Source organism: Myodes glareolus, chromosome 13, assembly GCF_982192425.1.
Source record: "Myodes glareolus chromosome 13, mMyoGla1.1, whole genome shotgun sequence".
Taxonomy (NCBI): Eukaryota; Metazoa; Chordata; class Mammalia; order Rodentia; family Cricetidae; genus Myodes; species Myodes glareolus.
The window spans coordinates 35,336,880-35,397,637 of NC_142038.1; the positions used below are offsets into that span (position 1 = coordinate 35,336,880).

Genomic DNA, 60,758 nt, shown 5'->3' on the forward strand with positions numbered 1-60,758 from the left:
GAAAGCAGGCTGAGCAAGCCATGGGGGACAAGCCAGTGAGCAGTGTTCCTAGGCAGCTACTGCTTCAGTTCCTAAGTCTCTTCATCCGGTTCCTGTCCTGACTTCTCTCAGTGATGGAGAAAGACCTGAAAGTTGTAAGATGAAGAAAGCCCTCTCCTCAATGCCCTCTCCTTGTGGTCTTGGTGTTTATCATAGCAACGGAAACCCTAACTGAGACAGGATAATAACCTGAAAAGAAGGCCTTTGCTGGCAGTTAAATCTAAAATAATGATGAGAGTTGGCGGTGAGTCTTCACACACGCGATGATGGTTAGGAGGCTTTAGAGCGAAGGTTCTCTACCTGTGAGTCGCAAGGCCTTTGGTGGAGTCAAATTACCATTTTGCAAGGATATCCTACTAATCAGATGTTTACACTACAATTCATGACAGTGGCAAAATTACAGTCTTGAAGTAGCAATGAAGATCAATTTTTTGTTTGGGGGTCACCACAACATGAAGAATTGTATTACAGAGTTGAAGCATTTGAAAGGTTGAGAAGCACTGATTTAGATGATGATTTCCTATATGATACAACATTTACATTTTTTCTACTCAGTGTTCCTTCTTTTTGCAATCATAGTCAGAGATTTGGGGGAAACTGCCATCCTCCCAATTCTTGAGAGCCATAATGGCCATTCAATATCAAAACATGATTTGGCACACTCAGTTTTGCAACTTATGTCCTAGTGGCATGGAAAGCAAGACTTTTATATGACTTTCTTTGACATTGTGACAGTACTGAGTCCAACTGTACACCCCCTACCCAGACCATGTGTATGTTGGTCACTGGTTAAGACAAGATTTCATTTTCTATTGAGGTATCAACTCACACAGTGTTGGTTTAAAGGAAAGTTGGTCCCCAGCTTGTGGTGTTATTTAGAGAGGTTTAGGGAGTGTGGCCTTGCTGGAAAAGTACATGACTGGAGGCAGGCTTTGAGACTTGGAAACAGTGATTCTCAGCCTACCTAATGCTGCAACTTTTTAATACAATTCCTCTTATTGAGGTGACCTCCAACCATAAAATTATTTTCATTGCTATTTTATTGCTGTAATTGTCCTACTGTTATGAATTATAATGTAAATATCTGTGTTTTCCAAAGGTCTTAGGTGATCCCTGTGAAAGGATCATTTGACCCCCAAAGGGGTCACGACCAACAGGTTGAGAACTCCCTTAGAACCTCGCACAACTTCCAGTTGGCTCCCTGTGCTTCATGCTTACAGGTAAGGATGTGATCTCCCAGCTTCCTGCTGCGGTCACTTCCTGCTCTCAGCTTCCTGCTGATTGCTGCTATGTTTTCTTGCCATGATGGACTCATCTCTATGGAATCATAAGCCAAAATAAACTCCTTAGTCTAGAAGTTGGTTTTGGTCGTGTGTTTTATCAGCACAATAGAAAAGCAACAAATGCATACCGAGAGTTGATTTGTACTAATAACATAAAGGCCATCTTCAAATCTCAGTAGGCTGTGATGTGGTTCAGTGCTAGAGCATTTGTCTAGCTGATAAAGGGGGGGCTGGGTCATCACACACACACACACACACACACACACACACACACACACACACACACAAATCTCCATACCATTCTTCTAGGAATAAGATGCTTCCACATAATGAGTCATGTGATCTATAACCTACATCTATAACCTACAGATTCTCACAGGAATTTTTTTTTTTTTTTTACTATACAGTGTACTTCTTTGGTGCTTTTAGGAAAACCAACCAGTGTTTTGAAAGGTAAATCATTATCTTTCCAGCTGTGGCTCTGGAATTGTGATGCTCTGGCATCTGGGAAGAGCTTTTGCTTACAAGTTTGGAAGGGCGCGGTGCAGGATAAAACAGAGGGAAATCAGCACGAGAGCAGCAAAGATCTCCAGTGAAAAGGTATCTCTCATCACACGGAGTGGGAAAGGCTGCGTCTGCCGACGACCTACCTACTCTGTGACTCAGAAAGTCAGATGATCAGGCTGCATTTTTGTTAAATGGGCTCACCGTGTCCTCACACTGTGACATGACTCTTTTCACCCCATCTGGACTTTCCATGGACATCCCATTCCAGGTAAATGCTAGTAATGGTTTAAGTGTTTCACCACCAGCTGGCAACGATTACTGTTACCCCATTGTTTAGTGGGAAGTAGATCTTCAGTTTCTCTCAAAACTTTGCTGTCAATCTGGATTTGGTTATAGATAGCAGAAAGTAAAGCGTTTTAGGCGGAAAATTATTTAAATCAAAGAATAAGATCCTTAGAACAGACACTAAAAGACACGCAGGCCTAGAGTCTAGCTTATACCCCAGAATAATTACAGAGAGATTCTGTAATGTTGGCCCACAGTGGAAGTTGCTATTTTGACCACAGTTAGGCAAGTGTGGAATCTGAAAGCTGTCTTTAGGGCTGTTGACCTTGCTCTATGTGTTTAACTGTAGCCCAAGTCATGGCAGATGCATCCTTGAGCTCCAGAGTCAATCTGTATCAGACTTTGTTCTATGCTTTAGATGCACCACACTACCAAATAGCTCCTAAGACCACTCCTACATTGGAAACCCCAGCTCCTCCAGTGTAGCAATAAAGTCAGCAGAAACTGGCGGGCAGCCTCTGTCTTACTTCATTTGTGAATTGTGTGTACTTGATATAATTACAGTGCCCAGTGCTTGATATTTTAGTGACAGGCAAGCCCAAGAGGAATAGATAGTAGCACTCCCTTCTTGCCTGTGGTTCAGGAATGTACACATGGGTGCCACATCTGCCCTAAGGTTTCAAGAGAAAATTCAAACAGGCTTGAAACAAATGATCTCACTTATCCTTGGACTTGTACTAAATGTGGTTTTTGGAAACTGCCTGTTTACAAAATTTGGGCCTGATTTTAAATGATATAGATGTAACAAATATCTGCTTGACTAATGTTTTAAATTTTGATTCATGTGCGAAATATTTTAATTTGTATTAGTTGAAAAAAAGCATTCTGGTTTGATACAATGAATCTCCAAAATAAGAAATACTAAAGTTCCTTAATACGTGCAAAAATAGAGGAATGATAGTCTAGACATCTGTGACCTATTTACAAGTGGGTCAATATCACTACAGATGTTGGATCAGATCTGTAGAGTCTCCTGTGACAGCTGATCAATATTCAGATGAGAAAAGGCACACTCTTAATCTATTCTTGCTGATGTTTTTGGTTGGAAAAGAAAACACAGGTATAGAATGGATTATGATTAACAGGAGAGGAGAAACTAAATCTTTGGTGATTGAACTTAAAATCTAATGGATGCACAATATAAAAGTTTAGTTAAAACTTCTTTGCTGTGGGATAACCCTTCTGTGTGCTGTGAATATAGGCTGTTCTCACTGGGTTTTAATAAAAGCTGCTTTGGCCTATAGCTAGGCAGGAAAGCCAAACTCTAAACAAAGGGAAAGAAGGGCAGAGCCAACAGAGATGCAAGCCAGCAGCCTAAGAAGCAAGATGTCAGCAGACCAATAAAAGCCACGGCCATGTGGCAATACATAGATTAATAGAAATGGGCTAATTTGAATGTAAGAGTTAGTTAGCAGTAAGCCTGAACTATAGGCCAAACAGTTCGTAATTAATATAAGCTTCTGAGTGATTGTTTAGAAGCAGTTGAAGGATGGGGCAGAAGAGAGAAACCTCCATTTGCAATTATTCTTCTTAATAATTTCTCCTCTTTGCATTTGGGCATATGCACACTAACACTTTAGAGATAAAGCAAATTATTCAAAAATAATTTTTAAATTTACTTATTCAGGTTTTGAAAAATGGTTTAGTGCTCAAGAGTCCACTACTTCACAGAGTGCCACGGACTAATGGGTTTGGTTTCTAACACCCTCACATGTTCACTCACAAACACCTGTGACTGCAGCTCCCAGGGGTCACCAACCCCCTCTGGCCTCTTCCAGAACCTGCACACACATGGCACACACATAGAAAAACATATACACATAGACACAGACACACACACCTAGACACACTCACACCCAAATAATAATAACATACCTAAAATTAACTCTTGCACTTAGAACACCCCCATAACTGATTGGCTTATATCCATGTTCTACATGTCTAAGTACAGTGATGTCAGAAAACACAGAGAGGAAAGCCAGTTGCAACTCAAATTTCATGAAAGAGAAGTTTTGAAGCCCACAACTTGGGACTGTGGCTCAGAACTGTGCCTGTCCATGCTGCTCAGTTGAGCCCTGGTCCTGTGACCCTCCGGTCTCTAAACTTAATCCCGCTCCTCACAGCTTTGTGGCTGTTTTCAGAAGAAGTGTGTCTCTAGGTAACTCACTCCCTTCCACACTCCTCAGCATGCTCTGAGTGTGATCCTTGCACATAACTAAGATCATAATTAAGTGTTGTCGCTGAGATTAAAAGAGGAAAAAATGAAGCTAGAGAAAAAATAGTTAAAAGAAAAAGAATACCAAGCGTCAAACATGAAGGGAATTCAGCGTTCAATTTAAACCAAACACACCCTGTGTGTTTTGGATCTGCCAAGTGGATCTATCAATAAATCTCTTGCAGTATATGGAGCTGAACTATCACCAGTTTTCCAACAGACTGGTGTCTCCACCCAGATACTCATTCCAGAACTATAGTTATTGAGTCAAAGCCTTGGCCATTCTAAAGCAATTCCACAAGTAACAATTGCCGTTCTTGGAAAAAAAAAAAAAACCTATTCATACTAAGTTAAAGCCTAGGAGCCTAGGGTTCTTTTTGATGTTGACTTAAAAATACATTTCTAATATACTTCTTAGGTTTATTGCTCCCTGAGACAGCATATTATTAAACATAACGTGAAGAGAGAGCTAAAATAAGCAATTAGGGCGAGTGATAACATTACAGGTCAAAATACTATAGAATTATAATTTAAATGTGAGTGGGTGGCTGTCCCCATGTGAACTATTCTCAAATAGTGAAAGCATTTGGAGCCTTGACAGGTCTCCTGATAGTGGAAAATGCCCGAAGACACATAGTGTACCTTGAATACAAGCCACACGACTTAGTTTTTCTTTTTTTGCATACTTTTCTTATTCTTCATCTCTTTATAATAGCTAACACAGTCCTTTCAAATGATCCTTCCACAATGCCTTCATGTCTCATCCTCTTGTGTCTAGACCTGCCTTCTAGCAGAAACCCACCCTTTGTGGGCTATCCTGGTGGAGCAGCAACTAAGGGCGCATAACGCTATTGTAAAAGACCTGAGCTCAGTTCCCATCACCCACATTTTTTGGTTCACAGAAGCCTGTAATTACAATTCACGGGGGTCTGTCACACTCTTCTAGCCTCTGCAGGAACCGCCACACATGGACATACACACACACAGATACTTTAGAAAAAAAAAAAACCCTCCCAGTCACCGTAGCTGCTCACCGTGACTTTCTTTCTTTTAAGCAGTGCTTTGTCAAGTTTAGTCTCCTCCTCCGCTTTGATTTTTACAGAAATATTATCCCATCTTTCAAAGTCTATCTGGAAAATCCAACCAGAAAGAACTCTTTTTCTTGGAAGCAAACAGAGGTTAAAAAAATAAAAAGATTCTGTCTGTTTGGAAAATGAATACTACTCTTCCTGTTACCCTTTGTTCCCCTAGATTGTTTTACAGTTTTTCCTAGGAATATGCTGTAAGTCTCTGTGCAACCTACAGGCACTTTTCCTCTTCCTCTTCCCCCCATTTCTCCTCCTCCTCCTTCAGCAGCTACCTGGAAAGTACACTATGCCTATATCTGTCTCATTTTCTCCTAGGAAATCCGGAAGGTAAGACACCACATGAGAATTCTAATCCAACTCACCCAGGATCCTTACTTCTATAGCAAGGAGGAAGAGAAAGATTGCAGAGCTCTCTCTATTACATGGGGAAGGGAGTGACCACTAGACAACCTTTCTATAGCAACACAGACCAGGAAGTATGATATAATTCAAAGCATTAAAGTTTGAGAGACTTGGGAGTAACTCACAAAATGTATCCGCCCATCCCAGGTATGGCAAATGAGGAGGTTGAATACTAAAAGATGGTAGGGAGGTCAATACAGAATAGGGTTTAACATAAGCTCCAGGGAAGGGAGAAGAAAATTCCACTATGAAGGGCTTCAATAGGCTGTGCCTCATACTTATTCCTATGCAAATCTGAGGCCTATGCAGATCTCAGGCTTGGAGTCCATTCAACTGCTCCTGAAGAGCAGCTCCTGGTCTTTTTGTCCATTTCAGCCTCATTTGCTACAGAGCACCAGATATTCTTAAGGACAGGACTACAATGGAAGCTTGCCTGCTGGTTTCAGACTTGCAGAATTCTTCAGGGTCAATCCCTCCCTGACTCCCACGATTCTGAGCCTGAGTCACACTCTGTTGCCCCCTGGAGGATGACTCATCTGGGTGGTTTTCTGTGGAAATCCTAAGCAGGGTTTTCACCTACTCACTGTTAAAAACTAGACAGATGAACCCCCAGGGAGCCCACGTCCAGCCACGTACTCATTCTGATGGACCAAGGAATGCCAACCATGGAAAGGAAAGTGTTTTGTGTCTTTCGTTCCACTAGACCTACAGAGAACATTTTTCTGTCTGCAAGTCATTGACTAACCACTCCCAGAACAGCATTTCTTGGGCTCCTTCCTCATGAGGCACCTACCACAGATTGATCTCCCAGTGGCAAAGTGCCTAAACCAGAAAAATATCCAAAACTGGTTCGGTTCCAAGCCTCTCAGTAAGAGCTATGTTCCGAAGACATTAAACTTTTCAATGGGAAACAAAATACTACTTTGCAGGAACACACAGTACATTGTCCTTTCTCTCAGGAGGTAGACTCTAAGTTATGATGGAAAATTTCAAAGAAATAGAAGCCTGGTGAATGGGTTAAAAATCAAGTCTATCATTCAACACCATCAGTAAATTTTTCAGAGTTCTTTGACAAGCAGAACCTCACACCATACTGTGTAAATCAAGGCCTTCATGGAAGAAACTCTGTTCTCAAAATTGATGTTCTGCCTTAGTGTATTTCTATAACACTCAATACATATTGAGAATTGTCTCCTCAAAGTATTGCCTTTTGTGTTGGGGCCATTTTCCCCTTGAAAACTATTATAGTAATAATCTTGAAGGTATGGACTAGTTAGTTCTAGACATTATTATACTTTTGACTCCCAAACCTTAAAAAAGCAGTCCCTGGCAGGGAAACCAAATATATCTTTCAGGTTCAGATGAGACAACTCAATAAACTCATATCAGAGATAATTTATTAACAGAAATGATGTACTCTCCAGGAGCAATGTCAAAGATAGAGAGCACATACTTAGCACATAATCATTCTTTAAAGAAAACCATGTCTAGGACTAATCTTTGGTATTAGCCTCTAGTTAATATGAAATAAACATTGAATGTTTAGAAGAGACTTCCATTTCCTTAAAGTGGGATGACCTAGCATCTCAGAAGCTATGCTAAAGTATCACATGAAAAACATATTTTTAATGAAAGATGACAGTGTAACATATACATATTTATCAACAGTGTTTTTAGAGGTTTATTCTTTCTATTTTATGTGTATTCATGTTTGCCTGCATTTATGCCTGTGTACCATGTGCATGTATTACCTGTAGATGCCAAAAGAGGGTGCCAGTTCAGGTGGAATTGGAGTTACAGAAAGTTCTTAGCTACCATGTAGGTGCTGGGAACTTAGCCTGGGTCTTCTGGATGAGCAACTAATATTCTTAACTGATAAGTGGTGTCTCCAGCCCCTTAAAGTAGTATTTTATTTAATAATCCCTTAGTATCTCCAGGATATATTGTTTATTTCCTGTAATGATCAACTTGGTAGTGTCAACTATAATAATATCCACTACTAATCAAGAAATGAGTAAATCATGCCAATATCTTCTTCACTTATTTACTTCTTTTGATCATTGATATAGGGTAATAGTAAAAGTACATGAATTTTTTGTTTTAGATTTATTTTGTGTGCATGAATGTTTTGCCTGCATGTATGTTTGGGCACCATATGCATGCCTGGGACTGGCAGAAATGAGAAGAGCATGTTAGATCCCTTAGGACTAGAGTTTGGATGATTGAGAGCCCCTATATGGGTACTGGGAATTGACCCAGTTCTTCTGCAAGGGCAGAGCCATCTTTCCAGTCTCAGTAATTGACTTTCTGGGATTTTTTTGTTGTTGTTGTTTCTAAAGCTAGTGATTGGAGTTTCTTTAACTTTTTCTTTGGAATGCTTTAATGAGCACACATTGGAAAAATACTTATTCGATCGAGGAAACAATTGTCAAAGTAAACAAAGTCTGAAGCAGTAACTTTCGGACTTTCTCTGTGGTTTGCTTGAAAAAACAATAAATGACCACTTAGCGTTTTACAAATGAAAATGTCATCATGTAGGCTGCAGCTGGTGTTCTTCTTATGGCTCTGCTACTTTACAGAATGGACCCCAGAAGTTTTAAGAGCCATTTCTCAGTGCTCACAAATTCCTTCTGTTTGGAGGCCTTATATTTTAGTGTTAGATCACCACCAATTATCTCCTTTCAGTTCACCATACAGCCAATGCTCGTATCCCCAAACACTATTCTAATACAGTCCGTGCAACAACCAGGGTCCTATAAATATGGAAAAATCTACTCAGTTAAAGGGTTGTTTAATTCACAAATAAAATAGAAGAGTCATAGTTCTTGATCTATTTACCATAAAAAAACCTTTCTATAATAAGTTGCATTTGCTTCTTCTTTTAAATTAAGAAACATATAGATGTTGGTATATGTAAGTAAATGTCAGGGCACAACAAAAGTCAGATCATTGTGGCCAAACATTGGCCAAGATTGCCCACTTACCTCTGCCAAAACCTTGCCATTTTAATGAGATTCGGGTTCAAGTTGCTTGAGCTCCAGAGCTCTCTGAAGTAGGCACTCACTCTGCCATTGTGGTTAAATTATGTGTATTTACTCCAAAGTGATTAATCCTTATGTTTCCATGCTGAGACCACTGAAGGGACTTTGCATTTGGCACACTAATGCCGAGGAAGTAATACGTGTTCATTAAAACTATGCTAGGCCAGAACAAATACTTTATGATTGATTACTCCTTATAAATGTGTATTAAGAACAGATACTGTACTTGATGCACAGACTATGTGTAAAGGCAGCCATAGTTCTCACAGATGGAAATAAATCGCTGGGTGAGTATATTATTGATAAAGTATTAATTCTCATAGAGATCACACTTTTGCGGGGAAGATAAAGCTTTGAACACATGATTGCAAATGGGAAGAGGAGAAGGACAGTGAGTGAGTCTGACGACGTAGGTAAGAATAGAATCCATCAGATTATTGTATGGATTTTATACCAACAGCAATAGAGCACCCTTAAGTTGTCTCTAAACCGAGAAAGACAGATTTTTACTCCATAGCTGGGTTAGTCTCACCATATAGTTCAGGCTAGAAGTTGCAGAATTGAAGGGGTCATGGAGAACAGCTGAAGCTTATTACTATGAGAGGCCAAGTGAGGCCATTGGTGAAGATGCAGCCTCCATTGCAGTGAAAACTCAGGACTTAAGGGATCTGAAAGAAGAAGCTGAAGCTTTGCACCATGTAACAGGCGGATTCTCTAAAGAGAAGCCAGGAGAGGCTGCTGGTGAAGGAACAGCCTTACCTGCAGTGGAGATCCCAGCATACTGGAGACATTGGGTCCATGAGACACTCATCAAGGACAGAGTGGGTATGGAATAGAGCTGGCTGAACCTCTAAGGCAAGCCATATGTGCTGCTGATGGCAGAGCCAAAATGCAACTGCTTTAGCTCTTTGGAACCCAGAAGATCATGAGTAAGTCCAAGACATTGAATACTGAGTTACTTATACTGTTATAGTTTGGTTTTGCTTTGATCTGATTGTGAACGAGACCAAGTCGTTTGTTGGAGTAAGAAAGTATTTCAGTTAGTTTTTGATTTTACAAGACCCTACAGTTAAAAGACTTTGAATTTCTAATGAGGCATTGAATATTTTAAAGAGACTTAACTTTTAAAGTGTTTGAATTTTTAAAAGTATTGTGACATTTACAGTTACACTGTACTTCATGTTATGATATTAACAAGAAATCTTGGGAACAAACAGAAAAGGAAGGCCATGGTTTAAATAGTGATATATTCATGTGCCAAATTGACAAGGGGCCAATTGTAATGGTTAGTTTTGTGTCACATGGTGCAAGGTAGAGTTATCTGGGAAGAGAGAATCTCAACTGAAAAAAATGCCTCTATCAGACTGACCTGTAAGCTACTTTGTGGGTATTTTCTTAAGTAGTGATTGTTGTGAGAGGTTCAGGCTACTGTGAGCAGTGCCACCTCTGGGAAGGAGAGGGAGTCATATAGAGAAAGTCAGTAAGTAGCATTCTTCCATGGCTTGCTTCAGTTCCGGCCTCCAGGTGCCTGCTTTGAGTTCCTATATTGACTACTCTCAATGATGGACTATGATTGAAATATGTAAAGCAAATGAACTCCTTTCTCCTCAAGCTGATTTTGGTCATGATGTATATATCACATTAACAGAAAAGTAATTAAGTCTATAGCTTTCATACATATAAAGTACTCAGAAATATAACTAGTAAGAAATATGTAAGTATTTTATATTGAGTACTCAAACATGACTGAGAGACATTTAAGAAGACCTTGAATAAATGGAATCCATGCTCCTGGATTGACATATCTATATTGCTTAAATGCAAATTTTCAAAATTTTTTTCATAGATTCAAGTTGGTCTCAGTCAGAATTCTAGTGGCTTTTTAAAATGAAAATCATCAGACTCGTGTGTGTGTGTGTGAGAGAGAGAGAGAGAGACAGAGAGAGAGAGACAGAGAGAGAGAGACAGAGAGAGAGAGAGAGAGAGAGAGAGAGAGAGAGAGAGAGAGAGAATACAGAGAACCTAAAACAGAACCCTACGGGGGAAAATGTTGTTATATTTTTACTATATGATTTGAAGATATACAATGAGCTTCAAAAAGCAGGACAGTATGGCTTCGGTTTAAGAATAAGTGAACATATTTGGAAACAGACTATAGAAACCAGAAATAGATCTTGGAAATGGAATTTCTGTCCCACCTGGTTCTGCAGCCATTCAATACCAAAGAAACACACAGAGACTTATATTAATTATAAACTGTTTAACTGTTTGGCCTATTAGCTCTGGCTTATTATTAACTAGCTTTTACAACTTAAATTAACCCATAATTCTTGTCTATGTTTAGTCACGTGGCTTGGTACCTTTTATCAGTGAAGCACTCTCATCTTGCTTCCTCTGTATCTGGCTGGCAACTGCATCTCTCTGCCTTTTCTCTTCCCAGAATTCTCCTAGTCTGATTACCCTGCCTACGCTTTCAGCTTGGCCAGTCAGCATTTTATTAAACCGATACAAGTGACAAATTTTTACAGTGTTCATCCCATAGCAAGGTCTAAATAATAAGTCATTATCCTGTTGGCTTTATTGTCAGCTTGATACAGCCCCAAATCATCTGGAGAATGAGGGACCTCAAATTAAAGAATTGTCTAGATCAGATTGGCTTATGACATGTGGCAATACTAGTTGTTTTTCTATTGTAATAAAACACCAGAACAAGGAAACTTATGCAGGGAATAGTTTATTTGGAATTGAAGAAGACACGAGTCCATGATGGCAGCATGTATGAATGGAGACAGGATCAGGAAGCTGAGGGCTCACATCTTCAAACCTCAAAGTCCATCGCCAGTTATACATTTCCTCCAACAAGTTCACACCTCCTAATTCTTCCTAAACCATCCATCAACTAGAAACCAAATTTATGAGTTTATGGGGGCCGTTCTCATTCAAATCCCAACACTACTCAAAATGAGCCAGCAAATGGTGACCAAGTACTCAAACAGCAGAGCTTCTAGGGAACATTCTCATTCAAACCACCACAGTGGGAGATGCCTTGATTGCTAAGAGGAGGGCTGGGTGGCCTGTGGCTGGCTAATCCTGAGCTATGTGGGAAAGTAAAGCTCTAAGCATGAGCTGATGGGTAAGGGAGCCGGAGAGTGAGACAGCAAGCAGCATTCTTCCACGGTCTCTGCACCAAGTTCCTGCTTTGGGTTTCTGCCCTGACTTCCCTCAAATATTGTGGACTTGCCATTATAAGGCAAATAAATCCTTTTTTTTCCCTGAAGTAGTTTTTGGTCAGTGTTTTGTCACAGTAACAGAATGAAACTAGAAGAGACATACTGACTTTTGACAAAATGTGTCTAGAAAAAGAGTAATCTTCACAACAAATAGCATTGGCTCAACTATGTTCACATAGGGACCATAAGCCTTAACTCTTACCTCTTGTTATGCGTAAAAATGTTTTGTAAGGGATATAAACCTAACTATGAAATTAAATTAAAAAACTCCCAGACAAAAACATGAACAACACTCTTTGTGACCTTGAACTGGAACAAAAATTCTTAGAATTAAAAAAAAAAAAAACTTGATGCGGGATTCCCCTCTGTGTGCTCTGAATACCATTGGTTAATAAAGAAACTGTGTTGGGTCTGTGCAGGGAATGGAGGTAGGCAGGGAAAACTAAACCTAATGCTAGGAGTAAGATGCTGGAGTTAGAGAGAAGCCACATAGCCCCGCCAGAGACAAACGGCTGGAATTTTATCCGGTAAGTTACAGCCACATGGCGATACACAGATTAATAGAGATGGGTTAAATTAAGATATAAGAGTTAGTCAAAAACAAGCTAGAGTTAATGGGTCAAGCAGTGATTTGAATAATATAGTTTTTGTGTGTTTGTGTTTATTTTGGGGCTGAGCAGCCAGGAACCAAGAAACGGCTTCCTCCAACAAACACTAGTCACAAAAGAAAATAAAATTGACTATTGAGTTTTATCAAAATGATAAGCATCTTTTTTAAAAGATGTCATTTAAAAAAGGAAATGGTTAATCTCTCATACACAATTAGTACTCACAATATATGCCTCATGAGTCTTGTAGCCAGTACCCATTTTAAGAGCCTTTTCACAATCCAAGAAAATTCACAAGCTATAATTTGTATAAAGGAAATTTTTATAGATAAATCACAATGTAAAGCTTTTGAAAAGCGGCACATTGAAAATACTCAAAATGATTAGGGAAATTCAGATTGAATGATAATAAGAGAAGATGGAAAAAGGCCTCAGTGAGTAAAAGTACTTGCCATAGAGACTGATGAACTCACAAGGTCAGAGACAACCAACCTCTGGAGGTCAGTTGTCTTCTGACTCTATGTACACAGCGTAACATACATGTGCCCACACATAACACACTCACAAAATAAAGGCATCAATGTGGAAATGATATCAAGGAAATACAAGGACTGCCACTGAATTCTGAGTGGTATGAATGAAGAATAAAGAAGTACTTAAAACATTTGACAGGTCCTCGCGAAGTTAGATATGTAAACACTCTAAGGATGCAGAAATTCTATTTCTTACTGGTCACCCAAAAAGACGTGCATGTCCATGCACAGAGTAATTTGTAGGTAAAATACCACTGCAGCGTCATCCGTAAGTCCAGCATGAAAAGATTGAAATGATGACACATTCGCCGCATGAGCTGCTGTGAAGAAAACGGATGAGCTGCGGATGGAACAACAGTATGGGTGACTCTTACAGGCATCCTCCTGAGCAAAAGAGCAGCTGACATGAAAGGGATCTTTGTACAATTTCCACTTAGGAAAACATTCAGAGTAGATAAAACTAATACTGGTTGAAAAAAAATGTCAGAGCTGTGGTTTAGCGGTTGGACTGGAGTGGGTTCAGGGGGAGTTCATGGGAATATTCAGTGTCTTGATTGCAGCACTGGATAGATTGACATACATATTGCTAAAATTTACCAAGTCATATACTTGACGATTGTGCATCTTATTTTATGTGAAGTACAGATTTGTATAATGTTAACTAAAAATGAACATTTCTTTATATCTTAATTTTTTTTTCAGGTAGTAAAACAGACGGCCTTCAACCGCCTTCAGAAGGGTTTCTTTTTGCCAAGAGATACAACTGCTCAAAGAAATGAGAAAAAATGGCATAGGTGTACTTATCCCTATGGACATCTATTTATCCCCTATGTCTTAGAGAAGGCACAGACAAGGAAGCAGAAAGATGTATGAGCCAGAGGCTGGGGAGAAGGGCTGTGAAGCGATGTCTTCTGGACATGGCATGGCCATTACATTCCAGAACCCACCACTGTTGTCATGATCTACACAAGATTGGGCCTGCTACTCTTTAATCACCCATGAGGAAGGGTCCTCAGTAAGGGGACCATGGTCAGATAATCGGTCCTAGGGGAGAGGGTGTTCTTTTCTTTAGCGGTGTAGCCAATGATAACTTGCCTGTGTTCTAGGAAATAATCCCACTCATGCTCATGGAAGCAACCATAATTAAACTCAGTGGGACACATATTCATGAACACACAGATACACACATGCCAAGTAGGAGGAACATTGAGCCTGTTGGTAAAAAGAAGGACTTCAGCGGGAGAAAGAGGAGGACTAAATGAGGGTATCGAGAGAGATTGAAAATTACCAAAATTCAAAATATACGCATATAAAATTGTCAATAAAAACAAAATGAGGTTAAAAATATTTGGAAAACACAAATAATTGCTTCTCTCTCCATGTTTATAGAAAACGTCTTTCATCATGATTGTTTGTGTACAAAGAATCTTTGTCTCCATTTCAATTCTACCATTCAAATACCAAGCAGTAATGCCAATTACCCTCTACTTGGCGCCCAATAGGAGCTAGATTCTCTGTCATTCACTTATGAACATTTCGTGCTAGCAACAGCCCTTCAAGATTGGTTTTATTATCCTTAATTTTTGTGGAGAAATTCAAGACTGAGAATAGTTAAGTGGTTTGTTCAAGGACTCACTGTTACACATGCAGGGACTGCCAGTCTCCTTTACCCATGTTATTTCTTCTCTTAGTCACTTTTCAGACAATTTGCATATCAGACTGATCCCAAAGCCATAGGCATGAGGGGGATAGTCATTGCCAGCCTTGTAATTTAACTGGTCTGGCCACAATCTCAGTGCCATGTAGTCTTTAGTGAATCATTTAGCTTATTTCTTCCAACAATTAAACAAAAAGAAATAAGATGAAAGAAGTAATTGTTTCCCTTCTTTCTACATAGACTAGGATTCAAAAGTTAGTGGTGCCAACATTTGGTAAGCATGTTGCTTAATCTTACTAAAGCTTGGGGGTTTTTATCCATAAGACAAAAATATAAATAACCATGTCACAAGATTGATATGAGGATAAAACAAGGCAATGTATTTAAAGCACATTGCATGGTGCCATTACTGTAATAAATGGCAAGAACTAGAAATGATTATTATTATTAATGAAAGCACAGAAGTACAATCGCATATGTAGAAAATTAAGTTGCTAAGTTCTCTTATTATTGCTTGCTTTATAATTGTTTTCTTCTACTACTAAAAGACCACAGCTCAATTGTATAGGTCTGATGGTTTGAAAGAAAATGACCCCGAAAGGGAATGACACTATTAGGAGGAATGGCCTTGCTCAAGTAGGCATGGTCTTGTTGGAGAAAGTGTATCACTGTGGAGGCAGACTTTGAGTTCTCATATATGCTCAAGATATTGCCTAGTGCCCAAACTACTTCCTGTTGCCTATGAGTCAAGACATAAGGACTCTAACTTCCAGCACCATGTCTGCCTTCATGCTGCCTTACTTTCTGCCATAATGATAATGGACTAAACCTCTGTTCTGTAAGCAAGTCACCCTAATTAAATGTTTTCCTTTTGTAAGGGTTGCCGTGGTCATGGTGTCTCTTCAAAGCAATAGAAACCCTAACTAAGACAATAGGCATCAGAGGTTTCTTAGACACATATCATTTTGAGTCTGTATAAATTAAAATTTCATTCCATATTAATTTATAACCAATGTATTCAGTAGTTTCTAATATGCCATTATGTTATAGGCCCTTGTGCTTTAATTAACTCCAAAATACACATAAAGCATGGAAAATGAAGTTTAAATGATATGTCTTATTCCCATAACTGGCCTAGAATAGTGACTGAGAGCTACATCTTTGTTTTGATTTTTGTTTTCCCTGGACCTTCTAGAAAAGGTAACCACAATTCATGAAAACAACTGAAATGTAGAAGAAACACCAGGCAGAGGCCACAGAAACCAATGCTTACAACAATATTTACAGTGTTAATCGCCCTTCTTTGAAAGATCTTCATGGACTGACTGTTTGGCTCAGAACATGCAAGGTTCTGAGTTCAGCCTGAAACTAAGATCTTATGGCTTCTCTCAAACACAATTAGGAAGCAGGTCTTCTCTTCCACAGCCACACCATATCTTCTTTCCACTCTGTCTCCACCCCAAACACACAGATCACTTTCAAATGTTCTTAGAGCATCATTGCATAGGACAAGTTCCATGTAATTCCCATTGCAGTGTGAGCAATTTGTTATCTCATGCTCCTCTTGGGCTTCCAAGGGGAGTTGTACACAACAGATAAATTTAAAGCAGAGATATGCCTGTTGGGGAGATCACAGATGATAGAGGTGCCTGGGTTAAACATAAATGTCTTCGCGATATCCCTTCTTGCATAGCAGAAGACCATGACTGGATAGTGTGAGAATAAATTAACTTTTAAGGTGATGGGCAGTGAGGGTGGAGGACTGTAGGGGGAGCTGAGAGGCAAGTAAGCCAGGATTTGGACCTCACCGCCCACCCTTCCCTATCACTAATAGAAACAACCTGACACACCCCATAGCACCTACAATTGCGCTTTTTGTCACTGGACTGCCGACCAGCCAATCAAATTACTTGGACTTCACTTATGAACGATTTTGCCAACTGGCTGACACTTTGTTTTTGTGGTCAATATAAACAAATTACTTTGACTGATTCATTGGTTTCAAAGGTCTATTATCCTCTCAGATCCTCTCTTCCCATTTTCTGTTTTTCTAGACTAACATTCTCTATGTACTCACATAGGGAGATCCGTTAAAGGCAGCAGAATAAAATCTTTTTTATCCCCCATACTTAAATTCCACTTTTCCCTTCCTTAGGTGGCCAAAGGGGCTAGGTAACCAAGCCAGATATATTTAAAATTCATTTTTTTCTGGGCTATTTCTGGACAGTTTGTTTACTTATTTTCTTTTTTTAGTTTGGTCTTAACACACAGACAAATGTGTACCAACTGTCTACGTTTTATATTTGGATGACTACCTGGAAGTGGCGTGTGGCAGAAAGCAAGGCTGGAGAGCAAGGCATGTAAAGTTGCCATTAGCTTTCAAGTCCATTCGCTGGTCTCCTTCTGCTCCAGCTAGAAAAAGCTGGGGATCTGTATCTCACTGGGCCACTTTTTCGATGATCTTTTCTGATGATCAGTACCTTCATTGCACACTTAGTTTATCCCTCCTAAGTAAGATATCATAATTGCTTCTCTTCTTTAATGTGGTTTTGCGCTTTGACTTTTCACTTCTTTGGGGTGATTTCCTTTGCTGTGCTAAAACTACAGGGTGGCAGCAAACTCGTCACAAAGCCGTGACCTTTACTGAAGAACAAGATCCACGTGTGCTTCCTGTGCCACATACGTTTCCATTTTTATTTTGTGTGTGTGTGGGGGGGTTGTGTGTGATTGTGTGCAGTTGTCCACAGAGGCCCGATGAGAGAGTCAGACTCTCTGGAGTCAGAGCTACAGGCGGTTATGAGCAGCCTAATTGGTGCAGAAACACCAGTCTGGGTTCTCTAGAAGAGTAGGAAGCGCACTAAAGCTCCGAGTCATCTCTCCAGCCCTCAAACCAAGGAGTCAATGCTCGCACACTGGTTCCCTGGCTATGGAGCTACTGCTCTGGTTCGGATCATTCAAAGGTCCCGCTTTATATTTTTAACGTTCTGAATAATTCCATATCCTGTGAGTATAAACTTATCGAGCAAGTTCTGGAGACACAGTGTTTTTTAGTTTTTCATTCTTTCTTTTTCCCAAGCAGGACTTTTTATTTGTCACTATTGGAAGTCTGGATTTTTAAACCAGTTTCTTGGTTCATATCCATCAGTTTGTTCAACGTTAGCCCCTGACTCGTCACCAGTCGAGCTCCATGAGTTTTCGCATTTCAAACTTGGGCTTTTTAGCGTTTTTATTTTTCTAAGGAAAACATTGTGAGGAGGATAACTGGACATGCAGGTCTTGTCTACGTTTTTCCCAATGCTGTCTGCAATCGATGTAGTCACCACTTCCTCCAAGACAATTGGCTGCCCTTCTCAGGTCATGACTTTCATCATCTTCCAGATCTGGAGGACCTGCTGGTGCTGTCCACAGGACCTATCTGGTTGTGTTTTTAGAGAAACTAACACAGAACAGAAAAAGCAAAGAGCCGTCAGTTCTCTTGACAGCAACGGAAGCTTCAATCATGGTCTGGTTTCCCACTTTTTGACCATGGAACACATTTTGTCCTGGGTAAGATCCATGCCATGGAAGTTAATCAGATGTTTTTTTGTTTTGTTTTGTTTTGCTTTTTTGTTCTTTGTTTTGTTTTGCTTTTGCCCTGACCATCCTCAGTAATTAGCTTGAATTTTCTAAACACAACTCTTGTCATTCTGTACATCGGCAAAACTCTCTTCCAACATATAACCCCTGAAGGCCCTCAGATTCAATTTTGGTTCCTTGAGTCCGTGTGATGAGTGTTTTTTCAATGTTTTTTAAAATTGAGACTAAACAGAGCTTTTGCATCATACATCTGTCTTAGAAAATGGATCAACCACCTTCTTCTTGGCTTCTGTCTTGACTCCTTTAGTCAGGGACTTGTTTTTGCTGACTGCTTCCACGGTGCTGCTCAGAGAACCAAAGGGGAGGAAGTAGATGCAGCTTGCATGAGAACTTATGTGAGTGGGGCAGGACTTTTATTTCTTGGTAGAAATGGAAACTTGCTTTAAAAAAAAAAAAAGATGGGGGTGGAAGGGATGATTTCCTCTTTTTTGATATAAGCCTTAGATCTGCCCACAAAACAAACATACAAACAAACAAAAAACTGGCATCAAATTGGGATCAGCTGTGCATCTTACCAAAGTTAAAGAGCTGGGGCATCTTGACACAGGTAGTTACTATCATCATTATAATTGCTGCTGGTATTACTTTTTTTTATTAACTTAAGCATTGAGTGTAAAGAAACTGGTTTGTCTAATTTTGGAAACAGTCATTTTGCCTCTAAGAAAAGAGCGCATACATGGGTAGACGGTATCACCCCAGGGTGGCAAACACGTTCTGTTGTCCTCAATGTGGTGGCCACATGTTATCTTTTTCTCCCAGAGAGCTAAGTGTAAAGCAAGAGAGTTTGGAGGAAATGGAAGAAGGAGAAAAGGAGCTTTTCTTTTTCTTTTATGGCATTTAGAATCTGTGCCAATGAACCCACTGGCATATCCCCCGACCCCTGAAGTTGTGCGTATATGCTTAAATGTGTGTGTTTAGTAAAGAAAATTAACACAGCACGTTGTGACTGTTCTGAGCAGTTATTTCTGTTTTCATGAAATGGTTGTAAATCTTTTGAAGCAAACTGGGAGAAAACAATGAGCCTCATGCACTGTGAACGTTTAGTGATCCTGTGTACAAATCATCTATATATTACACTACCCTGTAAAGCACAAATGTGTTTATGAGATTCTGTAAAATAAATGTGCAATGGAGTTTCACTAATGGAAAAGACTTAAAAAGTGAAAATCATTTTCTATAGGCTCTATCCTATATATACACAAAAATACCCAATATTTTCAAGTCAATCGAGGAATTTTGTTTTGTTTTGTTGTTTGCCTACTACTCTATGCGGATCTACGGTGGACGGTGAAAGATTGTGGGTCGTTCTGCAGGCCGGCAGGGGGCGCTGACAGACGGTAACGGAACTACTTGCGCTGTGCCAGAAACTGAACTTGGGTCCTCGGGCGGAGCGGTTGGGCACTCTACCCCCTGAGCCGTCTCTTTGGCTAGAGGAATTATTTTTGCAATATTAATGGCCATAATGTAACGAATGTAATTAATGACCATAATTGATTCATAATGCAGTGAATGATTTGAAAATAGAATAAATGGATATTCAAGAAAATCAGAGATTTTGAAACTTGGAAAAATACTCTGAAGAGGATTTGGCTTGTTCAATCTGACAAAGAACTAAGAACCAGAAAAAAAAAAAAAGACACATATACAGAGACGCATTTTCCCCTCCCCCCCCTTCTCCTCCTTTCCCTTTTTCCACTTCCTCCCTCCCGAAGTACCAGAACTGGAAACAAAGGCGAGTCAGCTGAGACCCGGGACACACTTTCTACCCTCCCAATAGGAGCCACTTTGTTCTTGTGATCCAGTTTGACGTCCACAGCAAAGGTTTTGCCTCAGAAACCTGTGGTCAAGTAATAACGGTCCCCAGGCTTTCTCCTGGAGATGAATTGTTCATGGGCAGATGTAGAGACTTATTCAGATGAAAGATAATTATACTCAGTCTCTTCCCACTTCTCCTTATAATTTCATCTGCCCATCCAAATTACAGATGCCTGGTTTTTTTTCCTTCTTTTTTTAAAACTCTATCTCCCTTACCAGTTCTAGAGAAAAATCCAGTAGTTAATTTTAAATCTTTCAGCCGGCCAGAAAAATGACAACTAGCGCTATCTTAGAGATGGTTCTGTTCAGAGAAGAATTCATGGCTGACTGGCTGGAGTATTTTTGTTCCTAAAGTTTATCTTCATCATAATGCAATGTATTTACCACATGTAAGCAAAATTCTGTCTCATATCCCTTGGTGACCAAGAAAGGTATGTGGTCATGTACAGGCTCCATCTAACTTGACTCAAAAAGCCAGACTCATTACCCTGGACTCTCTGTGGCATGATTTAAGCACATCTGAGAGAAGCAGCCCCACCCCCCCCTCTGTCAGTCTGGATGCTCCTGTGGCAGATGACAGAAGCTGACTATGTTAATCCACCATAGAATGCACTAGAAAATCTGAAGGGAACTCTGAGGAGTCAGAAGTTGTCACTTTTTGTAGCAGTGGGAGGAGGAATATTTTTGGCTGTGTGACCAACTTGTCATTCAGATTCTAGGAAGGCAGCTTAATTAGGACAAACTGAGATCTCATGACCACTTCTTGAAGTGATGAAGTCTCGTGAATGCCTTCTCAGTCCAACCTCACTACAGGGTTGGCAACATGGGGGTGACTGGGGCGGGGTGGGGGTGGGTTCAGAGGTTCCAGAAGAGTTTCCCAAAGAACATTAAGAAAGGAAAAACAAAGCAGACAAACTAGCAGATGGCCACCAAACCACTTCGTGGGGTGATCAGTTATGGAAAGCCAGAGACTAAGAAGTCAGGGTAAAACGTGTCTAGACAACAGCTCAATGATGGAACCAATAACATGGATGCTAAACTCTGGTTTTGCCTAGCAGTTTAAGCAGGGCCACTGAGTAGCAATTTTTCTTTGAACTGGGTCCAGAGCTTCCCGGCCCCTGAGTGGGATGTGAATAGCCGGTCTATTAAGCATCTCTCCCGGGTCGCAGATTGTCCTCCTACCCCTTCTCCTCGCCACACCTACTGCCTTTGTACCGAACTCTGAACTCCAAGGCTGTTGCTCTTGTAACACCTCTGTTTAGAACGCAAAAGGAATCAAAAGCTGCTGCTGGGCACTTTATTTTATTTCAACATTCAATATTGGTAATTTGAGTTTAACGTGTGACGTCAAACCTCCTTATTAGACACAGAAGAGAAAGAGCAAGAAGTCAAATCAAACCACGTCTGTCTACTTGAAGACGTCTTTGAGCACTCTCCGGTACGCAGTAGGCATGAAAGATCTTCATTGTCACTTAAAGTGCAAATTTGTCCGGCTATGTGGAGAGAGAGGGAGAGAGAGAGAGAGAGAGAGAGAGAGAGAGAGAGAGAGAGAGATTTCAACGTAGCAAACTTTGTTCGCTGTAAATTTTACTTTGGTTATTAAAATACTCACTGTAGGAAACAGATTTGTAACCCATTTCTCATATTACCTACAACCAGAAAAACAAAATTTGATATCCTGGGGTTTATTTGCTGAGGAGGGCGCTTCCCATAAAAGCAGGGTGAGTGTGCATTGGGAAATTCGTCTGGTTTAACTTCTTTATGGATAAATGTTAGTCACAACCTCCCCCATTCCAACATGCACACTTTGGCCCCATCGCTCTCCCCACCTCTTGACTTCCCGCCTCTCCAGGGCTGGTGACCTAATAGCATTTTTCTTCATGCATATTTTGGCTTGGGCCCATGGCCTGGCTGCCTTCGCCTGTCTGAGTCTTTTGAAATTCCTGCATGTTCAGCCCAGATTAAGCCGAGTGTGTCTCAGAATGTGTGTTCCGTTTTGTTCTTTCCCCTTAACTCTCCCTGTGCAACGTGTCTGGGGAGGAGGGGAGTGGGGCGGGAAGGGGAGGAGGGGCAGAGTGGAGGAGCTGTCCGCCTCGCACGTTTCCAATCGCATTACGTGAACAAATAGCGGAGGGGCAGCGGGGCCAGAACGGCTTGTGTAACTGCAAACTTGTCAGAAAGTTTAAAATCTCTCCCCCTTCTTTTACTCCAGACATTGTGCGCTCTCCGGGGAACGTCGTGCGCTGCTCCCGGTCGCCTTCCAGGACTGGGAAAGGGGAGAGAGAGACGGTGCCACGTCCGACGGCCGCCTGGGCTGGGGGCAGGGTCTGCCGTCCGCCCTTGGCACGACTCACTGCGACCCATCCCCGCGCCTCTCCCTCCTCCCGGCCCGAAGAGGTCTCGTTCCTTCGCGGAATCTGAGCCCCGTCTGCATTCTCTCCCAGCCACGTCCTCCCGGAGAAGGGACTAGCCGGGAGAGCCATGCGTTTCGCCTGGACCGTGCTTCTGCTGGGGCCGCTGCAGCTCTGTCCCCTTCTACGTTGCGCTCCGCAGGCCCCGCGCGAGCCACCCGCGGCCCCGGGCGCCTGGCGCCAGACAATCCAATGGGAGAACAACGGGCAGGTGTTCAGTCTGCTGAGCCTGGGGGCGCAGTATCAACCGCAGCGTCGCCGCGACCCCAGTGTCACTGCACCGGGACCCGACGGCAACGCCGCCCCGCAGCCGCGCACGCCCATTCTGCTGCTGCGTGACAACCGCACGGCCTCTGCTCGCGCGCGGACACCAAGCCCGTCTGGGGTCCCCGTCGGCCGTCCCCGGCCCGCAGCCCGCCACTGGTTCCAAGCTGGCTTCTCGCCGTCGGGGGCTCGCGATGGAGCCTCACGTCGCACCGGGAACCGGACTGGGTCGCCACAGCCTCCGCAGCTCAGTAACCTGAGACCTCCCAGCCACGTAGACCGCATGGTGGGCGACGACCCCTATAATCCCTACAAGTATTCAGACGACAATCCCTATTATAACTACTATGACACATATGAGAGGCCCCGGCCTGGGAGCAGGTACCGACCCGGATACGGCACTGGTTACTTCCAGTACGGTAAGCACCCCCAGGTGAACGTGAGACACCTGGCCACCTTGGCCGCAAGTGGGTGCTGTCTAGACGTGACGGTCTGAGCGCGGCGGGCTCTGGTCCCCTCAGACTCGACCCCCCCCTCTCACCCCCCACACACTACTTCCCCCTCGCCTGACCCGCCAGCTCTGGAATCTGATGGAAACCGAGCTCCTGGCTCCAGCAGCTTCCTCTTCCCTTTCCTTCCTAGCCTTGGCGCTCCCTGGTCCTCAGCCCCACCCGGCGGACTTGGTAGGCAAAGGATGACAAAGAGGGGACCTGGAGTCAGAGGTCATCTGCTTGTCTTATTTTTAGGTCTGCCGGACCTGGTGCCGGACCCCTACTACATCCAGGCATCTACATATGTCCAGAAGATGTCTATGTACAACCTGAGATGCGCTGCAGAAGAAAACTGCCTGGCCAGGTATGGATTTCCACAGCCCGGCTCCCCATTATGATCCTGGGATCACCAGGCACCTCGTTCTGCTGCTGTTCAGTGCAGACAAGGGCTGGGAAGTGGGACACGGACTGGGAAGTGGGACGTGACCTCCTGGGCAGGCTGACTTGGACTGAGAGTTAATCTGGAATGTTCTTATGGGTACCGCCTCATTGAGAGGCGCAAATCGGGTGTGGGGAGGGACCCTTATTCTGCAGACTGGGTCTCAGGTTCTTTACCAAGATTCCTATTAGGCATTGGGGCAAATTACTCCCAACAGCTTTCTATAATACAGCGATCAACAACACAGGGGAGGGAGTAGAAAGGAAACTCTTGTTATTATTCCCTAATGGTCTAGGTCTGTGTTCGCCACGGTGGCGCCCCCCCCCCCCCGCATTGGTAAAGACCGCATAGACCGCATTCCACATTTCTTTCAAGAGGTTGATTAACTGGGTTGTTTTGGTATAAGACTGTGAGCAAGAGTTTTGTTTTCCGTCAGTCCCAAAATAAAATAGCTATTCTGGACTTGGAATTATCCGATTTTGCTGCTGGCAGCCAGCAGAGGGAGCAGAAGATGCTTGCGTAGTTCTGGTGGTACCTTTAGTAAAATGGGTCACTAATGTTCCTCCGACCCAGACTTACAAAAACGTAGTAGTGTCCCAGAAGTGTTTACATGAACCTTTTTCCGCGTTGACTTTTTTACAATCGTAGGGCTAAGGGAAGAAATTCCAGCTGAATTTCATTCCCGAGTCTTTCACGAACCACACCATTGAATTCTGAAAGATAGAAGAGAAAGGTCCCCTGTCTGATGATAGTGAATATAAAGCTGTCTATCTCAAGCTAGCTGCCTTATTTTAGAGTGTTTCCCCACTTTATCTCTTAGAACTACCAACTTATTAATAGATATCTTGGATCTTTTTAGGCACGTGATCATTACTATAGCAATCCTACATCATCTTGTCAATCATTTGTAGTGTAAATACTAATTTCAAGCTCTGTAGGTTTTTCCTATTGTCCTTCATTTTCTCGATCACCACGTATGTTTTTATTCTTCTAGGATTGGATGGGAGCTCAGGACTGTCTCTTTGACCTGAGAGGCTAGTTGGGGAAGGGGGAATTACACTATCGCATAACAGTGAGCTCTTCTTTCTAGTTGTTTTTCATTGGTATTCACTGGCTCTAATATTTCTTCTCTACACTCACAGTTCAGCATATAGGGCGGATGTCAGAGATTATGATCACAGGGTACTGCTACGATTTCCCCAGAGAGTGAAAAACCAAGGGACATCTGACTTCTTACCAAGCCGCCCTCGGTATTCCTGGGAGTGGCACAGCTGTCACCAGTAAGTGGATGGGCCTCTCAGTACTTCTGGGATCCTTTTACAGCTTTCATGTGTCTTACCTAAAGCCAGAGAGTTGCTATTGTTTATACTTAGAACTTTTACTATACAGTTTGATGTCATTGGACGATGTTGAACCTTAAAGATAGGCCCTTCAACACTAAATCCCATTATCTTTTGAATTGGAAACTTTTATGTCAGGTTCGTTAAAATTGTTGAAAGGACATCATAATGGCTAACGGTAGAACTGACTAGTCTGTAAAGTGTGTGCAGTAGACAAGGTTATGGGCAGTTGCTTAGCTTTAAAGAGTCATAGACCATTCTCAATAAAACACACATGGGACAGACTTCAGGAATGATCCACTTCCATCTTTGGATAGGCCCATATCAGCCCCAGATTGGGTTCCCTGCCCTTTTTAAATTTAAAGTTTTAATCTCTAAATTACACGTGGTTATGCCATCATTTGCCTAGGTAAGGTGCCAACTATTCGGTGCCAGGAAATCCTGATGTGTGGTCTCCTTCTCACAGAAATCCAAACTCTTTCTCGTTGCTGCCCCTCTCCCTTGCGAGATGGGGAAGAACTCAAAAGCCTTCTACTTAATGAATAAGAGGAAAGCAGACTTTAGCCACATAATTTGCATATTAAAATAGACTTTATTTTGAAATGAAAGTTTGTGCTATTTAAATAACAGTTGTAGAAAAACATGCTATTGTTTCCCCCTTGCACTTCCAAAAAGACTTTAAGACTTTGGAACTCTAGTTTTTAGACTGTCCTAGCAAGTTCCCTTGAGTAAAGCCATCATATCGCCAACATCAGAAGTGATACCCAGGGAAATACACCTGAGACTCCACAGGTCACAAGAACAGATATTCAATTGTCTCTAAAGTTCTTACCAAGAAGTAAAGTTAAAAGCCTGCAGTTTTGATTCTTTTATGTCCTTCTTGAAAAACAAAAGCATCTATCATGAATATCTCTTCAAGAAGATGAACTTGGTAGCTAAGCATAGTGACACATGCCTTTACTCCAAGTACTTAGGAAGCAGAGGCAGGTAGATCTCTGAATTCAAGCCAGCATGTTCTGCAGAGTAAGTTCCAGGACAGTCAGAGCTACACTGAAATCCCATCCAAAAAGAGGGAGGGAGGTTTGGACTGGAGAGATGACTTAGTGTTAAGAGCACTTGCTGCTCTTGCAGAGGACTCAGGTTCGAGTCCCAGTACCCACCTGGTGGTTCAAAAACGCCCATATCTTATCTCCAGTTCCAAAGGATTCAATGCCCTCTTCTGACCTTGAGCACTAGGCATGTGCATGGCGCACATATAACTTATAAGCAAAACATTCACACACGCAAAATAAATAAACCTTTAAGAAATTAAAAGACAAGAAGATAATCTTGCTCCCTGTTTGAATTTGTGAGCATACCACCATTGAATCTAGGAGACAAGGAGGTCACTCACTGTCCTCATTATTTTCTCTCCGTGTTGCTGACTGTTGTTTTATCGTTGTGTGGGACATTAGACATTACCACAGCATGGATGAATTCAGCCACTACGACCTGCTTGATGCCAACACACAGAGGAGGGTGGCTGAAGGCCACAAAGCAAGCTTCTGTCTCGAGGACACATCCTGTGACTACGGGTACCATCGACGCTTTGCGTGCACTGCACACACACAGGTAGGCTGGCGCTTGGACAGCAGGAACCCACAGATATCCAGAGATGACGAAGACAAAGGCTTCGCCTATTTTCTCCCCCCCCCCTCCACCATTCTTTTTTCAAGCCTTTGTTGTATTTTGAGGTTATCTTATCAACGTGGAAAGCAATTGGGAAAAAGGCAAAGGACTGGGTGGTGCAAATTGCTTTTAAAGTGGTTCCAGCTGTGTCTGCAACCCCTGCTGGTGATCCCAGAAGGTCAATGTGGATCCTTGCTACACAATGGAAAGTAGTTTACTTTCTGAAAACATATGAACGACTTAAAACATCTGCCTTCATTCTGCGTTCTGTAATTGGCTATAAATAACTGTTGGCCATGCTTTCTCACCTGCAAAGCGTTTTGTTTTCCACCTTCAGGCTTAACATGGAATTGTGCCTAAAGTTAGAAGTTAGGAGTTGAAGTCAGTTTCTTAAAAATACTTGAAACAGCATCACTTTTAGGAATGCAAATAAGAACAGAAAGACACATTTCTGCCTCCACACATGTATATTTAAACCTTCAGTGTAATTAATGTCAGATGTCCTCTGGATGAATTTGTTTTTAATAGTGCTGAGCTAAGCACTATTGCATGCTTGAGAATTGGAAAATGTGTGTCGGTTAAAAACTATGTCAGTACTTCCATCCAAAACCCTAATTTGTAAAAGGACATTATAATTTTACTCCAGCCCAGCTCTTGGCAAGTAGCTCACGAATGTACATTACTCAGGGCACAAAGACATCAGCAGTCGTCATCTTGGGGAGCAGATTCCAAGGTTGTGGCCGGAAGCTTTTTAGTGACCTACATGTGTGGACCACACTTATTTCCTCTGAGCTTAGCTCATTGAAGTGGTTAGAAAGGGAACCAGTTATATTTAAGATAGGTTGGGAGGACCAAGACATATGCTTTAAGTGAAAGATGTAAGCCACCCATATATTAAGCTTGTACCCATCCAGAGATTGCCTTCTTATTCTGTGATCACCAGGAGAGGATCTGGGGCACTTATTTTCCCTATTCAGAAAATAACACATGTCGGTCATCGTATCCTAAGATGGAACACTTGCGGGGGGGTGTACATATTTCAGTTCCATAAGCTCCCCCATTATCTGTCATAATCTTACTCTTTTTGTGTGCATCCTTCTCTATATAAGTCTTAACAATTTTTGTAACCAGGGTTTGCATTGTAAGTTATGCATATATTTCAGTTTTTTCTCAATAGTCTCTTGAACAGAATTCATTTAAAGAAAAAATACAACATTCACACAGATCCCTAATATTGACTTGTATTAGTTTTGTTATACTAGTTTCATGTTCATTAAGTGTTTATGTATATAACTTATGCCTATATGTTATATATAAAAACCACATGTTCTAAAGTTATAAATGTACACACTAAATTCATGTACAATTAAAAATAGACACATCATACTCATTGGCCAAAAGCAGCAAATAGTTATGTTTTGCTGGAACCAAATAATGAATTTAGATAGTCTAGAATGAAGTTATACTTTCAATTTAGTTTTATACTTGACTTTGAATATTGAAATATCTACTTGTTCAATGGCCGGTGTAACTTCAGGCATTTATTTGCAAGTTCAATTAAGTTCACAGAACTTCAATTAAATTCTGTGAGTTGGTGAATCATAGAGTAACACCGTCAGCAATTTATGCTTACACACACACGTAGCACTTTAAGATGGTGTGACCGAGACCAGTGTCAAATTCATGGACTTAAATTGTTCCCCTGCTTCAGCATTCTGAGAAATGGGATATCGCTGTATGCCAACAGTGATAAAGTCAGCATTTCTGAAACACTTGTATTCACTTGGAAATGGAGTATTACTTATTACTTACACCTGTTTTTGATGGGCATCTAAGCCAGTGCATAATTTAGAGAGTCATGTGTGGAATAGTAGTAATGGTAGGTGCAGCAGTTCATACTTGTTTAGTGTGTAAGGTGCCAGAATCAGAGAAGGGTGTGGTGGAACCAGAAGTCCCTCCTCTTGTATTTCCTATCTTACACATAAAATGAGAACGGACCAAGGTGAGATCCCAGGCAATTGTCGCTCTCACTCCTGTGGTCGAGCAATCTCGGGTTGGCCTGCCTATGCTGTCCTGCACTACGGTTAGCAAAATTGCTCACTCTTCCCAAATCCAGCTGTAGCCAAGCCCACACCCCTAAAGCACGTTGAGAGGCTTTTGGTGTCTTTGTTGACCAAAATGACCTTAAGCACCAAAGCAAGCTTGAGAGATGATTTTAAATGACACTGTTGAGCTCAAGAGACTGTAACATACACTTTCTAATCAACCTTAGATTATCGGAATGAAAATACTGATAATCTTAAAGTTAAAAGTTCTCATGAGGAAATAGGAAAGTAAGAAGGTATCTGTCTCCCCCAATAGGAGAAAATTTCTTCAGCTTCACGAGAGCAAGGACATTATGTTCTTGGGTTTTTCTTCTGGTAGCCTCATGGGACAACCAATGTCTTTTTGGTGTGAATGTTTTAGCATGCGGATTAGTGCAGTATTGACCAGTTTGGGAATATATCCACACTTCTGACTCCACAAAGATTGCACTGATTTTTTTAATAGTGGGAATGTAGTAACTGAGAAAAGGTACCCTAGACCCTGTTTATATAATCTTGAAACCAACTCAGTCAATCCCTAGGTGTTTGCCCTGGAATAAGCTATTTGACCTTAGTGTGCCTCAGTTTCCTTATCAATAAAATAAAATGGAGATACTAACACACCTGCCTCCTGCAGTTGTGAGAACTGGCTTTAGATAATATGTTTAAAACAGTTTTGGCACAAAATAGTAATAAATGTTAGTTACTCAAGGATACAGCTAGACTCTACCCTTGAGGTGTTTCTGTAATATGATTACAAGACACAGCAGAAATGGATGAATACTAACTATAAAACCAAACATGACAAAAGTCCATAGACAAATGGAACACCCAAAGGTCATTGCAGGGGAGTTCCCTGATAGAATATTGGAACTAAGTTACTATGAGACCTTTATTCCTGGTGTAATATCTTGAATTGTGGTGGAGGCCTATTTTGTTGCATAAGACCATTTTTCACTGGTGACTTGTGAAGTAAGGCTCACTACTTCATACTGCAGTCTCTATAAAGCCTCAGATCTTATAAGACTGGGTAATATGTGGTTCTCAATGGAGATGAAAAAGAAGTATGATTTTTATGTCAAATTATTCAAATTTACCAGTAATATGTTTGTTTTAGCTTGGTCTAGCCATACACTATAATATAATTTTTACAATTTTGCTGATTTCAGGGACTGAGTCCAGGATGTTATGATACCTATGCAGCAGACATAGACTGCCAGTGGATTGATATCACAGATGTACAACCTGGAAACTATATTCTCAAGGTAGGGGCTTTGAATACATGTGATTGACCATGACAATTCAATACACTCTCTTTTTCTGGGTTCAAATATTAAATAATTGTGGCCTTGAAAGTAATCAAACACCCTTCAAAACAATTTTTAAGGAACCCAGAGTGTGGTGTTTTTAAAAAGAGCTCAGAGAAATGTACACAGTTTTCTTTGTAATGTATACAGTGTTTAACTACATGCTTTACTTAAACTACTTTTCTTGTTTGATTTGGCTGAGTCTCTTGTTAGCAATTTCACTATGGCATCTCTATAGAAGTAGGAAAGAATAACAGTATACAGTGAATAAGAAGTCTTTCATCATCGTATTTTTTGTGTGTTTGTTTGAGACAGGGTTTCTCTGTGTAACAGTCCCTGCTATCCTGGAACTTTCTCTGTAGACCAGGCTGACGTCGAACTCACTGAGATTCACCTGCCTCTGCCTCCTGAGTGCTGGTATTAAAGGTGTGCGCCGCCATCACCACCCAGCTCACAATTCTTTTTGTTGTCCAGGTCAGTGTGAACCCCAGCTACCTGGTGCCTGAGTCAGACTACAGTAACAATGTTGTACGTTGTGACATTCGCTACACAGGACACCACGCCTATGCCTCAGGCTGCACAATTTCACCGTGAGTATTATTTAGCAAGCTAGGTAATTTCTTTTACAAGGAGCTTTGTACTTTATATTAGCCAAAAGACTGGGAAAGGCTTACAACTTTTGTCACCTGGATTTATACAGCACCGGTGTTTGCTTCTACTACTATAGCTTCCTTGTATGTAAACCAAAGCAATAATTAATTATTGGATCCATGTTATTATTTTTGATAATACTAGAGAAAGAAGAAGCAGTGATGTTTTACTCAAACTATAACTTAAACATTGTTCATTTGGAAAGATGCAGTATTTATCTGCCAAGTTCTGCTGTGGTCCAGTTCAACAAATTGCTCATTAAACAGTGTAAGTGAGCTTGTAGGAGCCACACCTATGGGCTTTCCTCCCTTTCCTCTATGCTCCCTGGTGGGGATGCAAAGAAATTCAAAGCATTTTCCAAGGTACACTTTCATGTACTGGTTGCAAAATGTGGTGTGTGTGTGTGTGTTTCCTCCATAAATCCCTTAGTCCTGAAAACAGTTTCAGAATCTTAGAAGGAATCTCAGCCCATAAACATTAAGCAGAAATTCTTTAGTGAAGAAGAATGTAGAGTTTTCCTGGTTGCTACCTGTTTATCCTGACTCCTTTAAAGCTTTGCCTGCTTCATGTTACGCTAGTTGTGCCTTTCAAACAGTGAGCAGACTATGGGAGTAACTGAACACACATCATCTTTGCACTGATATTCCAGAGATACTGGTAGCTTAAAGGCACCATGTTACCTCACGTAGGACCCTTTTCTTAACTTACATAATGAAGCAGAGTCACTCTGTACTTGGCAAGCATTATCATATTATTAGAAATAAATGAGGCTCATGACAGTAAAGAGATAATACTGGAAAATTACATTCTTATGAATATGTCCACAGCACAAAAAGTTTGCCTGGGCCATTGGTCCACCAAGCATTGAGTTTTTTTCAGCATCAATGAAGGCTCCATAATCTAAATAATTTATCATAAAAATTAATATATAGTTGATTCATTAAAGTTTTCTATTTCTTAATAACTCACTCATCCACCATTTGCTTACTTACTCTCACTGTGTACTGTGTATTTAAAGTTCTAACCTGGTATTAGGGAGCAATATTAAGATAGGTACAACAGTTACCTTGTAGACTTACTGTAGCAATTTCTGAGTATTCCACATAAATTTCTTTAATGTTGTATCCCCCCTTACCCCAAATGGCCAGGATCTAATTGCTTGTTCACACTATATATCCATGGCCAGGAAGAGGCCTAGCGCCTACAGTGTCCCACTCAACCCTTCATTCATGAATTACTTTGTCTCGCCAGAAATATAGAGTTGACTTTAGAGCAACATTTGAATTTGGCCTTGAAGACTCAGAACTACCAAAGCAAAACTGAGGAAGGGCATGTCTGGAGGCATCAGAGTCACAGACAACTTCCTCGCGGAAGTGATTGCAGGCAATATTTGCAAAGACAGCTTCCAGTTGGGGTTGTCAACTGTGATTCGTTCAAAAGGACAAGTGAAGAACAAGCTAGGAATTTTGAGCTTCTCTCTGGAGACCATGAAAACTATCCGACATTTTTGAGCAGGGAGTAAAATGCACGTGAAGCCATGTGGGCAGTGTGATGGTGAAGAGTGTGACCTCATGTGTCATTATTGCTGTCCTTCCCTAACTCTCATGGCATGTCACTGTTAGCTCACTGGTTGCTTCTCATGCCAGTCAGACATTTGGAACCATTCTGGTGGAATGTAAAATCCATCCAATAATCTGGTATGTTTCCTTCGTGTAGCCTCTTTCCCTCAGTCTTCCTAGATGACTTGGGCCCTTTTTACTTCTGCCATGCTACGTGTCTGGGCTTTCTCCTCACAGAAATTGCGGTTTAGAAATTGGCAGCTTATGATTTGAAGGCAAGTGTGTCTTTCCTTATACGAGGACCAGTGATCAGCATTTCAACACAACAATACCTGGTTTGTGGTTTTATTCCTCTCTCTACCCATTAATGCACTGTTCTGCACCCAGAAGCAGGCAGAGAAGGAAAAATGCAAGATGGTGCAGAAGCCATGATTACGCTTCCTGGCTGATGCATCACTCTTGCTCCCTGGAATGAGCTCACTTGCTTTGGTGCTGGTTCCACAACTCCCGCTTGACTTTTCCTTCTTTCAATTTTGCTGTTTGTTTGTTTTGCCTTTTAAATATCCAGACTGTGGACATCAGACATGTACTCCATACTATTGACCGATTACATATTCCTTTCCTCCAATCACTGCTAAATCATGTTCCAAACATAATTTTGCAAGATGATTATTGCCGAGGCGGAGGAAAATTGCTCCAGCAAGATTTGAAAAGGCCGACTAAAATCTTATTTGTTATGCTCATTTATGATGTCATCCTGCTAATGACTTGTTCCATGTGCTCTCTTAATACAGGTATTAGAAAACAAGCCCAGCTCCCATTGGATAAAGCAGTGCCTGGTGTTCGGAAATATGAAAACCATAGGTTAGCTTCAGTAGGAAGGACTTATGTATTTTAAAAGGCAAACAACAAAGGAAGTTTTGTTTGGATTCTCTCACAACAACTAGCATAACTGGATCTTGAATGTTTAAATCAGTATTATTTGGGAATTTTAAATACTTATTCATGTTCTTTGTGAATTAACTGTGTTTCAATTTTTTATGTGCCTATGTGGCGCTTTCAAAGAACCCCAGATTTCTTATCTTCTTTTGAAATTATAGTGCAAAAGGGAAAATGGCATTTTAATAAATGAGCCATAATTTGAGTGATTATTTTCTAAAGTGCAGAAACCAGTGAAGCAAAAATGACGGGGTTATATTTGCTTCAATTTAGATTGATTTAAAGATGATATCCCTACTGTGTGAGCAGGAGTGAATACATTTGGTGCTGAAGAAAGGTCAAATACATAATGGTTGTCACAAGAAATTACTCTATAGTAGAGAGATGGCAATATATGTGTATTCAGATAGTTACGTCCCTATATAAAATTATGTTTACATTTTCAAATTACTAAATAATTTTCCTTCTGTTTGTGCTTAATTTCACTCTGATTTAAGTCAACTTCTGTTTTGGAATGAAGTAGATAATTCCAAATTCCTGGCTGGTATTTGCTGATATTCCCCTCTGCACTTAATCTTTTTGTGGGCGGAAATGTCTAATGTGGCAGTCTTCACATGATGATTGTGGGAATTAGTGACATAGGGAAATCATTTCGATGACGTGTGATCAATGTAGAGCTGATATACCCTGCAGCATATTTTACTGTTGGCCAAAATTAAGTCACTGCTGACATAGAGATGACACAGTGAGTATCTAACACCACAACCACCTTTAAAATACTGTAAAAAAAAAATACTGGTAAACCTTGTCTGGATGTTTTTAAAACTCTACCATTCTTCTAAAATGTTCAGTTATTAAGGGGGAATGCTAAAAAAAGAAATCATTCCTAATAGATGACCTACTGTGTGAAACACAGGACCATCATCCTAGATTCTTTAGGAACTGGCTGTACATGTTTCTGTGTATTTACAAAAGACACTCCGAATTCGCGAAGCACATAGCATTGCATACTTGAGAGGCTGGTGGAAAGAAAGAAGCAGGTGCTCTCTGTGAAAACAAGGACTGCGTGCCACCACGAGACCGCTGTGACCTTACTTCAAACTGTGAAACTGTGCAGCAGTTGAATTTGGAAACTCTTTCATTCAGAAGGTGCAGAAAAAAAAAATCAAGTTAGACTTTTAAGTTCCTGGTGCTTAAGCTGAAGTTTTCCTTCATTAACCAGCATTAAAATCTCAAGCAAGGGAGCTCCTATGCCAGAATGTGTCAGGCAGACCTTTCTCAGCGAGCTGGAATCCTGTCTTATATGTCACAGAGTTGTAAAGGGTAGCCATTACTAATCACTATACTGTACTCACGGCTGCAGGAGCAGGTGAGAGGGGCCAGAGGAGGGCAGTTGCCAAGAGTGGATAGCGCGGTACACATGATTCTTATCCGTCTGAGTACACACTTACCCATAAGTATATAAAGACAGAACTTGGATTGAGCTGGTATCTGATCAATGGGATTGCTTCTTTGATGTACCTCTTTGCCTTAGATTGCCTTTCAGTTTTAATACTGAAGAATGATCCTTTCGAATTATAATCATTCTGATAAAGATATTTTAATATGCGTGCTTTTAAAAACAAGACAAAAACTACTGTCAGTATCAATACTGAACCAGACTGGCATACAGAGATTTAAGATCTTGACTCACTAAGATTCTTAACTCTATAAGAAAGTAGGCTAATAATAAGACTTTTAGATATTTAGGACAATAATTTCAACGAGACCTTTATCTCTTAGTCATCATCAGGGGAGGGACAGGATAAGCCAAGCACTTACCTAATAGACATTGGAAAACAAAGACTGTCCCTAACCTTCCTTACTAAGTATGAAAATTAGGCTCATCTTATTTCATTTTTAACTGTTAAAAATATGTCTATAGAATTTAAAATTTAAACACTGCTATTTGTCATGGCCATGCTTTGTTTTTCAAAACATAAGTTAAAAATTATTAATTGTATACATGTATGTATTTCTAGTAATTAAAATATGTTTCAAACCCATGAAATGTCTGCCTTTTAAATGTAATTTGGGCTTTCTGGTTGATTCTCTTTCAATTAGGAAGCTGTTTATTAGTAAACATTTCTGTCCTTTCCCCCAATTTAAAATGCATCAGAATGATTTGTAAGTGCAACACAACCCTTCATATACGTAACCCTTGGGTGTCTGTTCTCTAAATGACCACCAAGGTCATTGATAATTAGTTTGTTAAGAATAATGATAAAAACTAAAAGCTAGTCTACTAAACTCTGAAATTACAAAGATAAGAAATGAGAATGACAGAAGGAACACCAAGGACTGAAAAAGAAACGTGTTTTTACACTAATAAAAAATAAGAAGCAACATAGTCAAGTCAGCTCTTTGCCACCTAAGTAATATCATGATATGGAGATCACAGATCCCATCTCCAGTGGGACCATGGCATATGTTGCCTAGTTTCAGAAAATCTTCTTTATGTTCAGAATTTAGAGGATATGTAGTTCACTGAAAGTTTTCCACATCTGATCATTAACCTTCACCAGACTGTATGAAAATGCTAAATTCTTAGTCAGGAAATATTTTAGAAATCATTTTACTCATAGTAAATTAAGTAATAAAATTACCCCCTTTATGGATGCTTCATAATTTGAATTTACACACACAATTTTAAAAATCAACCATTTATATTTCATTCTCAGATTTCCAAAGGTGTAGGTCATTTTGAGAACAGATTTTATTTAGCTTTCAAGCTGAAATGGTGCTGAAGTATCTTAACTTGAATGTAAAATGCATTTAGGCTTAGATCATGGGTACAGGACACAGACGTTTAATATCTAACCGCTTGCTGCACAGTGGGTCACATGTCATTTGGTATTAGAATGTCTGTGATGAAGTTTTAATTTCTCCCATTTTTTTCCTGGAACTTTTGCTTGTAAAAACATTTGTAACTTGTTTGAGGAGCTTTTATTTGAAATGCCTAGATGCAGGCTTTCTATTGCGTTCTCACATCCTTTTTATTATGTGCTGTAACTGCATGATTACATAAAAACGCCTTGAGAAATGATTTCAGTTGTCTAAAGTGGTCATTTGCTGTTACCTACAAATAAATGATCTGAATTTAATTTTTGGTTAAAACATTAAAGCCATGTATATGGTTGATATGTTTGTTAAGTGCCTTTTCTATTTTCGAAACTACAATAACATTGCATCATTTCCCCTTTCCCTTTCCACCCTCCAATCCCTTACCTTGCCTTCTCTCAAATCCATGGCCTCTTTTTCTTTAATTATTTTTAGTGTTACACACACACACACACACACACACACACACACACACACACACACACAGAGAGAGAGAGAGAGAGAGAGAGAGAGAGAGAGATTCCTAAATACATTAATACAATCGTCTCACTCCATATAATGTTTCCTATATGTATATAATCTCAGAGCTGATCACCTGGTATAGATAACGAGTGGAAGATCATTTCTCCTACTCCCAGCAGTCCCCAGCTGTGCATAGTTCTTTCTCTAGAATTTGGAGCCTGCAAGCTTCCCTCTTTCCATGCTAGCATGTCCATTGGTGGCATTATTGTTCTGGTCTTGTTTAGGCAGTCATGGTGATGAAATTTCACGAGTGTAGCATCTCTGAAATTTCTAGGAAATACAGTCTTACAGAAAACTCCATTTCTCTGGTTCTTACAGTCTTACCATCCCCTCTTCCACGATGATCCCTGAGACTTAGCTGCAGGAGCAGTGTTGTGGCTTTATCAATTCTGAATAAACACCACAGGATCTCTTGTTCTCTGCATTTTGATTAGTTGCGTTTATTTATTTATTTATTTATTTATTTATTTATTTATTTATTTATTTTGTAATGGTCTGCATCTAATGTAAAGGGAAGTTTCTTTGATGAGGGGTAAGACCTACACATAGTTGTGGGTGAAAGGATAAATATTCAGAATGTAGCTAAGAATTGTGATGGTTTGGCAAAATAAGAATTGTAGTTCTCCAACGTCCATGACTTTATTAACCAACCCTAGGTAGTTAGCTGAATCCAGTATCAGGGATGGTTTCTTTCTTGTTGAGTGGACTTAAGTTCAGTTAGGGAGCTGATGGTTACTGCCAAGATATGCATGGCACTGTTGCATGATAGGGTTACTGTGCCATTCGGGTTGCTGAGGTTTATAGTAATCATAGCCGGGCAGCACTTGCCTCCTTTGGAAGCTTGCGTGGTGCCTTCTGGTTCCATAAAAGCTATTTTGCAGAGGGGGACCTTCAGGCCAAGTCCAAGTCCCAGAGAACTGAGGAAGACACAGAAGGAAAGTTTGTAACTTCTAAGAGGCTGGCTTATGAGGCTTAAGAGTGGACACTCTCTCTATATCATTGAGAACAAATCCAAGCAGAAGGTAATCCTGTGGAAGCTGCTGTAGCTTGAGTAGACCACATAAGCTAACTGATGTCAGCGGCTACAGTAGCAACAGATTTTCCATACAGACCAAAAAAAAAAAAAAAAAAAGCAGAAAGATGCCATCAAGGACCTGAAGAGGCAGCGATGGGAGAAACTAAATGTTTGGCTTAGAAACTTCATAACAGACAATACTTATGTTATGGGGTTAATATAGCTGCTGACTTAAGATTTAGACATTTATCTGTGTTCATTTACCATTCTAAAAATCCTAGAGCCCCATGGGCCAACAGAATCTAGATAATAGGACATCTCTTTAAAATATGACTTCCTTAATACTATAAACACCCTGTAGAGCTATTCCTGAGAAATTAAAAAAAAATCACACAAAAACGTCATTCTCCACTGGCAACACACCTGGTCCCTCAAGAGCTGTGAAAATAATACACAGTGAGATATAATGAGAGTGTTCCATGTTTGTGAGCACATTACCTGTTCTGCAGTTCATGGATCAAGGAGGAATTTTAACTTTTAAGTCTCATTGTTTAAGCAACATTTCTAAAGCTGTCACTGCTCTAAACATGGAGTCATGAGGAGGCCCTGTACAAAACAAAAATCTTCTGGAGAAATTTCGCTATCCTATCCTGGATGTCAGTTAAGGACATTTGTGAGGAGGATGTCAAAGTAACCCCAACTTAAGACTATGGGAGGTCAAAATAACCTCAGCGGGATTTTGGGAAGTTTATTGCACTCTTCACAGATGATTTCCAGGAGCTCAAGGCTTCCGTGAAAGGATAATTGCAGATGTAGAAGTAGTGAGAACCAGAATTAAAAGAGGAGCCTGTAGATGTGGCTATATCGCCACAATTTTATTATGGGGCATTATCAGATGAGGAGGATGGATGATCAAGGATGGTAGGCTTGTTCTTGGGGTAATATTTACTGCTAGTGAAGATGCTGTGAACATGGTTGAAATGGTCACAAAGAAGAAACTCAGTTGATAAAGTACAGGAACTATATATAATTCTAGTTTCGTGAATGATCCCAGAGCGGGTGACATGCTATGAACTAGCATTGCCTGTTACAGAGAAATCACTCATGAACCCGAGTTGAGCAATATGGAAAATGTCACTGTTGTCTTATTTGAGGAAATTTCTACAATCAGTTTCATCTTCAACAATCTCCACCATGATCAGTTAGCAACTATCAGTAAGGACCTCCCACTAGGACAATTATTTCCAACCGATTAACGGTTAAAATAATTGTTAGGTTTTTTTTGCAATAAAGTATTTTAAACATATGTGTACTTTAGATATAATGCATATTTCATAGACTACGGTTTATATAAGATAGCTCTTACATGCATGGGGAAGCTAAGAGACGTGACTCGCTTTATTGTGGGATGTTCTATTGTAATGGTCTGGAACAGAGTACATTTCTGCTCAGGCATGCCCACTAGCACATAATACACTGTGAATGCCGTGTCAGTAGCAGCTACCATGCACTAGTTAGGAAATCACGACAAGAAAACTAAGTAGTCCAGATTCAGTACAGACTCCATTTATTTTCCAAATATTTTCCATCTGAATTTGGTTGAGTGGGGGAATGTAGAACATGTAAGTAAGGAAATTCCATTTTCACAAGATACCAAACGATAAAGAATTTCTTAACAAACCAAGTCTGGCAAATGTTATCTCTCCAGTGGAGGTTTTAGCAAGTATTTCTGTATGGGAAATTCTGCAAAGCTCTGCAGTAAAGACGCCACCATCTCATTCCTTCCATCTTTTCTCAGATTTGGTTTTCTTATGTTTTGTATTTTATAGCACTTACCCCACCAGACTGTTTTTGTTTAGAAAATGGTGGGAAGTATTCATGCTAAATAATTGTAATTGCACATATAAAATCTTTTCTAAACAAATGTATGGTGGTGTCAGCATCTGAGCTGTGGTTATGGGTTTCTGAAGCTTATCAATTTGCAATTTGTTTTGTATCCTTAAATTGTATAGATAAGTAGGGCCCCTTGAATGGGAAGGACTACAAAGCTTGCTTTCTTCTTAAGAAATATGAATTATACTTATTTATCAGATGACTTGAGTACTTTGGTACGCCTTATTAAGTTATTTTCCTCTTCAGATCTTAGCTGTGTATAGCATACATAGGGAACCAATCATTTTCTTCATGGTCCTTTTATTTTGTACATTCACTATTTTACACTGTTCCCAATCGCTAAGTGAATTTCAACTAAACATTAGTAATCATTACAGGAGGCAGGAAAAAGAAAGGTTCAAGTGAATAACTGGGAAGGAAGGGTGTGTATTATATCCCCAACTTTATTTCTGTGGCTTCAGTTACTTGTGGTCATTCATGGTCCAAAAATTTTAAATGGGAAATTCCATAGATAAACAATTCATATGCTTTAAATTATATACCATTCTAAGTAGTATGGTAAAATGTCATGCATTCCTGCTTCTTCCTGCCCAAGACACAAATCATGCGTTCCTCCAGCACACTCACACTGTATGCTAGTTGCTTCTTCGTTGCTTGAAAAGAGTGTTAGTTGCAATGTCTATGGTCAAGGAACACTTATTTTAATACTGAAAGGTGTTATGAAAGCTTCCCATGGAGAAAAGCAAACAATAGTCCTACCCAACTGTGAGCCCATGAACCACAGCGACTAGCATGGCAAGATATCCCTAAAGGTACAAAAGCGGCACTCATATCTTGGTGGTACCCAACAGCTATCCAACTGGACTTGAGGCTCACTCAACAGGAGGCATTTCATGCCTGGTACTAGAAACAGCTAACCACGCAAGACAAGTGAGGTCATGGGTTGTAGAAAAGAATCTACAACTGTCACGTTACTAAGCATACTCAGAGATGAGGGTAGTTCTCATCTCTTATCAAAAAAAAATTCTCTTTGCAAAAGAAAGAGACCATTATAGCAAACCACAGCCAATAAAGATGGAGAGAATAAGTGATCGTGTGATATCCAGCCCTTGCTGGAAGCTTCATTCATGATACTTCAACAATATGGCTGCTTACACATGGTCTGGAAAAATATAAAATCAGTAGACATGCTCCCATGGAAAAGGGAGATATCGCACAGGGTTCTGATCCTAGTCAAAGAACTATCTGCAACCAATGAATGCTGAGAATGGGAGAAATAGTCTTCCTCAGGAGTGAATCCCGATTGGTTATCCAATACCAATTAGTCAGCCATGAAATCATATTCATACAAGTAACACAAAATGGACTAAACACATTGCATTAGTATATAAATATTTATACATATAACAATATATAACAATTTCTTAAAAATAAAAAATAAAGCCACATAATCTTGGTGCTATGAAGGTCTTGGTCTTCACCATCCAGCTTGTGAGCCAGAAAGAAAATCTAATCATTTGTGGCTTCAGCTCAAAAAGTCCAGGGAAGGCGGTTAGTAGATTTAGTCTGTTTTGTGGAAACTGCTGACACAATGTTTTTGGATTCTGTGACTGGCCTGTGTGCAGTCAGTAAGTGAGTTTTTGAAACTACCAAAGCAAAGGAGGTGGCGTGCAGTAGCAGGGTGATTGTTTTCCCCCAAATCACATCTTACATGACAGTAAGAGAAAGTAGGGGAGAGGGCAACGGCCACCCAGAAGAGGGTAAATAAGAAGATTCTTGGATGACACAAACCATGTTTAGTGAAAAGATCAATACAACCCACAGTTTAGAACCCACCTCCAAATGTCCTCTAATCCGCTCAATTAGATAGGACTTTGCTAAGAGAAAACTCATGTTCTCTGATCTGTATACTGTATCTGCCATCCACCTTCCTTTCCTCTTCTCCAGCCCTCTTTTATGTTTTTTGTTCTTCTGATAGTTCACTGTCCCCACTGACCCTCTCTAACACCTCTTTCCTATGAAAGGATGGTTCTCTGAAGGGATGCGTTCATCTATGCCCTACTGCTACTAATTACAATGGTTTCAACCTAGTCCTAGATCCTGTGGAGGGGCTGTAGTCCAATTGCACCATAAGGAAGGAAAAGTATACTTGGAGACAACCAAAGAAAGATGGCAGAGTTTTAAGAAGCAGGCAGTCAGCTATATCTGCCGATCCCACCCCACTCCCGACACTGCTCCCTGTGGTATTTTTACCACCTTTTAATTCTAGATGCAGGGAATCTTACTCATGGTTGATTTTGAGGTGACACAGGCGGTACACAAGGTTTGCCCATGCACCCCGAATGCTTCCGAAACTGAGTCTAAGGGAATTAGTATCTGCATTAAGCATGCCTTGCAGTCCACAGTTTGGTGATGGTGAGGGATGGAGGCCATAAGGATAAAATACGTGGCACATACCCCGTGACTTCTTAACCAGTTTAGGCAGTTTGCTGTCCAAAGGAACACAAAGGAGCCCAAGCTAGCCAGAGATGCCTTTTAGTCCACAGGGAGTTACCGTTACTCTTTTGGATTTTGAGAAGGCTTACCAGTAGCTAGACCCACATGCCCTTATTTCCTCCAACTCCCTCATGATTTCCTCAGAGGAATACTTCTAAGGGAAGCATGGAAAAAGTACAAATTCTGCTTTTCTCTCTTCTCACATACAGAGTTGCACAACGCAGCTTCAGGAAATCCCGTGGGACCTTCTTTCTCAATGTTCTGGCAGCTACTGTCCAGTGGGAGTGCTCTAACCTCAAGCACTCCTGTCATCTGAATTCACTTTTAAAAAATATCCAAGGCTTAGATTTGTCCCATGAGAATATTCTGGATCTTCATTCAAAATCAACACTTTCACCTTTGCTCTACTGAAATCCCTTTAGATGGCTATGGTCAACAGGTAACTCTTGCTGTCCTGGGGAAGCTATTCTGCTGAAGAACCTCACAATCTCATCACTGAATTACATCCCACTGGTTCGGGATTGTGGTGATGTTTTGTTTCTGATCTAACAAATAAAGCTTGCTCGAAGATAGGAGCACAGAGACGGCCACACTAGCTAGTCATAGAGGCAGGGCAGCAGTAGCACACACCTTTAATCTCAGCACGCAGGAGACAGAGGCAGAAGGATTTCTGCTCATTCAAGGCCACCCTAGGCTACGCAAATTTGATCTGATCTAGAAGAGAAACAGAGCTCATCCATAGGTGATCCCAGCACTTGGGATTATATGCCTTTATTCCCGGCATTAGGGAGGTGGAGACAGGAGTGATATGGTTGGGCGGAGAGAGGAGTTCAGTGCGAAGGAAGCAGTCTGAGGAAGCAGTCTGAGAACAGGATCGGCCCTCTGGTCTGAGCACTGGTAGAGGTAAGAACTCTAGTGGTTGGCCGCTCTTCTTTGATCCTCCAGCTTTCATCTCCTGATATCTGATTACGAGTTTTTATTATTAATACTATTTAGATTTCGTGCTACGTGAGGTAATTCCAAAAATACCAATTCACGCACTCTTCTAGTATAAGAAGCCTGCTTTTGTCAAGTGAAGTCACACGTAAGATAACAAAGCCAGTATGTTGAATATCTAGCTAAAGAGAAGTGTGGTACCACCATGATGGATCAGGGGTACACTATTATTAACTATCTAACTGTCTTTCCCATGATCTATACAGAGGTTTACTCATTGTATTATTGTCTTCTTATAACTATGCAGAGAAAATTTATCAGGAAACTCCTGATTACTGAAAAGTTCCAAGAGGTTAAGTCATTACTCAGGTTCAAAGACAACACAGATAAATATGTTAACAGTTAATATACATCTAATGATTTAACTAGACACAAGATGCTAAATACTTTGCTATGTTTATAAACCTGCTAGGAACCATAACTAGTCTTTGCAGAAGAATATATATATGCACATACATATATAATATATCTAGGAATAGAATAATCTTGGAACAGAACTCATTTGAAGAAATCTTAAATTATTTGCTGAATAAATAAGCATACTAGTTCATTTATATTAAAATTGAGCACTACACATAGCTATTTAAAGAACATTACCTTTTAATGTAACCAAGGAAGTGAGAATAACATGATAATACATTTCAAGAAACTTAAATGCTCTTGTGCATTAATTAAAGTTGAGTGACAGAGGTCTCTGTGACCACTAAAGCTAGCAGAATGTTGACCTAAGAGAGAAAGAATGCAATTCTGTTCAGCACAATTCAGCAGCCAGGGTTGGTTCAAACTCTAAGAGTATGATATCGGGTTGCTTATTTTAGACATATTTAAACACAGGAAATTTTAGAAAAAAATCTTTCTGGTGATAATTAGCTCTATACATGCTCACATCAAAATTCTTGTTAAGTACAACTGCCATCGTCCATAAAGATAGGCTCTCTACATTAACTCTGGAAACAGGCTCAAGATAACCAAGCTCATGATAAGGCTCTGTGGGAGAATGACTCTATAGATCGACTGAGACAAACAAGTTCAAGATAAGGATCTGGGAGAGTTGCTGTGGCCTGGCTGCATATGTAGTGCAAAGGTCACCAGGCTTTTAGCCACATCCATTCCCAGGCTTCTGGGCCAAAAACAGGTTACACATCTCTCCTTAGAAGAGACAACCCTGTGTGCTTAATGTTCCTGGTTCCCTAGTGCTTGTCTGTGAGCACAAGGACCTGTGTGTCTTCTGCACGTGAGGAGTGCATACAATAATCAAATTTAAAAGCAAATACATGTGAAGTGTTGGCAGAGAAATTTACCATCAGAGTCCGTGGAAATAAGTGTTACTTTCTGTTGTTACTATAACACAAATGATGGGGCTCCCTCTATAGATTCTATTTTAAATCTGATCTACTCAGTAAATGAGTCTTGATGATTTTAAATCAAGAGAGCCAAACCTTAAAGGTTCATACCTTGAGAATGCTGAATGCATTTGCCTTGAATGAGACTCCACTATAATGCAATAAATGTTCAGTAGTACTTTACTCTGACATATTGGAAAAATAAAAGTTGTGTATTTCCCCTTTAAAGCCCCTTTAGAGCTTTCTTCCATATTCTAGGTTGACCCCAACAATAGCTTGCACCACTTTCTGAGTATTTCAAATGTAAAATAAGTTAGAAGGACCAATGTGATAAGTCTCCATGAGCACTTGAGTCATTGTATTATTTTAGAATAAATATATGCTACTGCATGATTTTATTCAGTTCTTCAGTGCATGCTTTTTCATGGTTAGGGAGCTTTAAAAACATCACATTATCATCTCATCAGCCTGGTCTACATAGTGAGGTCTAGAACTGCCAGCAGTGTTGTACAGAGAAACTTTATCTCGAAAAAACAAACAAACAAACAAACACAATACTATCACTTTCCTCTTACTTAATTAACACTTATCTAATACTATCAAATATTATACACACACACACTAGGTATGATAGTATGTATATATATACATATATAAATATATTTCCTTCCATTATCTTTTAAAACTATTACTTTAACACGTAAAGTCATTTTGCTTAAATCAGAATTAAACAGTGTCCACACATCAAAATTATTTATTACGTGTTTTATGTATATTCTCCATTTATTATTTCATGCTGATGGTACCTGGGGAAGTGGATAATTTTGTCCTATATAATTATCTGTTGTGTATTTTGCTAATCACATCTGTGGTGCTCTTGAACACAGCCTTTCATTCTTTATAGTTGCTATGAAAGAGCATATCTAGAGGCTTCACCAGATGAAAAGTTTAAATTAAGAGCAGGAAGTCCTGGTTAGGGACACCCTTCTCTTCAGAACTGTACCATGCACAAATGCCCAATGTTTCTGGATGTTAGGACTAGTGGGCCCACTGAACTAGTCTGACATTTCCATTATAAAACTCCACATCAGATTTTCACCTACTCATTTTGCTAGTTATTAATGACCACTCCTATATTCATTGTCATAATTAGTGTAGTTTTAAAGTGCTAAAAGTGCTTCATAATGACATCTTTGCTCTTCTAATGTGAATGGAACTATTCTTTGATTAGTGTAATTTATTAAATTAAAAAATTTAAAATGTAAACCTGATGATAAACTATTTCTTCCTTTCAGTAATTTGAGAGCATTTTGGAAGCTCATGAAAGACCTTCAAGGTACTGTGTTCCTTCCTAAGAAAAGCAAAAACATTGTTTTTGGAGCTGTTTTTGTCCTGTGTGTGTGTGTGTATTTTTCCCCCATGATAGTCAAGTGTAATTTTAACCTTTCACAAATGATCTGCTGATTTGAAATATCATGGGAAAAATTTGACCTCGAACATCTTAAGAAAGGTTGGTTACTGAAAAGACAGGAAGGCTGAGGACACTTGGCAAGATGGCTCTTACATTCTTTCCTCTTCCTCTTTTATTTTTAAATTGGTTCTCAGTTTCTTGTGAACTAATTTTCAGACACCTTGAATAACATCCAAGATCTTTCTTCTGGCTACACCGGCCCACTTCACAGGCTCTTACTCAAGAGCTCCATCAGCCAAAGCACACAGGTGACTACTTCCCTTGGAGCTACTACCTCCCTGGGAGTAAATACCTGCCTCTTAGAGGAGCCCCCCCCCCACGCTTGTTTCTTTTATACACATCTCCATTACATGACTTTTCTTAAACTTACAGCTGGTTTGTTGCCTAATACCATATCTATTTTTTAAAAAAATAAATTTCCTTTGGGAAATATATAAATATATCCCCACATAGAATTAAAAATATTTATTTTACTAAATATTTTCAAGATCTCTATTTTGACCCTACTCTTACCTCTCTTGCAACTCCTCCCAGATCCTCCTTACCTAACTTTATGATCTCTCTCTTAAAAAAAAAAAGAAAGTGTTGGGAGGAGGGGCGGAAATGGAAACTTTTATAATTTAATAAACTTTTAAAAAAAAGTAGAAAAACAATAATAAAGCAACAACAATACCTCACAAAAAAACCAAACCAAAACAAAAGACAAATCAGAGAATCAAAGCAAAAAAACTACAAAACGAGAAGACCAATAAGACATAAAACACCAAAACAAAATAAATACAAAGCACATTCACAAAGATTGGAGCTCATTTTGGTCTCCAGCCCTGGGGAACCCACGGAGCTCAACAGAGGCTAACAATGTTTAAAGAGCAGACAAAGGAGTTTCTCAAGAATAGCTGGTACTCTGTGTTTGCATTGGTGGCAAGGCCAGGTCCTAGTAGCTGTTTTGCTTTCTGGGTGTTTTATATCACTTTTCTCTATTGCTTACACTTAACTCATCACTTTTCCACCCGCAAATGGTAATTACTTAAGAATACAGATTCAGAGGCTGGAGCGAGGCTCAGGGTGTGCCTGCTCTTCCACAGACTTCTACTCCCGGCACTCTTATCAGGTGGCTCACAACTGCCAGTGACTTCAGTTCAAGGAGTTGTGATCTCTCTTATGGCTCCATAGGCACCCACACACGTGTCATATAGTCATACAGTACATATAATACATGTGACATATAGTACACATAAATCTAATCAAAATCAAAGGAAATTTAAAAAATGCTGAATAAAAGAAGATCAGAAAACAAATCCTTATTCATATGTGGCCACACAAGTTCTTGCAATCATACTTAGGGCTTTTTCTTTTTCCCTTATTACCTTCAAAAGGACAAATGGCATTAGATCTTGGAGGAAGGCAAGGGAGAAACAATGGAGAACATGAGGAGAGAGAAAGAAGAAAAAACAAGAGAAAGAGGTAGGTAAGAAGAGGAAGGGAGGGAGAGAGGGAGAGAGGGAGGAAAGGAAGGAGGGAGGGAGGGAGGGAGGGAGAGAGAGAGAGAGAGAGAGAGAGAGAGAGAGAGAGAGAGAAAGAGAGAGAGAGAGATACTAGAAGTGGAGCTGAAGGTTCTCACATTCTTCATCTGTGGGGAGCCTGTCAATCAACAGGCTGAGGTGGGTTAAAGGAGCAAGGGCAGCTTCTATGATGACAAGGACATAAATCAAAACCTTAACTAAAGTGGAACAAAACCAGTGCAGATCCCACAACCAGTAAGAAGTGGACTGTGGTAGATTTTATATTAATTTTATTTCCTTCCATTTAGCTTTCTATAACTACCGTATTTCTTCCATCTCTAACAGTACTGGCTTGAACTTTCTGAATGCTAACGTAAAGTGAAATGGTAACAATAGCTAGCCTAGGTATATATAAACCCTCCCCCACCCCAGCTTGCTTTAAGTAATAGTGTTTCATCATAGCAATAGTAACCTTAACTAAGACACCAATGTACTGATACTTGAATTGATCAATATCAAGACAAAAAGGAGAATAGTACCAATTGACATTGGTTATGGAGAAAAGGGATTGAAGAGGAAGAAAAACTATATTAATTTTATCATTATTAGCAAAGGCATTAAGGAAGAAAGGCACTAGGGAAAACCTTGATAGACACGAGCTGAAGAAAAAAACAGGCCCTCCCCTGCTTCTGTCCAGGTTCTGGGAACTCAGCACACTCACACCTCTGCATATTGTCTCCAGCCACATTGGCACCACAATGCAGTAACGAAAAGCTGCCGCAGAGGCCTTCTGTCTTGAAATGGCCAGAACGCTTACAGCCTCATCTCTCACTGAAAGTCTGATGATCTTTCTTCTAAAGCAATTATTAGCGTAGTATGTAGAAATCACAATTATAAGTTAAGTGGCAAAATTAATTAATATTATGAGAGAATCACTTACAGATGCAAAAGCTCCTCACAGAAAAAAAGACAATGTGGTTGGTTCAATATTTCTCTACAGAAAGACAGGAAATGAGGAAAAAAGGCATTTTCCTAGTGATGGATAAGAGTACTGTGTGCGAGCAGCACTACAATAGAGGCGATTCTCTGGGAGATCAAAATGGAAGGATTTAACACTAACAGTTTGTCACTGCTTAAAGTCATAAAGCAATGATGCTGAAGTCTAATTTGCAAGTAAAAAGTTTATAAATATGAACACATGCACGTGGAAGAAAATGTGGTGAGAGATTCCTGAGGCAAATGCATTGAATGGTTGGCGTGAATTTGGATTTTAAGACAAAACATATTTTAAAACTTAGGGACTGATTTCCAAAAGCAATTATGATGTAGAGGCAAGGGGAGATAGAAAGACATTTAAAAAATAATTATGAAAAAGGCACGAAGTGAAAGAACTACTAGCTTAGAACTCACAATGAACCACAACTTCTGAGGGTCTACAAAGACAAGAAATATCTCACTTAAGAAAACTAATGAATAATTAATCTAGGAAAAAATGTAAAGAATAAATATGAAAAATAATGTTTGAGTACACTGCTAAAGTGGCCAAGACCTTGAGACAAGATGGGCCATTGGCACCGAGGAAGAGAGATAGTAACAGTTTGCTAAGGGGACACAACAAGAAAATGGTCCCTAATGACACACTGCTGTACCCATAGATCAGAGTGTCGCTAAGCCCTCACCTGAGAAGTTGTTTCTTACAGTAAATGAAAAATGTCCAATGACTCATTACTGAAAAAATGTCCAAAGAGCAAGAGACCTTGGGTCACTTAGCTCTAAGTTGGATGTTTTCATCACATCCCTCCCTTCAAAGCTCTTCTACTCGGAAGAGAAGGCTGAGAAATGGTAAGAGCCAGAGCTGATGGATGCCTTCAAGGAAACAGCATCTTCCAGACACAACACTGCCAATGCACATATGAATACACTGAGATTGCTGACAGCATGCCCAAGACCTACACAGGCTCAAGTCAGACAGAATCCCAACACTGGGAAGGGGAGGTGTACATGAAGCTCCACCCCCTAGCCAAAAAGCTATCTGAAACTGGTATTTACTGGGAAAGGGAAATCAGTTTTCTTCAATGGACTGTCACTGATTATATCAACGGTACTCCAGAGCTGGCCTCAGGCCTAAGAGTAGTCGGCCTCCATAAAGTGAACTCTGTGTATTCTGTGTGTCTTTTATTTTATTTGGGTGTTGGTTTTTTTTATGCTTATCTGTTGGTTTATTTTTATTTTTTTATTTTTGAGAGAGAAAGAACATGCAGTTGAGTAGGTAGGAAGATGGGGAGGGCCTCAGGGAGTTGAGAAAGGGAAAAGATTATGATGAAAATATATTCTATGAAAAAAATTTTAAAGTCAATGAGTACAAAAAATTGTGTTTGAAAACAAATAAGTTAAAAATTGCATAGATAATTTAAAATTTTCATTGCTTACATTTGATAAGTAAATAAAATACACACAATTGTTGAAGTGGTTATATCTTAAGAAAAAATGATTTTATATAAAAGTCTAAATATAATAGAGAAAAATAAATAAAGTGGTCTAGATGTAAAGAAAATTAGATATTTCTTTTGTCTTTCTACAAAATCTTTTATTTTGTTTTGTTTTTCAAGACAGGGTTTCTCTGTGGCTTTGGAGCTTGTTCTGGAACTAGCTCTTGTAGTCCAGGCTGGTCTTGAACTCACAGAGATGGGCTTGCCTCTGCCTCCCAAGTGCTGAGTCTCCCCGCCTGGCTTTCCACAAAATCTTAAAATTTATGTATTTATAATTATGTATTTAACAAAACTTGGATCAGGCAATGAAAAGAAATTTTAAAATTAGAAAAGATCTTATAAGATCATTAATATTTTAGATGACATAATTCTTAATTTTAAAAAATAACAGTAAGAGCTGAGTAAATAATAAAATCTGAGTGTTGTGTAAGGTGGGTGAGAAAATTCCATCTACAGAAGTTCATAGCTTTTATGTACATCAACAACAACCAGTTCAAAATTAAAAACTAAGCTCATTTATAACATAACAAAATCATTTTTTTTTGAAAAAGAAACCCAAACAAACCAAGAGTATCAACAGTGATTCATGGCAAGCAAAAGGTTAATTCTTTCACCATAAAAACTCCTATGGACTGACTAACAACAGAAAGAATCAAGAACACGAAATAAATAACTAAAGCCACACAGCTTACAGAAACGCGAACAAATGGTCACCCTGACATCTTTCATCTTATTGATAGCAAACTACAAATGGGTTATTCTGCCGAGTGCTCCCCACAGGACTAACTTTCCCCTGTAGTCCTCACGCCGTCACTTTCTCTCTTATTTTTATTTTCCACTGTTATTATCTAGATCTAGATCCAACCCACTTTCTCTCTCAGTAGATTATTTTAACAACTCCTAATTCATAGTTACTGCTATTCGATCCCAACTGACAGGATGAAACACACACACACACACACACACACACACACACACACACACACACACACACGTCTGAGTACCTATCACATACCATACTGTGTTCAAAGGTGGGATCTAGCAAAAAGAAAACATGTTCCTGTACTCACAAAGTTTCTGCTGTGGAGGAAGGTGTTGGGAATCTTATGAAATTACACAAGGGTGGTAACTGGCATAGGAATAATTAACCGTTGAACAGAGGCCTGCAAGACTGAGGCCTCTGCTCAACCACAGCTGTCAAATGCAGAACGTAACTCCACCACTGAAGAAATTAAATTCTAGGCATACTGATCATGAGGTGACAGTGCTTAGGGTTTTAAAAGTTAATAGATTCATGCTAGCTAGTTTTTTTTTGTTGTTGTTATTTTGACAGGAACTAGAGTCTTTGGGGAAAGGGAACCTCAAATGAAAAAATAACCCCACCAGATTGGCCTGTGGGCAAGCCTGTAGTGTGTTTTCCTGATTGGTGATTGATGTTGCGGGCCCAGCTGAACAGGTGGTCCAGGAAGCTATGAAAAAGTTATGGGGTACAAGCCAGCAAGCAGCGTACCTCCATGGCCTCTGCTTCAGTTCCTGGCTTCAGGTTCTTGCCTTGAATTCCTTCCCTGACTCTTCTGGATGATGACCTGCAAGCTTTAAGATGAAAAACACCACAACCCAACTTCTTTGTGGTCATGGTATTTTATCACAACAATAGAAACCCAAGACCTTTCTTTTACTATAGATGGCACCTATGGCAGAATAAAGACACAAGAAAAAACTCACTGTTACCTGCTTTACCTCACACTTTGGAGATGACCAAAGCTGGTTGCTTGCTAGCATGTGTGAGGACTGTGAACTTCCGTCCATGACAGAGGGAGCTAAATTTGCTGTGAAATATTCATACCATGTTTGGTTTAAAAATAAACACTAATAACCCGCATCCCTTCATTGACCCTCTAAGTTTTGGCTCTCTTCACTGAAAAACATCCTTTTAATTTTATTCTGAAAACAACATGGAGAACGACTTTCTTTCAAAACAAGTTTACTCATGAAGAGAAACACATGTTCCAAGGACAAACAACATTCCAGTGTCCAGTTTAAGGCTACTAGATTTCTGCAGGATGACATCATACTTCAGCTACTGAACGTGTCTTCACATATATTATTTGTTCTTCAACTCCATATTTTTTTCAAAGGCTTAGTTTTTATGCAATTAATTAGAGAACATGTTTGAGTGCATTTCCTCCCCAAGTTATTAATAACATGTAAGAATAACTAAGAGTTATATACTAGCATAATTTTTAAAATAAAACTTGAGAAGTAGATTTTAAAAATTTACTCATAAAAGGCATACAACTAGTAAGAAATGTGTATGTAAAAAGATTTATGGGTATGGTTGTTTAATTTTCATTGCAAACTTGAAAGGATTTAGAACCCCTATGAGAATACACATGAGTGTGTCTAGGGGGTTATTTCTACAGAGGAGTAAATGAGGAGGAGAGACCCATCCTGGATGTGGGCAACTCTGACCATGCTGCAACTGTTGATGAAATAAAAAGAGAAGAGCCAAGGCAGTGTTGTGGACCACTCTCTTCCATCTGTAGACTGTCAAGCCATCAGCACCTCACACTCCTGCTCCCATGGTTCCCCCTCCACGATGGATTGTACATTCAGCCCATGTGCCACAATAAACCCTTCATTCTTTAAAGTGCCCTTGGCAGACACCACATCACATCAATGAGTAATTAAAAGATAGTTATTAAGTCAGGATACTGGCTTTCTGAATAAAATATAAAACTGTGATAACCTCAGTGAAATATTTCATGGGACAAAGAGATGAGGGTATGTGTGTTTGCATGCATGCGCATACACATACGTACACATACATACACACACAGAGAAGGGGACAGACAGAGTGATTCAGACACAAAGACACAGAGACCAACTAGGATTTTATTACCACATATATCATCATACTTCAAATTAGTAATGAAAGAATGACCCAGTTACCCAACAATAACATTAAAACAACAATCACATTTGAAAAAAGTTCTAACTTACAATAAACATGTGTTAGACCACAGCTACAGTGACTTACCAGATATTCCCAAAGACTTACCAACCACTTCTTTCTTGCTTGCTTATGTGAATGAAGTTCAATAGGCTGCTGGATATGCCTGGATATGGTCTTCAGAATCTTTTCCATTTCACCGTTGAGAGACCTTGGCAAACAGAACTTCACCTCCTTTAAACACTGTCTCGCAAGGCTGCTCAAAATAGTAATATCTAGTGGGTACAGAGAAGAGTTTCTCTAATGTTCTGTGAGACGAAAGTGGCATAACCATTTTTACCCATATTCCATTGGAATTCCATATTTCTTCCAGGAAACTGGGAGGGAAATGCAATTCAAACAGGTGCCAAAATGGGGTGAAAAGAGTCAATGAACATTTAATTAATGGAATTTATATTCTACTGTATTATCACTTTTATTAAATATCCTACCACACTTAAAATATAATGAATCCTTCCTTCCTCATGGGAGTCAATTCAAAATCCCACACTGTTCCTGCATTGGCTCTACGTGGGAGATCTGTCAGTCATGAGTTTTTCTATCAGCTCTGGAGATGGTTCCTTGAGGTACAGTGACACCTGCACAAAGAACACACATATGAACACCTCTCTACTGCCACTAGCCCCAACATACCACAGTGCCCACTGGTGCGAGAGAATTATCTGTATTCTGTCAATCATGTATTTTAATAAAATGCTGATTGGCCAGGCAGGAAATATAGGCAGGTCACCAGACAGGAAGTAGAGGCGGGGCAATGAGAACAGGAGAAGGCTAGGAAGGAGGAAGCCCATTCCTCCATTCCTGCCCAGACCACAGAGAAGCAAGATGTAACCTGCCCCACTGGAAAAGATACTGAGCCACATGGCTAACACAGACAAGAATTATGAATTACTGTAAGATGTAAGAATTAGTTAATAAGAAGACTGAGCTAATGGGCCAATCAGTTTTATAACTTATGGAGATCTTTGTGTGATTTTCTTTGGGGTTTGCCGACTGTGGGGTACTGGGCGGGACTGAAACCCCAACAAGCTGGCCCTCCATGTCACAGCCCACAGAAAGATGTTTCAAAAAACAACTGCTATTTAGCAAAGATAATAAGGGAGATGCAAGGCTCACATCAGAGGTAATCGTACCCCTTGAGTGGGCATTTTGAAGTCCTCTGCTCATAAATGAGGACATTTCTTTGACTTCAATTTGCTTTTAGAAAGAACTACCTCCTTGCTGCTCTTTATAATCCTCTTGGGCTACTTCCCATGATTCTATTCATCCTCTTGGAGGTTCTTCCTTGTTTATTATCATAATAGGCACACTCAAAATCTATGATGAGGACTGTACCCTTCCTTGGGGACTATAGAATCTCTGCCACATACATCCTCCTTAAACAACTACAGCGACACAGACACATTTTTCATAATGTAATTCAAAAGCAGCGGAAGTTGACTCTTACAATGTTTCTGACATTATGAATAATTTAGTATAAAGATATGTGGTTGATTATCTATGCAAGTAGTATCCTCCCAAGGTCCTTTCCTAATTGCAGCTCTCAAGTCTTCCATTTTCCCCCTTTGCTTCCATATTTCAAGGTTGACATATTTAGGACATAATACTATATATTTCTTTATGACTATGCTGGAGCCCAAAGTCTCAATTTAACTTACTGTTTGGAACTAGAAACACTGAATTTTCCCTCCTTTTATGCCTGTTTTATCTGCAAACTATTAATATAGCTCATCTCTGCCTTTTAAAATTCGTTTCTTTGAAAAAAAAAACAAAAATAACATTCACTAAACATTCTAAGTTCTTACCTTCACCCTGAGAAAAGGGGTTAGTAGGCATGAAGTCTGATGTCTAAATAATCACAAATGACCTCTTTAATAACTGTCATATAACACAAATTTTTCATTCTTCACACCTGAATAGCAAACCTCATCCTGGCTATGCTATGTATTTTGAAGTCTGCCCATCCTCCTCACATGAACGTCCTACTTCCAGGACCAAATTCTGCACGGGAATAGGCTACATGCACTATCTTTTAATCCAACTTCTCTTTAGCTTAACACAATAGTATCTGCACACTCAAGTCTGGGTGACTTACAAAGAGAAAAGTCCTTCACAGTTCTCTTTCAGATGACAGGTGCTCCTTCATCTTAAAGATGCTGAGGGAGCACCCAACTATGAGATCAAACAAAATAAAAAATTTTTGTGGGCAATAACTAAAGGTGACTGACATGATTTTCTTCCTCATTCTGTTTATGACTTACATAATCCTTAAGTTAGATGACTTAAATCTAAATCTAATTCAAGAGAGGTTAGTTCACAGTAAGGAGGCTGAGGCAGACAATTTGTTACACTTTTGAGGATAGCTTGGACTACAGAGTGAGACCCAGTCTCAAAAACCAAATCAAACCAAACCAAACTGACACAAACAAAAAACAATAAGACACATGAGAGATCTCTCTCTCTCTCTCTTTCTCTCTCTCTCTCTCTCTCTCACACACACACACACATACACACACACACACACACACAGAGAGAGAGAGAGAGAGAGAGAGAGAGAGAGAGAGAGAGAGAGAGAATGAACTAAGAAACGTAGATTAGTTGAGTACTATAATAATTAGTTTGATTAAGTAGTTTGCTAATCTGCCAGAATGCAGAGGGATAAATTCCAGATGGATTAGGAATACACATTTCAACATGAAGCTATTCAAGTTCTAGAAGACTAGCAGGGTTATTTGGGGATATCATAAACTTTACAGGGCATGAGAACTTTCATGGCTGAGTGGAGGAATGAAAATGCTGGATCAGAACCAAGCAACTTTTATTACTCACAGTAAAAACAAGACACACAGCACGGATATGATGCCTATGCCAGCCCCAAGCCTCAGTATTTCACTAGGAAGACTCACAGGACTCAGAAAAAGCTGTTGTACCTGTTGAATGCTTTGTGCTTTCCATCGTCATCACCACCATCATCATTACAATGACAGGATACAGGTTAAAATTAGCACAGGGAAAAGGGACATGACTTGTCATTCAAGAGGCAGCAGGTGTCTAGGCGTCCTCTCAGTGGAGTCATGGACACATTCCATGTAATGACATCACAAATATGAAATGTCAGTCTGAGAAGTTCACCTGAATACCAGTGATGAGGGCTTTCCTTTTCTTTCTTTTAAAATGGGGAATCTGTCAAAAAGGTGCAGACTGTCAACCTGACTAATCTTACCACTTCATGCTTCAGTCTCCTAGAGCAAAGAAATGCTGAACATAAATCCCTTTTCTAGCAGTTACTCATTGATCACACTGTCAAATTATAATACAAATTAATCTCCTAGGAAGCAGACAAGAGGTCCTAATTAGAGGATTTTTCCAGATTGTGCTTACTTCTTATAATGATATATTACCATCCTTTGGTTATGTTTCCAAGCAAGCATGTTCACCTGAACCTTGGTGTCTTAGGTTTATATTGGGTCAGTTCACACACACACACACACACACACACACACACACACACACACACACACACACACTTTCATGATTGATCTTTGCTACTTAGCCTCTGTTTCCCAGGGAACACAGATATTCATAAATCATTTTGCTAAATACACTATCTGATCAAACAAGTATTTGATTGGCCCAAGTTCTTACACATACAAACCATTCTTTTCAGTCAGGAATGTTAGTTCAGAACTTGTTTCCCCAAAGGACCAGTCTGGAAGACAGGGAAATCTTGGGAATGTGCGAAGTTTGAGTAACCCGAGCCATATGGTGACCTTTTCTACACGCCTATATTGTTCAAAGTCCTTCAGAAGAAACACAATGAACCATTGTAGACTCTTGCAGATATAGTGGATTGTATTAGGGGATGGGAACATTTTGTGCTAGGAAGGAAGTACCCATCCCTCATGATTGGTCAGCATAAATACAGCTTGAGAAGTGAACATGGTGAAAAGTCAACAGGTCCTGGAATTCTTGGTATGTCGAACAAGATAGTAGGGATGCTCAAGGTTTATGACAGATTTTTTTCCACACTGGGTAGGCTTTCGTAAGCAAGACATAAAGCATAGACAGGAAGGTGGTAGTGACTTTTGAACTTGGTTATTTAACAAGTTATGTCTATAGCATAAATGATGTGGCAGCAATGAAACTGGGACACAGAATACAGGAAGTTGAGGAGATCGTTAGAAAAATATAAACTGGATAAATTAGAAAACGAACCTTTCTTGACTCCATCACAGAATTGAGGTAGGTGGTGAGAAAAAGTCAGATCTAGTACAGCCATTTTCTAGTAGCCACAGGCTATGGTCTGGCTGACTTCTAATAGAGAACAGAAAATGCGGTGGCTCTAGAGCAGTAATTCTCAACCTATGGGTCACGATCCCCTGGCAAATCTCCAAAAATATTTACATTACAACTCACAACACTAGGAAAATTAAAGTTATGAAGAAGCAACAAAAATAATTTCATGGCTTGGGGTCACCACAACACGAGGAACTGTATTAAAGCATCACAGCGTCAGGAAGGTTGGGAATCAGAGCTCTAGAGGTATTCAGTTCAACTTCTGATGAAATGTTACAGCTGAATGTGGACTAACTCTAGAGCATTTAGACAACGCTCCATCAGAATAAGAGAGCTCAAATACACCTCTGGACTTGTGGAGATGAGCCTACATTGGACATACATGAGAAGACACACATACATGACAAGAGACAATCTTCAGATTGAATTCCCATTGAACGAATCTCAATCTGTTCATGGACACTTATGCCACAATTAAAGCATCGTATTGGCTGACAGGAAATTGTTCAACACGGTCAATAAAATCAATTTGGTAATATTGCTTTTCAAATTACACAAAACTTTGTCTAAATGAAGAGCCCTACATATCATGACAAACTCCTTTCATGTTCTTGCACTTTGTCTTATGACCATGTGTTTTGACTAAGCAGGCCAAGAAGTGACACAAAATGGAAAACATGATTTTGTGGCTAGTCTGAGCCATGTTGAAAACCAAGGAGACTGGAAGAATTGTGCATTTCAAAACTGGTACCAAATGTTGGTTAGACTGGCTGCCCATAATTTCCAAAGAGCCAAGAACTGTTTGGTGAGTATTGTCTACTACACCAAAGTACAGACAGACCCAAGGTTTCTTTCAATTAGCGTGTTCTCATGGCTTATCCATACTATAAAACCAATACCTCATTTTTCTTTATGGATGAATATATCACTGCATGTGAGGATCACCTTTTGCTTATTTTGGTTGTGTAGCTATTATTTGCACTATGAATATTCATGTTGAAGTTTTGATGTGAATGACTTCCTAGTCTTTGAAAATTACAGCTAACTATGAACTCGTTACATAAAAAATCCCATTTTTTGGTTTGCTTTTTAATGTGTGTATGATACATGAATGTATGTACACGACTGTGTGCCCATGCAGAGATCAGAAGTGGGTGTCATCCCTTTGGAGCTGGAGTTACAGGCCTTTTGCAGGACGCCATCCATCTCATGGGTGCTGAGATTTCTGGTTCTCATAAAAACTACACAGCAAATGCTCTCATCTTTGAGCTATCTTTCAAGCTCCTCAATCTTTTATTTCCTGTTCTTCAAAGTGCATAATCTCAATCAACATAGGGGCCCTTCTCAACATTTTAGTTTGGAAACTGCACTTTCTAACTTCAAAATTTTCTTGAGTTAGCTTAATCTCATTTTCAATCCGCCCACTTCAGTCTTGAGTGTTACCATACAGGCAATGTGGATCATACCTTTTCAATTTCTAATTCATTATTTTATTTTTAGCTGCAACACATGCCCTTCCTCAATTTCTGCTTATGGCTGCTTCCTGCCTACTTGTGCATATCTCATTTTGTTGAAAATATGACACATTAAATACTTGGAAAATCAGTCCGCTATGCCTGTTTAAGGCTGGTGATGGTTTGAGTTATTTTTGTAAAGTTGAGTTCTTCTGATGTGTAAGGCCACTGCAGTCTGCTTCATGTAGCCTAGTGTTGTGCTTACTCAATAGATTCCCTTAAATGCCGGAAGCAGTACTTGTTGAGTGTCTGCACAGACATGTTCTCCTCACTTATCCATCGGGGTGTGCCAGGGGAGAGTTGTGGGTGCTCCAGTTCAGACCTGAGCAGGCACTCATAGCCTGTGCTTGTGCATGATTAACTCCTAGAAAATGACAGAAACTTCCAAAGCCCTATGAACAGATATTGACTTCTTCAGATTTCGCTCTAGGCTTTTTGGTTAAAGTACTGTTTACCTCAACGGATTTATTCTTCCTATGGCAGCCATGTCAAACTATCTGTGTTTTTGAAACTAAGGAAGCTCTTACCCCCACCAAATACACATGTGGGTGACTTCCAGTGAGTAATCATCCAGTCAAGCAGTTCTTAGGAATGTCCCTGTAGACACAGATGTGTGAGATTGTTTATTGCCGGTGGGTGCCAGGCTACTCTTCGCTGTGATAATGCACAGTTGGTTTTCAAGGCTACCATGGGTCTATAGTAGGGGATGGGTAAATTAAGTTGTGACAACCATCACTGTTTTATGCCAGAAACTGGTAGTTTCTGACACAAACACTTCCTGATTCTGACACAAACACTGCCTGAATTACGGCAAGACTAACTCCTAAGTTTAGAGAACTCAGTTGGTTCCAGGAGTTTTGAGACCATGTCATCAGCTTAGAGAAAAACAAGAAAACAAGTTCTAAGTGACTGCAGAGTCAGCTAACACAGACCGCTCTCAGGTTGAAATACTACAGAAGTATGCCTCCCCACTGAACAGTGTGAGGTGTGATGATGTTGGTAGAACTTGTGAGGCTAAATATCGAAGAGGAAGGATCGAGATCTGCAGATGGGTTCCCTCCTATGCAATGTGTAGGAGCTCACACAGGCCCAGGCAATTTGTGGTACTAGAACAATATTCTAGTATGGCAATATGAGCCATAAACCAGGGGTTTCAACCTTTGAATCATAACATTTTAGGCTCAAAACCCAGACATGTTTACACTAGAGAGAGTTCAGCAGTGTATCTACACCATCTGTTAGCTGTAGTACCTTTTCTGTAATAACACAAGCATCTCCAGACATTAGGGCAAAGTCACCAGACACTGAGCAGCCCTACCCTATACTAGCAGCTGTTCCACCTGGAGTCACTGCAGCAAAGCAGGAGTAAGCCAGGTGCGAAGAAAAGTCCACTGCCATTGTAAAGCCTCCATGGCACAACAGCTGCAGTAAATGTAAATGCTGGCTTCGAACTCTTAGGCGGGCATCTCTGACTCCTAGCTGGAGTTAATATTCTCAGGCAGACTTGCAAATATTTTAGGAGCACTCCCAACTTTAGTTTGGGTAAGTCTGGGGTACACACAGACATTTTCCTTTCACTTTGTGTATTTGTGCGTATGTGTGCGTGTGTGTGCATACATGCATGGAATGATGTACAGACTGAAGAAAAAACACCCCACATCTATAGCACAATCTGAATTCCATTGTTCTAGCTACTGACATTCCTAAGTTCGTAAAACAGAACTGAGTGGAAGGCCTTACTTTCTTCTAAGAGCACTAACGTGCAGGCAACATGGA

The 60,758-nt window shown here is 40.0% G+C and overlaps 1 protein-coding gene and 1 pseudogene across 1 annotated transcript; one reads left to right on the top strand and one right to left on the bottom strand.

The window, feature by feature from the left end:
• Positions 1–18,043: 18,043 nt before the first annotated feature.
• LOC125390252 (small ribosomal subunit protein eS1 pseudogene) lies at positions 18,044–20,072 on the bottom strand (annotated as a pseudogene).
• A 2,426-nt stretch (positions 20,073–22,498) lies between these two features.
• Lox (lysyl oxidase) lies at positions 22,499–36,732 on the top strand. The gene is made up of 7 exons (XM_048419404.3): positions 22,499–23,493; positions 23,821–23,929; positions 25,147–25,284; positions 26,799–26,955; positions 30,266–30,361; positions 30,878–30,993; positions 33,408–36,732. Exons 1-7 carry the CDS (start codon positions 22,881–22,883, stop codon positions 33,412–33,414), a joined length of 1,236 nt encoding a protein of 411 aa, XP_048275361.3. The 5' UTR covers positions 22,499–22,880; the 3' UTR covers positions 33,415–36,732.
• The last annotated feature ends 24,026 nt before the right edge of the window (positions 36,733–60,758 follow it).

Excerpts from the sequence above, each read along its gene's own strand:
- Lox (XM_048419404.3), top strand. The coding sequence starts at position 22,881 with ATGCGTTTCGCCTGGACCGTGCTTCTGCTGGGGCCGCTGCAGCTCTGT. Across the intron at positions 23,494-23,820 it reads CACTGGTTACTTCCAGTACG|GTCTGCCGGACCTGGTGCCG; the intron begins GTAAGCACCCCC and ends TCTTATTTTTAG. Across the intron at positions 26,956-30,265 it reads CGTGCACTGCACACACACAG|GGACTGAGTCCAGGATGTTA; the intron begins GTAGGCTGGCGC and ends TGCTGATTTCAG.